This window comes from Rutidosis leptorrhynchoides, chromosome 3, assembly GCF_046630445.1.
Source record: "Rutidosis leptorrhynchoides isolate AG116_Rl617_1_P2 chromosome 3, CSIRO_AGI_Rlap_v1, whole genome shotgun sequence".
Taxonomy (NCBI): Eukaryota; Viridiplantae; Streptophyta; class Magnoliopsida; order Asterales; family Asteraceae; genus Rutidosis; species Rutidosis leptorrhynchoides.
Window position 1 is genome coordinate 628,537,543 of NC_092335.1, and position 72,089 is coordinate 628,609,631.

Genomic DNA, 72,089 nt, shown 5'->3' on the forward strand with positions numbered 1-72,089 from the left:
ATATTTTCACCATTAACAGTTTGTACGAAAAAAAATTTTTAATTACAATCTTTATGAAAATATATTTACATATATATTCTCTTCAGATGTAATCATGGATTTAATGAGTTAATATGATGTTAATCTCATTTGATTTACCGTTTGAACAAGAATATTAAATCTCTAAAACATTAGAGATTACATAATCGCCATGTCGAACGAAGATAATTGATGTAGTACGGGTGTTGTTACTGATGGTACTGTTGGTGCCGGTGATGTTGCTGAAGCTGATATGTTTTGCACCATATTTTACAAGGCTACAACTCGGGCGCGAAGCTCGTTGACTTCTTCTATTATACCTTGAAGATTGTCGGTTCGGACGAGCGGATGAATGAGATTTAGATTCTGAGATAGTATATGATCGTGATGAGATACTCTGGAAATGAGAGAGAAAATAGTGTCTCGAACAGGTTCGTCGGTAAACGCTTCAGGTTCATTGTCAAAAGGTGAATTCGGTTGGTGGAAGGGATCGCCTTATTCGCGTCTCCATTGATTAAGTCGACTACGAACCCATCAGGTGAATTGGGGATGGTTGATTGATTGATTCATTCTGGTGACACCGCTCTCAGAGCTTAGGTGAATATCCATGTCGGAATAGCTGTCGGAATAACTATCGGAATAGCTATCGGAATCTGAGGGACTCGAACTGGTTGAGGGATTCATATCGTACGATCAAATGAAGGATTTTCGATAAGAAATAGACTATAGGATATAGATTAGTACCCTGCAATACATAATTTACATATGCATATATCATACTAAAATCCCATAAGTTACGGAGGAATCTACGGAAGTTGACAGGTAAGGTCTACGGTAACAGATACGCTAAGATATGAATAATCAGATACGCTAAGATATGAATAATCAGATATGCTAAGATATGAATTTATCTATACACTGTCTATGCAAGTTAAGGCAGTAAGAGATGTCTAAACTAAGAATGATAAGCAAGTAATTTCCTAAGGATGATAAGCAGATGATTTCTGACTAGAAATGATAAGCAAAACTTTTGACATGTAGACACGGTTGAAGTCCAGACACACTAATGCATCCTAACGACTTATCAGTTAGACACACTAATGCAGACTTGGTTCGCTAAGACCACCGCTCTGATACCAACTGTGAAGACCCGTCCTAATCCATCCAGACGAAGTCCATATCGATTATAAACGATTCACAACAGTTGATTACATCGCTAGGTACTTGACCTCTATATGATACATTTTACAAACATTGCATTCGTTTTTGAAAAGACAATCTTTCATTACATCGAAAGTTGATGGCATGCATACCATTTCATAGTATATCTAAACTATAAATGACTTAATATTAATCTTGATGAACTCAACGACTTGAATGCAACGTATTTTGAAATATGTCATGAATGACTCCAAGTAATATCTTTAAAATGAGCAATTTCACAGCGGAAGACTTCTTTCATACCTGAGAAAAAACATGCTTTAAAGTGTCAACCAAAAGGTTGGAAAGTTCATTAGTTTAACATAAATAATCATTTCATAATTTTAATAGACCACAAGATTTCATATTTCCATTTCTCATAAACATACGTCCCATGCATAGAGACAAAATATCATTCATATGGATTGAACACCTGGTAACCGACATTCACAATATGCATATAAGAATATCCCCATCATTCCAGGATCCTCCTTCGGACATGATATAAATTTCGAAGTACTAAAGCATCCGGTACTTTGGATGGGGCTTGTTGAGCCCGATAGATCTATCTTTAGAGTTCGCGTCAATTAGGGTGTATGTTCCCTAATTCTTAGATTACCAGACTTAATAAAAAGGGGCATATTCAGTTTAATAATCCAACCATAGAATGTAGTTTCACGTACTTGTGTCTATTTCGTAAAACAGTTATAAAAGCAGCGCATGTATTCTCAGCCCAAAAATATAAAGGGTAAAAAGGCAAATGAAACTCACCTAATGTATTTTGTAGTAAAAATACATATGACTATATTGAACAATGCAGGGTTTGCCTCGGATTCACGAACCTATAACAATTGTGTATTCATTAATACGTATAATGTAAATCACAAAGTTTCATTTATTAATATGTATTATTTGTATATTTATAATTTTGTAGAATTTATTCTAAATTCTATTTTAAAACGTATACTTATATTGTATCTTAAATTATATATATATATATATATATATATATATATATATATATATATATATATATATATATATATATATATATATCGATTTTGTGTATATATAATTAGAACGATCAATATTAATATAACTAGTGATATTAATATATCTAAGTATTTATATATGTTATTAGTATTGTATTTATGAAATATCATTAGTTTGTTATGTGAATTATTAATAAAATTCAAGTATATGTTATAATATATATATATATATATATATATATATATATATATATATATATATATATATATATATATATATATATATAGTGTACAAAGATTTATGTGTTGTAATTATAATAATAATGATTTACTACTAATAATAATAATACTTTACTAATAATAATAATACTAGTAGCAAAAATGAAAAATGAAAATTTTTAATGATACTAATAATAATATTTATGAAAATAATAATAACTTGCATTATTTTCATGACATTAATATAATAACAGTCATAGTCATAATCATAATAATAATAATAATAATAATAATAATAATAATAATAATAATAATAATAATAATAATAATAATAATAATAATAATAATAATAATAATAATAATAATAATAATAATAATAATAATAATAATAAAAATGATAATATTAATCATAAATTCAATATTAGTAACAATAATATTACTAATAATAATAATACTTAATATCATGATAATATGAATGAATAAAATTTATTTACAAGTAAAAATAACAATAATAATAATAATAATAAAGATTTTTAGTTTTGGAGACTACCTCCAAAGAGCATTTTAAAAAAAAATTGCCACCCGCAAGTATCGAACCCGAGACCTCCTGAAACCCAGCACTATCCCTTAACCATGTCTCCATGTCTGTTTTTCTGAGAGTAAGCTATCCTAATTTAATTATATACCGAAAATGTTTAATGTTCTTCTTCATCTCCTTCTTTTATTAATCCATCGACCAAAGAATCCAAATCGTAAAAATGAAATAAGATTTGAGTTAAACATTGAAACTAAACTATAAATTACCTGTAATGGATTCTTTGTTTTTAAAAAAAATATAAAATAAATAAAATAAATAAAATAGATAAAAAAAAGAACCTACAGCTCGTCGCTGTGTTAAAACAAAAAAAAAATGATTAAGAAAATTAGAAAGTTTTAGATGTGGATTATAACATGAAAAAGATTCTATTTCGTTCCTAAAAACTATCTCAAACCTTAATTGATTTCGAAACATAACCACGAACTCAAATTTGATCCAAGAACAAATGTTGACTTTTTAGTTTTAAATATTTGACTCTCAAATTCTCCCTCAATTTGATGAATTGGAATCTGAAACTTTGAGGAAACGTTCATGACATGATTTAAAACACCTCTGCACTTTTAGATTTTGAAATGGTAATTGAATTCGAATTATGAAAGAATTTACCAAGAACAGAGTTATCGGTTTTAAAAAAAATAAAAAAATAAATAAATTTCCTTTTTCCTGTGATTTGCTGCCCCTCTATTATAATGGGATTGGAGTGGACTATTAGTGGATTCCATTTTGTTTGTATTGATGAATCAATTCGAGAGTTCCAAATTGATAGACAAAAAAGGACGATAATTAAAATAAAATAACAATTTGATGTCAATATTTTCCTGATTTCGTACGATTTGGAATCTGAAAAACTTGTTTCTATCTGATTAGTGTTACAGAGGTGTGAATATAACTGAATTGAAAATAAAATACTGATAATTAATAATAAAATTACTAATAATAATGTTTATAATAAAACCATTAATAATAATAATAATATCACTAAAATAATACAACTAATAATAAGGATATTGATAATACAATTGTTTATTTTTAGTAATATTATTAATATTAATAACACTAATAATAATACTAGTAGTTATATTAATGATAATAATAATATCAATAATAATATAAACAATTTCATATAGTAAATTTCATATTATAATTTTGATGATACTACTAATACTAATTATAACAATATTAATGTTATTAATAAAATTGATAATGATGATATTATAACAACTCTTCCTAACAAACTTCATATTTATATGTTATATATACTAATATTATTAATACTAATATTATTATTAGTATTTAGGTACTTGATATAGTAATTATATTTTAATTTACAAGAAGTTTAATGTGTTAACATTATATCTTATTATTTATATAACATTTAATAGTCTTATATCATATTATGTTTTGTACCAAACATTTGTTATTTATATATTATATACATACATATAATATATTTTCATAATACATTTATATATATATATATGTATGTATTTTATCAGTAACCTAATTGATCTAATTATTATTTTTACTTTTTAAGTTTAAATAAATTATAGTCTACTTTATTAATTCAAAATATTATATATATATATATATATATTTATATTTGTTGTTATATCTACATATGTATTTACCTATTTATTTACAAATAGTTGTTCGTGAATCCTCGGAATTAATCAAAGGTTATATATAAACAGTTCAGAGATTTTAAGACTCATCATTACAGACTTTGTTTATCGTGTCAAAAATTTATAAAGATTAAGTTTAAATTAGGTTGGAATTTCCCGGGTCGTCACACTTCAACCCACTTCGTGAAATAGTCAATTGCAACAATCAAGAATTTGATGTTTCCTGCGTGTGCAGAGTATGGGTAAGATACTGATGTAAGTAGCATATGGTATAAAATAAATGATAATATTACCTCGGCCTTTCGAAAATGGTCAGACTATGTCAATTTCCCATTTGCAGAATAGCCATGGTGATGAGACTGGGATCATTGGGTGCGTAGGTGCTCTGCTGATAGGTGCATGTATTTGGCAAGATTCGCATTGTTTAACTATGCGCGCAGCATCTGCGTACATAGTGGGCCAATAATAACCTAGCCGCATAATTTTTGACACAATAGACCTGTACTCTAAATGAAGAGTCCATGCACCCTCATGCACAGAGGCGGAGACAGAGGGATACATGTGGATGCTTTGCATCCCCCAACTCTTCAAATAAGCGAATTATAGTGTGTTAAAAAATTGTATATTAGTTGTCAATATCCCCAAATAATAAACACAAGCATCCCTTAATATGATTAACATATGTCATAGTTACGATGTATATATGAAATTTTATGTTAATATTTAATTTTTGTAAAATACATCCCCTATCTGTGAATTCTGGCTTCGCCTCTGCTCATGCACCTCACGTATAACTTCCTCTGCCTCTTTTGGGCCAATGCACCTTAATTGCGGCCCTAAATAATATTTTCGATATAGGACCTCACCCTCAAGGGCGTACAGTGGTTCCTTAGTGCGGACTTTCTTTGCATCAACAGAATCCGCAGATGAGGTGCCCATCTCGCAGAAAAGCAATGATAGGTGTCATCCACGTCGAGCTGGAATCCTCAACAGGTGCCACTAAAGGCATCATAACAATAGACTTCGCATGTAGTTCTTCTATAAGAACTTTCTTCCCCAGATGATCAAAGGCCAAAGCAGCCAATTTGCTAAGTGTATCTTCCTTCTTATTTTGCCCCCGCATTACGTGGGAGATTTGAAAAGCCTCAAACTGGTCAGCGAGGTTATGAACAAGCGATAAATATTGTTGCATGGCTATGTCATGCGCTTCAAAGTCTCCGCTGACTTGACTGCATACTAGCTTCGAATCCACATAAGCGTGCAGAATTTTAACATTTAATTTATGTGCAATCCGCATACCTGCTAACAAAGCTTCGTATTCTGCTTCGTTATTTGTAACAGCAAAATTAATCTGTAGCGCATATGTATGCTCTTCTCCATCCAGGCCAATTAAAATTATGCCTGCACCCGCGCCAGCGGCGCTGCAAGCACCGTCGGTGTATAACTCACATGGTGTTAAAATTGGTGCGGGCATATCCTGATGTTCGGCCGATGCCTCAATGTTCGCGGGTAACTCTGCTAGGTAATCCGCGAGTATTTGACCTTTAACCGCGCTTCGCGAAGAAAAATTTATTTCGTGTTCTCCTAATTCAACTGCCCATTTAGCCATTCGACCGGAAATTTCTGGCTTATATAGCACCTAAAAGAAAGATTATTGCGTTAGTCAATGCGGTATTCCCGGACATTGCCGCAAATTAGGTAGTTACCAACCTGTTTGATCGGCTGATTGGTTAGAACAACAACTGGGTGCGCTTGAAAGTACCGACGTAAGCGTCGCGCTGTGTGGACTAGCGCATACACTAGCTTCTCAATTGGTGAATAGTTTACTTTGCTTGCTGTCAGCGTCTTGCTTACGAAGTAGACCGGCATTTGCGTCTGAGAAAACCTCAGCGTTATTTGACCACGAAATAAATAGTTCACATGTATAAGTAAAATAGAATGCCTTACTTTTCTGCGATCTGCTATAAGGACCGAGCTGACAGCTTCTTTGGACGCCGCAAGGTACAGCGTAAGCATTTCACCTGCTAGGGGTGTTCATCGGTTCGGTTTTCGGTTTGTTCGGTTTATTCGGTTCGGTGTATTCGGTTTTGAATTTTTTTTGCGCAAAACCGAAAACCGAATTCAAAGTTAAAACCGAACCGAACCGAAAACCGAATTCAAATTCGGATTCGGTTCGGTTTTCAGTTAAAACCGAATATTATGAAAAAACTGAGAACGATGGTAGTTTAATTGTGACGTTACTGATGTCTTAGTTATTTGTATCCTAAAACAATGACGTACTATTAAATTATCAAGAATTCGATGATTTATTAATATTTACAGCTTAATTATGACATTTACCACTTCTGTTATTAAGAAGAAGAACATAATAATTTGAGTAACTTATTTATAATGTGAGTTACCAAATCGTTATATGGGTGATAACATATTTTATTGATTGGGTCCCAATTTATAATGACATTAAAACATAAATATACAAATTAAATATATAAAAATTTTGAATTCAGTTTTGAATTCGGTTTTTGGTTAAACCGAATTCAGAATTTTCAAAACCGAAAACCGAACCAAAAACCGAATTCAAATTCGGTTTCGGTTTGACTCGATCCAAAAATCGTTTTTCAAATTCGGTTTGGTTTTTTTCTGGTTTGGTTTCGGTTTGGTTTTCGGGTTCCACGGTTTCAAACCAAATACTGACCACCCCTATCACCTGCTATTGGGGCAGTGTGTGTTGGTAATTCAGCAAGCACCTTCTTCATATCTTGAAAAGCTGATTCCGCTTCCTGAGTCCATACAAAGTCGTTTTTCTTTAAACAATTCTTCAAAGTATTGAAGAACGGTAACTGCCTTTCTGCAGCTTTTGACAGAAACCGCGTAATCGCCGCGAGCTTCCCAGTTAGACTCTGAACGTCTTTCTTAGTCCTTGGAGATGGTAAACTATCAATGGCCTCAATCTTTTTGGGATTCGCCTTGATTCCCCGCGCCGTCACCACATGACCTAGAAACACGCCTTCCTCTTCCCCAAAACTACACTTAAGCGGGTTAAGTTTCATGTTGATCCTGCGTAAAGACGCAAATGTTTCCAGGATGTCTGTGAGCATTTATTCTTCGGTGTTACTTTTAATTACCAAATCGTCGACATATGCTTCAAGATTTCTCCCAAATTTGGTGCTTGAAGGCTGCGTCAATTACGCGCTAATAGGTAGCTCCTGCGTTCTTTAATCCAAAAGGCATCTTAGTATAACAATAAATACCCTGCGGCGTATGAAAAGCAGTTTTATCCTCATCTAGCCATGAGGATTTGGTGATAACCCTTATACGCATCCAGAAAGCATTTGTACCGAAAACCTGACAACGACTCTACCTTCCAGTCAATCTCTGGGAGAGGGTAATTGTCTTTAGGACACGCTTTGTTAATGTCCTTAAAATCAATGCACATCCGCCAGTTACCATCAGCTTTTTTCACTAACACAGGGTTAGCAACCCATGTCTGGTACCGCACTTCCAGCAAAATGTTTGCTCTGACAAGATTATCAACATCTGTGCATAGCCAATTGCTGCGCTCAAGGGCCATGTGCTGCTTCTTCTGCCTGACGGGTGTAAGTGACGGATTAACATTCAACTTATGTTCCGCAATATTCCGCGGGACCCCTGTCATGTCTGATTCCTGCCATGCGAAAACATCTGCGTTAGCGGACAATATACCGTGCAATTTAGCCTTAGTTTCGGCTGACAAGCCTGCGCCAATTTTGATTCGCTTGTCCGGATGCAAGCGATTAGCTATGACTGCACTGCTTTTAAGCTGTTCTCCTATGCTGGGAATGCTTACATGCACAACTGAACCACATAACTCGGTTACTTGATGTGACGCAATTGTAGCAATTCCACCCATGGTAGGAAACTTGATCAAGCCATGCACTACTGAGGGTATAATGTTAAAACGTCGTATGAAATTTCTCCCCAGAAGCACATTGTAGCGCGAAGTCGAACGGACCACATAAAAGTCAATTAACTCGCTTCTAACCAACTGCGGATTCTTATCATCCGTAAGTTCTACTACAAGCTCTATGCGGCCAAGCGGCCACGAGCTTTCCCCAGAGAATCCTGATAGCGTAATATCGGGCTGGCGTAACTGCGTTTTGACTTCTGCGGGAAGAAAACGATAGCAATGTTCGTACATAATGTCGACACCACTGCCGGTATCAACATGCATGCATTTGATTTATATACCATGATCAGGAATGCGACACTTGATGATGACAGGTTCGTTAGCTGTGTCGATTGACATTACAGGAGGGAATGAAATTGGAATGAGTTCCCAATCCTGGTAATCACTGCACTTTCTTCGTTGACTGACTCTTTCCGCGTCAACCATATTGATGGTTACATCGGCGCTTTTAGCTTTATCTGCTTTTTCTCATGCGAACGTTTTGGCTTTTGAACTTTCTTCCGTGGCCTTTCCCTTATCTTTCTTTGGAGGCTTGAGATGATCTAATTTTCCTGCGCGTAGCGCTTCCAGCACTCTCTCCATTAAATTTTTACACCGATTGGTGTCATGGCCGTGATCATCATGGAACTTGCAGTATTTTGTTTTATCCCGCTTGCCAAATTCTGTCAGTGGAGTTGGAACCGCAAAGGTTGCGCATACTGGTTCGGTTGCTAAAATCTCTTTTGGTGTTTTAGACAAGCTTTTGAGCAGCGCATAATTCTGATTATTAATACCGCGCTGATTATTGTTTCGAAAACCACCGCTTGCTCGCCCTTTATCATTTCTTATAGGACCACCACTAGGGTATCTTCCGCGAGAGCTGTTACCGCGATTTTGATCGCGCGAGCGATCATCATCATTTTTCCTTTCATTGCGTGAGCTAGCTATTGGAATATCATTATCTTCGCCACTCCGCATATAATCATGGCATTCATTAAGCGCTTCAGCATAAGTTGTTGGCACTGTATGGCGTAGACGCCTTACCAGCGTTGGATGACGCTCTGTACTTATACCATGTATCAGTCCAGAAATCTGCTGCTCTGGCTTTAGGTCCGGTATGCGCAAGCACTCATTAGTATATCTCGTGAGAAATTCTCCCAAAGATTCCTTGGGTTTCTGCACAATGTCGTGACATTCAATGTGAGTGCGTTTGCGCGGCCTTTGATTTTGATACTGCAGCAAGAATTTCGTACGCAAATCCATGAACCCGGATATGCTACCTGCTCGAAGTTTATTGAACCATTCACGCGCAATGCCCTGCAACGTTATGGGAAATATCTGAAATGCAACTAGATCAACCCACCCTTGGGTGCGCATCGCGCCCTCGAAATGCTGCAGGAAGTCATCTGGGTCAGTCAAACCATTGTAGGTACCTAACGTGTGAGGTATCTTTGGTGCTGATGGAAATGGATACGCGGTTATATGTGGAGGAAACTTGTCAAAAGTGGTAGGTAGCTCAAAGGGCGGTTTAACAGGATCCTCTTTGAGTCCTGCGAAGAAACGCTTCATCATATCCTGAACAAAATCAGGTTGCGAAAATAAGTGAACCATGTCAGGAGGTGCCGCCTGCATAAATTGGCTTGCGAGATTCGCCTGCCCCTGAATATTTTGCCAAGGTTGCCCCGGATTCTGCGGATATAACCAAGGCTGGGGTGTTGGAAAATAAGGAAGGCTTAATGGCACAGAGTATACGGGTACCTGAAAAGGTGCCGAAACCTGTGGCGTAGATGCCTGCGAGACCTGAGGATATGCCGTTATAAGTCCAACCGTATGTGCAGTGCTTTGCTGTTCTGCGGTTATCGGCGTCCAATGAGAATTGGCGTCTGGAATGACACCGAACCCCCAACTATTAAGTAATGCCTGCGCATCCGCAGGGGTTAGAAACTGTGAAATTGGGCGCGGCAGCTGCCAAGGCTGCAGTGGTGTAAAAGACGAATTTTGCTGACAACCCTGCGTCTGCAGAGGGATTGAAACCGTGGTGCTGTAAATAGGCACCTGGCCGCAACATACTACATGCAGGCCTATAGTTTCGCCGCTAGTGCCTGCAAAGATAACTCTTGGATCCACTGCAGAAAAATCTAGCCGCGTAGTTGTAACCAGCGAGTTTGCCCTTGGCGGTGTAATTCCATCCGGGAATATCGGTTTATACCTTTGGAAAGGTTCACCAGACACGGGTGGAGGGTAAGGCGTGTATCCCACCCCCGTAGTCATAGCTTGCGTTGGCTGATTACCAGACGGCGTGTTCTGGTTGTCCGTTTGAGTACGTTCCGATGATTCCCCGGAAGTCATGATTCTGTTGAAGAAAAAAAATTCGAGAATTTTGTGAGTAATGAGCTTTATAATTCAAAACTTTAAAAGAAAAACAATTAAACACGTCTTGAATTAGTTCAACTCTCAATGAAAGCACCACTTGATCGTACATATATTTTCCAAGAAGTCAATATGCATATTCGATATGTTTTAAAGGGGTTTAAGGATCTTAGAACTTAGCTTTCCGGTCCGGCTACCGTGAATAATCCTGGTCGACATGATGATGTTGGTGGGGTGGCTAGGTGATTAAGTCCACCTTCGATGACGTTCGTCGATCGAAGGACCAAACAAGGTTGTAGGAAACCGTCGAAAGTAACTAACATGTTAGCCTTTGATGAACGATGATAATGATTACGTATTGTACGCCTACGTAAAGTGTGATGATCGTGGAATGATAATTAGGGTTAGTATATATATGCAAACCCTAATTCTAGAATTGTCCAAGATTGTGATAATCCTTTCCATAACAAACTCCCCCGAGTCTCGGTTGTAATTATGGAAAAGATATTAGGCTTGATGGCCAAGTAACCGCCATGCCAAGAACAAAGGCATTCAACACGCTCCCGCATACCGCATACCGCACATAAATTACATGCGTACGTGAAATGTCCCGTTCATATTGATTATAAACGTTCCATATTAATTGATTTCGTTGCGAGGTTTTGACCTCTATATGAGACGTTTTTCAAAGACTGCATTCATTTTTAAAACAACCATAACCTTTATTTTATCAATAAAGGTTTTAAAAGCATTACGTAGATTATCAAATAATGATAATCTAAAATATATTGTTTACACATGACCATTACTTTATGGTTTACAATAGAAATATATTACATCGACATATGTTTCTTGAATGCAGTTTTTACACAATATCATACAAACATGGACTCTAGATCTTGTCCTTATTTTAGTATGCAACAGCGGAAGCTCTTAGTATTCACCTGAGAATAAACATGATTTAAACGTCAACAAAAATGTTGGTGAGTTATAGGTTTAACCTATATATATCAAATCGTAACAATAGACCACAAGATTTCATATTTCAATACACATCCCATACATAGAGATAAAAATCATTCATATGGTGAACACCTGGTAACCGACATTAACAAGATGCATATATAAGAATATCTCCATCATTCCGAGACACCCTTCGGATATGATATAAATTTCGAAGTACTAAAGCATCCAGTACTTTGGATGGGGTTTGTTAGGCCCAATAGATCTATCTTTAGGATTCGCGTCAATTAGGGTGTCTGTTCCCTAATTCTTAGATTACCAGACTTAATAAAAAGGGGCATATTCGATTTCGATAATTCAACCATAGAATGTAGTTTCACGTACTTGTGTCTATTTTGTAAATCATTTATAAAACATGCATGTATTCTCATCCCAAAAATATTAGATTTTAAAAGTGGGACTATAACTCACTTTCACAGATATTTCCTTCCTCGGAAATAAGACTTGGCCACGGATCGATTCACGAACCTATACAAATATGTACATATATATCAAAATATGATCAAAATATAATTACAACCATTTTTATTATGTTTTAAAGATTTGAGTGTATTAAGTCAGTTGTCCTCGTTAGTAACCTACAACTAGTTGTCCACAGTTAGATGTACAGAAATAAATCGATATATATTATCTTGAATCAATCCACGACCCAGTGTATACACATCTCAGGCTAGATCACAACTCAAAGTATATATATTTTTGGAATCAACCTCAACCCTGTATAGCTAACTCCAATATTACTGCATATAGAGTATCTGTGGTTGTTCCAAATAATATATATACATGGGTCGATATGATATGTCAAAACATTTACATATGTGTCTATGGTATCCCAAGATTACATAATATATTAGAATACATGTATAATACAATATAAGTTAGCTAGGATATGATTTGTATAGATTTGTTAAACATTTCCCGTAGCTAAAAAGATCAAAAATATCCAATCTTGTTTTACCCATAACTTCTTCATTTTAAATCCGTTTTGAGTGAATCAAATTGATATGGTTTCATATTGAACTCTAATTTAAGAATCCAAACAGAAAAAGTATAGGTTTATAGTCAGAAATTTAAGTTACATGTCAATTACTAAAGAGGTAGTCATTTTCGTCGAAAGAACGACATCTTGATGACCATTTTGAAAAACATACTTTCACTTTGAGTTTAACCAAGATTTTTGGATATAGTTTCATTTTCATATGAAAAATCATTTTCCCAGAAGAACAACTTTTAAATCAAAGTTTATCATAGTTTTTAATTATCCAAACCAAAACAGCCCCCTGTTTCACTACGATGGCGTATATCCGATTTTATGGTGTTCATCGTGTTTCCAAGTTTTAAATCATTAAGTTAGCATATCATATAGATATAGAACATGTGTTTATTTTATTTTAAAAGTCAAGTTAGAAGGATTAACTTTTGTTAGCGAACAAGTTTAGAATTAACGAAACAATGTTCTAGTGATTACAAGTTTAAACCTTCGAATAAGATAGCTTTATATGTATGAATCGAATGATGTTATGAACATCATTACTACCTCAAGTTTCTGGATAAAACTACTGGAAATGAGAAAAATGGATCTAGCTTCAAAGGATCCTTGGATGGCTTGAAAGTTCTTGAAACAGAATCATGACACGAAAACAGTTCAAGTAAGATTTTCACTCGAAATAAGATTGTTATAGTTGTAGAAATTGAATCAAAGTTTGAATATGAATATTACCTTGAATTAGAAACATAACCTACTGTAAATAACAAAGGTTCCTTGATCTTAGATGATTACTTGGAATGGATTAGAAAGCTTGGAAGTAGACTTGCAAACTTGGAAGTATTCTTGATTTTTATGAAACTATACTTATGGAATTTATGAAGAACACGTAGAACTTGAAGATGGAACTTGAGAGAGATCAATTAGATGAATAAAATTGAAGAATGAAAGCATTTGTAGGTGTTTTTGGTCGTTGGTATATGGATTAGATATAAAGGATATGTAATTTTGTTTTCATGTAAATAAGTCATGAATGATTACTAATATTTTTGTAATTTTATGAGATATTTAATGCTAGTTGCCAAATGATGGTTCTCACATATGTTAGGTGACTCACATGGGCTGCTAAGAGCAGATCATTAGAGTGTATATACCAATAGTACATACATCTAAAAGTTGTGTATTGTACGAGTACGAATACGGGTGCATATTAGTAGAATTGTTGATGAAACTGAACGAGGATGTAATTGTAAGTATTTTTGTTAAGTAGAAGTACTTTGATATGTGTCTTGAAGTCTTTCAAAAGTGTAAGAATACATATAAAAACACAACATGTATATACATTCTAATGGAGTCGTTAAGTCTTCGTTAGTCGTTACATGTAAGTGTTGTTTTGAAACCTTTAAGTTAACGATCTCAATTAATGTTGTTAACCCAATATTTATTATATCAAATGAGATGTTAAATTATTATATTATCATGATATTATGATGTATGAATATCTCTTAATATGATATATATATTAAAATATCGTTACAACGATAATCGTTACATATAAGTCTCGTTTCGTAATTCTTGAGTTAGTAGTCTTGTTGTTACATATGTAGTTCATTGTTAACACACTTAATGATATATTTAAATATCATTTTATCATGTTAAATATAGTGTATCAATATCTTAATATGATACATATGTATTTAGTAGACGTTATCATAACGATAATCGTTATATATATCATTTCGAGTTTCTTAACTTAGTAATCTCATTTCTTATGTATATCACACATTGTTAATATACTTAGTGAGATACTTACTCATCATAATCTTATGTCAACCATATATATATATATGTCTATATATACCACAACATGTAATTTTTACAATTTTGTAACGTTCGTGACTCGCCGGTCAACATGGGTGATCAATTGTCTATATGAAACTTATTTTATTTAATCAAGTCTTAAAAAGTTTGATTTCTTAACACGTTGGAAACATTTAGTCATGTAAATATCAATCTCAATTAATATATATAAACATGGAAAAGTTCGGGTCACTACAGTACCTACCCGTTAAATAAATTTCGTCCCGAAATTTTAAGCTGTTGAAGGTGTTGACGAATCTTCTGGAAATAGATGCGGGTATTTCTTCTTCATCTGATCTTCATGCTCCCAGGTGAACTCGGGTCCTCTACGAGCATTCCATCTAACCTTAACAATCGGTATCTTATTTTTCTTAAGTCTCTGAACCTCACGATCCATTATTTCGACGGGTTCTTCAATGAATTGAAGTTTTTCATTGATTTGGATTTCGTCCAACGGAATAGTGAGATCTTCTTTAGCAAAACATTTCTTCAAATTCGAGACGTAGAAAGTGTTATGTACAGCCGCGAGTTGTTGAGGTAGCTCCAGTTGGTAAGCTACTGGTCCGACACGATCTATAATCTTGAATGGTCCAATGTACCTTGGATTTAGTTTCCCCCGTTTACCAAATCGAACAACGCCTTTCCAAGGTGAAACCTTAAGCATGACCATTTCTCCAATTTTAAACTCTATATCTTTTCTTTTACTGTCCGCGTAGCTCTTTTGTCGACTCTGGGCGGTTTTCAATCGTTGTTGAATTTGGATGATTTTCTCGATAGTTTCTTGTATTATCTCCGGACCCGTAATCTGTCTATCCCCCACTTCATTACAACAAATCAGAGACGTGCACTTTCTACCATAAAGTGCCTCAAACGGCGCCATCTCAATACTAGAATGATAAATGTTGTTGTAGGAAAATTCTGCTAACGGTAGGTGTCGATCCCAACTGTTTCTGAAATCAATAACACATGCTTGTAGCATGTCTTCAAGCGTTTGTATCGTCCTTTCGCTCTGCCCATCAGTTTGTGGATGATAGGCAGTACTCATGTCTAGACGAGTCCCCAATGCTTGTTGCAACGTCTGCCAGAACCTTGAAACAAATCTACCATCCCTATCAGAGATAATAGAGACGGGTATTCCATGTCTGGAGACAACCTCCTTCAAATACAATCACGCCAACTTCTCTATTTTGTCATCTTCTCTCATTGGCAGGAAGTGTGCTGACTTGGTGAGACGATCAACTATTACCCAAATAGTATCATAACCACTTGCAGTCCTTGGAAATTTAGTAATGAAATCCATGGTAATGTTTTCCCATTTCTATTCCGGGATTTCAGGTTATTGTAGTAGACCTGATGGTTTCTGATATTCAGCTTTGACCTTAGAACACGTCAAACATTCTCCTACATATTTAGCAATATCGGCTTTCATACCCGGCCACCAAAAGTGTTTCTTGAGATCTTTATACATCTTCCCCGCTCCGGGATATATTGAATATCTGGTTTTATGTGCTTCTTTAAGTACCATTTCTCTCACATCTCCAAACCTTGATACCCAAATTCTATCAGCCCTATATCGGGTTCCGTCTTCCCGAATATTAAGATGTTTCTCTGATCCTTTGGGTATCTCATTCTTCAACTTTCCTTCTTTTACAACCCCCTGTTGCGCCTCCTTTATTTGAGTAGTAAGGTTAGTACGAATAATTATATTCATAGCTTTTACCCGTATAGGTTCTCTGTCCTTTCTACTCAAAGCGTCGGCTACCACATTCGCCTTCCCCGGGTGGTATCGAATCTCAAAATCATAATCATTCAACAGTTCAATCCACCTGCGTTGTATCATATTCAGTTGCTTCTGATTAAATATATGTTGGAGACTTTTGTGGTCGGTATATATAATACTTTTGACCCCATATAAATAATGCCTCCAAGTCTTTAATGCAAAAACAACAGCACCCAATTCCAAATCGTGAGTTGTATAATTTTGCTCGTGAATCTTCAATTATCTAGAGGCATAAGCAATCACCTTCGTTCGTTGCATTAATACACAACCGAGACCTTGCTTTGATGCGTCACAATAAATCACAAAATCATCATTCCCTTCAGGCAATGACAATATAGGTGCCGTAGTTAGCTTTTTCTTCAATAACTGAAATGTCTTCTCTTGTTCATCCTTCCATTCAAATTTCTTCTCTTTATGCATTAATGCAGTTAAGGGTTTTGCTATTTTGGAGAAATCTTGGATGAATCTTCTGTAGTAACCAGTCAATCCTAAAAATTGACGTATATGCTTCGGAGTTTTTGGGGTTTCCCACTTTTCAAATGTTTCGATCTTTGCCGGGTCCACCTGGATACCTTCTTTGTTCACTATGTGACCGAGGAATTGAACTTCTTCCAACCAAAATGCACACTTTGAAAACTTACGTATAGTTTTTCTTTCCTCAATACTTCTAGCACTTTTCTCAAATGTTCTTCGTGCTCTTGATCATTCTTTGAGTAAATAAGTATGTCATCGATGAAAACAATGACAAACTTGTCAAGATATGGCCCACACACTCGGTTCATAAGGTCCATGGACACAGCTGGTGCGTTAGTCAATCCAAACGGCATAACCATAAACTCGTAATGACCATAACGCGTCCTAAAAGCAGTTTTTGGAATATCATCCTCCTTTACTCGCATTTGATGATATCCAGAACGTAAATCGATTTTCGAATAAACCGACGAGCCTTGTAGTTGATCAAATAAGTCGTTAATTCTCGGCAGTGGATAACGGTTTTTGATGGTAAGTTTATTCAACTCTCTGTAGTCAATACACAACCTAAATGTACCATCCTTCTTCTTGACAAACAAAAACAGGAGCTCCCCATGGTGATGTGCTTGGTCAAATGAAACTACGTTCTAATAGTTCTTGCAGTTGACTTTGCAGTTCTTTCATCTCGCTGGGTGCGAGTCTGTAAGGAGCACGAGCTATTGGTGCAGCTCCTGGTACAAGATCTATTTGAAATTCAACAGATCGATGTGGAGGTAGTCCCGGTAATTCTTTCAGAAATACATCGGGAAATTCTTTTGCGACGGGAACATCATTGATGCTCTTTTCTTCAGTTTGTACTTTCTCGACGTGTGCTAGAATAGCATAGCAACCTTTTCTTATTAGTTTTTGTGCCTTCAAATTACTAATAAGATGTAGCTTCGTGTTGCCCTTTTCTCCGTACACCATTAAGGGTTCTCCTTCTTCTCGTACAATGCAAATTGCATTTTTGTAACATACGATCTCTGCTTTCATCTCCTTCAGCCAGTCCATGCCAACTATTACATCAAAACTCCCTAACTCTACTGGTATCAAATCAATCTTAAATATTTCGCTACCCAGTTTAATTTCTCGATTCCGGCATATATAATCTGCTGAAATTAATTTACCGTTTGCTAATTCGAATAAAAATTTACTATCCAACGGCGTCAATGGACAACTTAATTTAGCACAAAAATCTCTACTCATATAGCTTCTATCCGCACCCGAATCAAATAAAACGTAAGCAGATTTATTGTCAATAAGAAACGTACCCGTAACAAGCTCCGAGTCTTCCTGTGCCTCTGCCGCATTAATATTGAAAACTCTTCCGCGGCCTTGTCCATTCGTGTTCTCCTGGTTCGGGCAATTTCTAATAATGTGGCCCGGTTTTCCACATTTATAACAAACTACATTGACATAACTTGCTCCGACACTACTTGCTCCGCCATTACTCGTTCTGACACCATTTGTTCCTTTCGTTCTGTTAACCCCTGGTCCGTAGACCTCACATTTTGCCGCGCTATGACCATTTCTTTTACACTTGTTGCAAAATTTGGTGCAAAACCCCGAGTGATACTTTTCACACCTTTGACATAGCTGCTTCTGATTGTTGTTGTTGTTGCGGTTGTTATTGTTGTTGGACTGATTGTTGTAGTTGTTGTTGTTGTTGTGCCGTTTGTTGTAGTTGCGATTGATGTTGCGATTGTTGGGATAGTTGTTGTTGTTTTGGTGACTCTTATCACCGTTTTCCTCCTACTTTCTTTTGACTAACTTCACGTTGGCCTCTTCGGCCGACTGTTCTTTAATTCTTCCCTCAATCTGGTTCACTAGTTTGTGAGCCATTCTACATGCCTTTTGTATGGAGGCAGGCTCGTGTGAACTTATATCTTCTTGGATTCTCTCCGGTAACCCTTTCACAAATGCGTCGATCTTCTCTTCCTCATCTTCGAACGCTCTCGGACACAATAGGCACAATTCTGTGAATCGTCTTTCATATGAAGTAATATCGAATCCCTGTGTTCGTAACCCTCTAAGTTCTGACTTGAGCTTATTGACCTCGGTTCTGGGACGGTACTTCTCGTTCATCAAGTGCTTGAATGCTGACCACGGTAGCGCGTAAGCAGCATCTTTTCCCACGTGCTCTAGATAGGTATTCCACCATGTTAACGCAATACATGTGAAGGTATGTGTAGCGTACTTCACTTTATCTCCTTCAGCACACTTACTTATGGCAAACACCGATTCAAATTTCTCGGTCCACCATTTCAATCCGATTGGTCCTTCGGTCCCATCAAATTCTGAAGGTTTGCAGGCAGTGAATTCCTTGTAGGAGCATCCTACACGATTTCTTACGCCGTTAGCTGTATTGCTAGATTTAGAGTTATTGTTGGTATGTAGCGCAGCATGTACTGCGGCTATGTTTGAAGCAAAAAAGGCACGAAATTCCTCTTCGCTCATATTCAAGGTGTGTCGAGTAGTCGGTACCATTTCCTTCAAAATAGTCAAATGAAACAATTTAATCATACAGAATATTAAGAGTAGTCAATAGTATCTCGTAGCATAATATGAACTCATTTATAAAAGCTTTTTCTTCATATTAGCATTTTATAATTTTAAATTCGGGTACTACCTACCCGTTAAGTTCATACTTAGTAGCTAATATACAATTCAACTACTACAATTCCATATGAAAAACTGATTATAATAATATATCACATACAAATATTCTTCAAACTTACAACTTCGCTATATTACGTATAACATGAAATATAGTACACTATGATACATGACAGTTTTGAAGATAAATCTAGTTAATACGCAAGTTGTTCAGCAAAGGAAATAAAGACACGTAATTCATAAGTCCAGAAACAAGTCATGCATTCTGGTTTTACTAAGACGACTTTCCATCCTTGTTCTTGTGGAAAATAACCGTTATGACCATTAGCTAGGCAGCATGTTGTAATGTTGTCAAAAGGACGAGGGTTTCGTAATGTCCAACAGCCCCGTAATAATCCAAAACCTTGTTTCTCACCCCAACTACTGAATCCGTCACTTGTGGGAAAGTTTTATTTAAAAGCTGCAATCCGATGTTCTTTTTCTCACTTTGGTAAGAAGCGAACATCACTAACCCGTAAGCATAACATGCTTCTTTATGTTGCATGTTAGAAGCTCTTTCTAATTCATGAAATCCTATGTTGGGATATGTTGAGTCAAAATAGGTTCTTAACCCATAGCGTAAAATTGCATTTGGGTTCCCCGCATTTAACGCTTTAAAGAAAACACGGCGTAACTTAAAGTCTCCCCAATGTGATATACCCCACCTATCAAAGGAAAGTCTTTTATAAACTAAGGCATTTCTAGAAAGTCTTTCAAATGTTTGACAAGTTAATTTCGCCATAACTAAATGTGCTGATGAATTCTGACCGACTCTAGACAAGATTTCCTCAATCATATCCTCTGATAGGTCTTCTAAAATATTCGGTTGTCTACCCTTAACGTCCATTTTGTTTTTATACTGTAAAATAGACAAGGATTAGATTTGTAATAACAAACAATACAAGAAATTTTTACATAGAACATAAAAGTACAACCACACTTCAATACATTTATTACACAACATGCTCACACCCCTCTAATCTGAATCACTGGTTTCTTCTTCTTCGGACTTGGTTCTTTTTCCTAATCTTCCAGGGATATATGATGTTCCTCTAATACGAGTCGTCGTTTTCCACATTTGTTTAGAAAAACCTGGTGGTTTAGAGGTTCCCGGGTTATTGTCACGATATTAAAAATACGGGTGTTGACGGTACATATAAAGTTCATCGGGGTCGGAATCAGATTTCTCTATTTTGATGCCTTTTCCCTTATTATTTTCTTTTGCCTCATTAAATTGGGTCGGGGTAATTTCTATAACATCATCGGAATCCTCATCAGGATCCGATTCATCGGAAAATTGGTAATTTTCCCAATATTTTGCTTCCTTAGCGGAAACACCATTGACCATTATTAACTTTGGTCCATTGGTTGACGATTTTCTTTTATTTGACCGGTTTTCTGTAGTTCCTACTATTCCCCCTCCGGAACCTCTTCTTCTGGTTCCTCTTCTTCCGGTTCCGTTTCCTCTTCTTCCGGTTCTTCGGGAACTTGTGAATCTTGCCAATATATATTTGACTCTTCGTTATTATTAGGTGAGTCAATGGGATTTGTGCTAGAGGTAGACATCTATCACACAATATCAAACATGTTAAGAGATTAATATATCACATAATATTTATATGTTAATAATATATAGTTTCCAACAAAAATGTTAAGCAATCATTTTTAAAGAAAACATGGTCGAAGTCCAGACTCACTAATGCATCCTAACAAACTCGATAAGACACACTAATGCAAATTTTCTGGTTCTCTAAGACCAACGCTCAGATACCAAGTGAAATGTCCCGTTCATATTGATTATAAACGTTCCATATTAATTGATTTCGTTGCTAGGTTTTGACCTCTATATGAGACGTTTTTCAAAGACTGTATTCATTTTTAAAACAACCATAACCTTTATTTTATCAATAAAGGTTTTAAAAGCATTACGTAGATTATCAAATAATGATAATCTAAAATATACTGTTAAGACATGACCATTACATAATGGTTTACAATAGAAATATATTACATCGACATATGTTTCTTGAATGCAGTTTTTACACAATATCATACAAACATGGACTCCAAATCTTGTCCTTATTTTAGTATGCAACAGCGGAAGCTCTTAGTATTCACCTGAGAATAAACATGCTTTAAACGTCAACAAAAATGTTGGTGAGTTATAGGTTTAACCTATATATATCAAATCGTAACAATAGACCACAAGATTTCATATTTCAATACACATCCCATACATAGAGATAAAAATCATTCATGTGGTGAACACCTGGTAACCGACATTAACAAGATGCATATATAAGAATATCCCCATCATTCCGGGATACCCTTCGGATATGATATAAATTTTGAAGTACTAAAGTATCCGGTACTTTGGATGGGGTTTGTTAGGCCCAATAGATCTATCTTTAGGATTCACGTCAATTAGGGTGTCTGTTCCCTAATTCTTAGATTACCAGACTTAATAAAAAGGGGCATATTTGATTTCGATAATTCAACCATAGAATGTAGTTTCACGTACTTTTGTCTATTTTGTAAATCATTTATAAAACCTGCATGTATTCTCATCCCAAAAATATTAGATTTTAAAAGTGGGACTATAACTCACTTTCACAGATATTTCCTTCCTCGGAAATAAGACTTGGCCACGGATCGATTCACGAACCTATACAAATATGTACATATATATCAAAGTATGATCAAAATATAATTACAACCATTTTTATTATGTTTTAAAGATTTGAGTGTATTAAGTCAGCTGTCCTCGTTAGTAACCTACAACTAGTTGTCCACAGTTAGATGTACAGAAATAAATCGATATATATTATCTTCAATCAATCCACGACCCAGTGTATACACGTATCAGGCTAGATCACAACTCAAAGTATATATATTTTTGGAATCAACTTCAACCCTGTATAGCTAACTCCAACATTACTGCATATAGAGTGTCTATGGTTGTTCCAAATAATATATATCCATGGGTCGATATGATATGTCAAAACATTTGCATACGTGTCTATGGTATCCCAAGATTACATAATATATTAGAATACATGTATAATACAATATAAGTTAGCTAGGATATGATTTGTATAGATTTGTTAAACATTTCCCGTAGCTAAAAAGATCAAAAATATCCAATCTTGTTTTACCCATAACTTCTTCATTTTAAATCCGTTTTGAGTGAATCAAATTGCTATGGTTTCATATTGAACTCTAATTTAAGAATCCAAACAGAAAAAATATAGGTTTATAGTCGGAAATTTAGGTTACATGTCAATTACTAAAGAGGTAGTCATTTCCGTCGAAAGAACGACATCTTGATGACCATTTTGGAAAACATACTTTCACTTTGAGTTTAACCAAGATTTTTAGATATAGTTTCATGTTAATTTGAAAAATCATTTTCTCAGAAGAACAACTTTTAAATCAAAGTTTATCATAGTTTTTAATTATCCAAACCAAAACAGCCCCCGGTTTCACTACAACGGCGTATATCCGATTTTATGGTGTTCATCGTGTTTCCAGGTTTTAAATCATTAAGTTATCATATCACATAGATATAGAACATGTGTTTAGTTGATTTTAAAAGTCAAGTTAGAAGGATTAACTTTTGTTTGCGAACAAGTTTAGAATTAACTAAACTATGTTCTAGTGATTACAAGTTTAAACCTTCGAATAAGATAGCTTTATATGTATGAATCGAATGATGTTATGAACATCATTACTACCTCAAGTTTTCTGGATAAAAATACTGGAAATTAGAAAAATGGATCTAGCTTCAAAGGATCCTTGGATGGCTTGAAAGTTCTTGAAACAGAATCATGACACGAAAACAGTTCAAGTAAGATTTTCACTCGAAATAAGATTGTTATAGTTGTAGAAATTGAATCAAAGTTTGAATATGAATATTACCTTGAATTAGAAAGATAATCTACTATAAATAACAAAGGTTCCTTGATCTTAGATGATTACTTGGAATGGATTAGAAAGCTTGGAAGTAGACTTGCAAACTTGGAAGTATTCTTGATTTTTATGAAACTATACTTATGGAATTTATGAAGAACACTTAGAACTTGAAGATGGAACTTGAGAGAGATCAATTAGATGAAGAAAATTGAAGAATGAAAGTGTTTGTAGGTGTTTTTGGTCGTTGGTATATGGATTAGGTATAAAGGATATGTAATTTTGTTTTCATGTAAATAAGTCATGAATGATTACTAATATTTTTGTAATTTTATGAGATATTTCATGCTAGTTGCCAAATGATGGTTCCCACATGTTAGGTGACTCACATGGGCTGCTAAGAGCTGATCATTGGAGTGTATATACCAATAGTACTTACATCTAAAAGCTGTGTATTGTACGAGTACGAATACGGGTGCATACGAGTAGAATTGTTGATGAAACTGAACGAGGATGTAATTGTAAGTATTTTTGTTAAGTAGAAGTACTTTGATATGTGTCTTGAAGTCTTTCAAAAGTGTAAGAATACATATCAAAACACAACATGTATATACATTCTAATGGAGTCGTTAAGTCTTCGTTAGTCGTTACATGTAAGTGTTGTTTTGAAACCTTTAAGTTAACGATCTCAATTAATGTTGTTAACCCAATGTTTATTATATCAAATGAGATGTTAAATTATTATATTATCATGATATTATGATATATGAATATCTCTTAATATGATATATACATTAAAATATCGTTACAACGATAATCGTTGCATATAAGTCTCGTTTCGTAATTCTTGAGTTAGTAGTCTTGTTTTTACATATGTAGTTCATTGTTAACACACTTAATGATATATTTAAATATCATTTTATCATGTTAAATATAGTGTATCAATATCTTAATATGATACATATGTATTTAGTAGACGTTATCATAACGATAATCGTTATATATATCATTTCGAGCTTCTTAACTTAGTAATCTCATTTCTTATGTATATCACACATTGTTAATATACTTAGTGAGATACTTACTCATCATAATCTTATGTCAACCATATATATATGTCTATATATACCACAACATGTAGTTTTTACAATTTTGTAACGTTCGTGAATCGCCGGTCAACATGGGTGATCAATTGTCTATATGAAACTTATTTCATTTAATCAAGTCTTAACAAATTTGATTGCTTAACACGTTGGAAACATTTAGTCATGTAAATATCAATCTCAATTAATGTATATAAACATGGAAAAGTTCGGGTCACTACAGTACGCACGCTAGCGATTACCTGCATACGTATAGAATGCGCATGCGGGTTGCGGTATCATTATGTCCCCCAGTTTGATGTTATGTGACGCGAGCCACATGATATCAAACTATTAAGTGAAAAATTAGAAAGAAACAAGAAAACAGCCAGCATTAAATTTTCTGCGTGCGTCTCGAGGACATTAAATGCCTGTCACTGTCGCAGAAGCCCATTCGGCTGACAAGACATAAAGTGACAGTGAGCAGGCGCGTGTGGGCCACGCGCTCAACATTGGGTACAACAAACTGAAGCTCACTTTCTTCATCTTCATCTCTGCAAACATATGCGCACAGTTAGAACATATAAGTATGCAGCAACTGCTATATATTCACATGCATTTTTACTATTCCTACCCTTACCATTCGGCGAGATTATGGCTGGGCACATGTTCTCCCATGGCCAGTGCGCGGATATCTTTCCTAACCACAGCATAACATTCCCATACGACCGTCGACCGGTGCACAAGCTGTGCGTTAGCGCACTCCGCTAATAGTTTCGTTTCCTCATCATCCAGGACGGGGGTCTTGTTTACGTCCTTTGCTACACTTTCGCACCAGATTAGCGTTTGCGGAAAGCTGGCTCCAACAACTGATTGGTCAATAATGAAGAAAGTTTCTTTCCAATGACCCGCATTCGATTTGGGGGTTTTTGTGAAGTTTTGCCGGGCGAAGAAGGTAAACCAGGACTTATGGTGGGTAGCTAGGCGGTATAGATGGCAGAACACCTTGACTAATGGTACCCTGTTTAGCGCGACACACCACATCTCAAATAGCACTATTTTCCCTATGGCGTATGGGTGTAATTGCCCTAACCCTACGTGGAAATGATCTAGTACGCCTAGAAAGAAGTCTGAGGGTGGAACCCTAAAATTCCCATGTTTAAATGCATGCTCGTATATCGCTACCTTCTTCTCCGGTGGTTTGTGAGCACGTTGGTTAGAAAGGGGTGGCACCGGATTATACTGTGCTAACAGTGGGTATTGTTTCACTAAAGAATCTATATGTTTTTGCTGTATTACCGATACTACGCTATCTACATAAGTCTCATTTGCCTTAGTCATTTTTTAAGAATGATCGGAGAATTACTAACCTTTTGTAGTTGGCCGGAATATATGGGTTTGATCGGAATTGATTTTGCACCGTATCGGAGAAGCTTGAGGCAGAAAAATAGAAATGAGGATGAATTGGGTCTATTTATAGTGAGCAATGGGTGTAGTGGGGTGACACGGTTTCATCGTGGCCATACACGTGTAACGCAACTATCGGTCGACGTTTTCTGCACGCGCGTGAGCTTCAGTTTGTTGTACCCAATGTTGAGCACGTGGCCCACACGCGCCTGCTCACTGTCACTTTATGTCTTGTCAGCCGAATGGGCTTCTGCGACAGTGACAGGCATTTAATGTCCTCGAGACGCACGCGAAAAATTTAATGCTGGCTGTTTTCTTGTTTCTTTCTAATTTTTCACTTAATAGTTTGAGATCATGTGGCTCGCGTCACATAACATCAAACTGGGGGACATAATGATACCGCAACCCGCATGCGCATTCTATACGTATGCGGGTAATCGCTAGCGTACGTACGCATGTAATTTATGTGCGGTATGCGGTATGCGGGAGCGTGTTGAATGCCTTTGTTCTTGGCATGGCGGTTACTTGGCCGTCAAGCCTAATATCTTTTCCATAATTACAACCGAGACTCGGGGGAGTTTGTTATGGAAAGGATTATCACAATCTTGGACGGTTCTAGAATTAGGGTTTGCCTATATATACTAACCCTAATTATCATTCCACGATCATCACACTTTACGTAGGCTTACAATACGTAATCATTATCATCGTTCATTAAAGGCTAACAGGTTAGTTACTTTCGACAGTTTCCTACAACCTTGTTTGGGCCTTCGATCGACGAACGTCATCGAAGGTGGACTTAATCACCTAGCCACCCCGCCGACATCATTATGTCGGCCAGGGTTATTCACGGTAGCCGGACCGGAGAGCTAAGTTCTAAGATCCTTAAACCCCTTTAAAACGTATCGAATATGCATATTGACTTCTTGGAAAATATATGCACGATCAGGGGTAAAGTGTCAAACCAACATTTCCATAAAAAAATCTTAAATAAACTCCACTCAAATATTCAACGGGTCATATCTTCTCGCCCGCAACGAGTTAAATTTTCCAGACACCATCGTTAAGCTCGAAATAACTTTACGAACACAATGTCACTAACTATACGCAAAACGAACGCTTTTTAAAAAACGCTAAATATTTGTGTCCACCTTTCATACACGTTGATTTTTTCCTCACGGGCTCTGTAACTATTTTCATCTATTAACAACATATACATATGAGTCTTATTATTTTTAAAAAAAATTATTTAGTAATTTTTTTGATATTACTCGGTAAATATTCTATTCTTAAATCATACGGAGTCTTAATATAAGCTAACGAGTTAATTGCGTTAAATTTTAAAAAGTCAACAACTCCGTAGCAAAACGCGAAAATACACATATATTGTTAATTTAAGATAACATCTAAATCTTTGACGGATTATACCTTTTCGTTCGACTCGAGTTGCGCTCCAACGACATCATCGTTAGCCACGAAATAATTTTGCAAAATAAACGCAATAAAATACATTGGAAACCGAACCCCGACGCGAAGCGATGGTTGGAAAACTAGGTAAAACTACAATATTAAAACCTTTCTTTAACACCTCTGTCTCTATCACTCTCAATACAAAATAAAATGCTGCATTCTCAAGATTTTTTTTTGATTAGAAAGAAAAGGAAATAGATGGATTAGAAAATAGTAGTGATTCTCGAATTTTTATTTCAAGCGAAAAGGAGATGAAAGTAGCGAACTAAAAAATGATAATACATTAACATTTTGCTAAGAATACTCTATTTGAAGTTTGAACGAATCAGAAGGATAGTAAAGTACTGTTATCTGTTTTCTTTTTCACTGCTTTGTGCTAAAAATAAAACTTGAGAATACAAAGTTAAAAATTATTTCACTCCCTCCCTACTCTTCTCCTCTCATTTCACTCTTTAACCTAAACCTAAAAATATCACCCTTCCTCTTCTAAGATCTGTTGCCGCCACTGCCACTGCCACTCCTCTTCCACTTTCTGCGGCCGCCGGACATCCCTAACCGCCGCTCGACGGCCATCACCACTTCTCCACCATCGGTTGTTTACTTTTCCATCAACCACCAAACAATCACCCTCGTCGGCTATCATCACTACTCCACCGTAGCTTGTCTTCTTCTACAACCACCAATCCACCGCTCCTCTCTTCTTCTCCACTCAAACCACCGTCCACCCTTCTACTTCTCCGGCTAAACTACGGCACACCCCTTTCTTTATAAAAACAGAGCTCCCCCGTATCTCTCTCAGATCTGTTTGCGTGTTTTTATTTTCAAAATCGCCGCCTTAAGTTCAGATCCGGTGGTTGTCGGCAGTTACCGGCGGTTGCCGGCGTTGGTGACTGCTGGCAGTGGCCAGATTTATGCATGATAATTTTATTTATATATTTACATCCTTTTAAAACATACCATATAATAGTACATATTTCTAGGGTCTTATTTTTATTGTTATTGTTATTGTTATAGTTTCAATGACAGAGTTTGGATGGATAAATTTATAGTTGTCAGTATAAAATAAAGATCGAGAAGATGAAACAGATTGCCATAATTCATCCAGTAAAAAGGTTAAAAACTGATAAAAAGGATATTTTTTGTGGACACCAATACTGCAATAAAATACATGTTAGTATATTATAACCATCCGTTTGTTTAAATTGTAGGTATTATTGAAGATGAAATTTCTAAGTTTATGATTTTGTTTGGGATCGAAGATGAAGATGAAGATAATATAGATGAAGATAGAAGTGATGAATGATGATGATACGACAAAAATACTAGTGCTTGGCATGTGGGATAACTTGCCGGAACTTAACTAACATTCGTTAGAGTCAGGTACTAATTGCACAACAATTTCAAATATTAGGGTGATCTACATAAAAAAAACTTTATATTCATCCATCATTCATAAATTTTAAACGAACATTAAGGATCGATAGTGTAATTTTATTTATAAAATTCTGTTACTTAAAATGATTATCATCTTTTTTATCATAACTCATCCCCAATAAGAAAAAAAATGCATAAAATAATCAAATTCAAACATTTTTTATACTATCATTTTAGCTTACACAATCAATTGGACGCGCTACACTCTTCAAAAACATAACTTAATAACTATGGCTCTCAAATAAGTTACAATCTAAAGTGATGTTAGATGGCATTGTCATCACCAACAAATGCATTTTTATAATATGAGTTGGTTATTATATTACTATATCTAATAATAATCTAAATCTAATATATTATTAAATTATATATTTCAATTCTGCGAAATTACAGGTTATAATCTAACTATTAAAGTTTTTTTTTTTTATTTTTTTTATTTTTTTATTTTTAAGAAAGGTAGTTGATGATTATATGGAAAAAATACTAACGAATTAAAAAAATATTTGTTTGAACGCAAGATTCGATTGGTGATTGAGAGATTTTTATAGGCATGAGCCAAGCCAAGCCAAACCTAACAATATTACACAAAACCTTAGTTTTCATCATTTGTTTTCATTCTACTTCACTTCTTGGACATTTGCTACCTTTGTTATAATAATAATAATAATATAGATATGGATAGTCAATTTTGGTGTATACATATAGTCAATTTTGGTACACAAAGTATGTATTTTTATATTGAGATTTTAGGCTATAAATACTCATGAATGCAAGCATTAAACTTGCACCATTTCTCACACTTACAAAGTGTTTCTTTCTTTCTCTCCATTATCATCTTTGTTCTTACACTTCATTATTAGTATTCTAAATCAAGAATCAAATCACTAAAGGTAGTTATAAGCCTACTGAATTATAACATCAAGAATCAAACCACTAAAGGTAGTTATAAGCCTACTGAATTATAACATCAAGAATCAAACCACTAAAGGTAGTTATAAGCCTACTGAATTATAACACGTTATCAGCACGATAATCTTAATACTAAATATGGTTGGCTCTGCCACCAAAATGATATATGGTCGGTTATACCACCAAAATGATATATGGTCGGTTATACCACCAAAATGATATATGGTCGGTTATACCACCAGAATGATATAGGTCGGTTATACCACCTGAAAAAATATATGGTCGACACTGTCGCCAAATTTTCATTTATGTTTACTAATATTTATATTTTTGTTATATAACATTTATTTATGATTGCTTACACATGGTCGACACTGTCACCTACTTATCATTTATGTTATATTAAATTTATGTTTAATGTTTATATACTTATGAATATAAATTGACTCTAATTTATCATGATGTTTGTTTTAATTTTTGATAATAGAAAATGTCGAATCTGGAAAAGCTTAAATTTACTCCTTTAGAATCAACTGGAAACAACTACATGCCATGGGTTATAAAAGTAAAAATGCATCTTAAATCAATGGGCATTCTTGAAACCATAAATGAAAACAACACTTGTTCTGAAAAAGAACAAGCTACGGCATGTTGCTTTATTCATCAACATATTGATGAATGCTTACAAAATAATTATGTGACTGTAGAAGATCCCCATGTTTTATGGGAAGGTCTCAAAAGCAGATTCAATAATCAAAGAGAAATTTTACTTCCAGCTGCAATGGAACAATGGAGAACATTAAGGTTCCAAGACTTTAAGAAAGTAAATGAATACAGCTCAGCTCTGTATAATACATGTTCACAACTTAAATTCTGTGGACATGAAATTAGTGATGCAGACATGATGGAGAAAACTTTCTCCACAATGAATGCTGCAAACATCACAGTGCAAAGAAATTTGAGAATGCTAAAGTTCAAAACATATCCTGAACTTAATTCATATCTCTTAGTTGCAGAGCAAAATGATGAGCTATTAATGAAAAATCAGCAATCCCGTCCTACTGGTACACTTGCAATCCCTGAAGCAAATACTGCAAATAATTATAAACAGGGACAAGGACGCGGGCAAGGTCGTGGTTATAATAACCATCACCATCATCATGCCAAAAGCCATAACTATGGTAGAAACCATCCTTATGGTAATGGTAATGGTAATGGGCGTGGACGTGGTCGTGGTCGTGGCCGTGGTGGTCAAAGAAATAGTAATCTACGAAAATATAAATATCAACCACAAAACAAGCCCATTAAACAAGATGTTGAAGAAAATTCTTCTAAAAATTCTGAAGAATCTTGCTACAGATGTGGTAGAATGGGCCACTGGACTAATACTTGCCGAACATCTAAACATCTTGTTAAGATGTATCAGGATTCGCTGAAAGGTAAAGAAAAGGAAGTAAATTTTGTGGATAATATTGATCCAACAGTCACTGAGAAACCATCTGATTTATATGAAGATTTCTTGAATGTTTAAGTTGTGTGTCTTTTGAAAAATAAACGATTTAATATCGTCTGTCTTTGTCATTATGTTTGCTAAATGTTTCAGTACTATCTATTTGCGTTTAAAATATTGTGTAATATTAATGTACTCACTATTTATTTCTTATATATGAAGTTCAATATGAATTTTGCTGGAATACAACATCAATCAAGTGGTGGAGATCTCTGTATAGCAGACAGTGGAACTACACACACTATACTTAAATCCGAGAAATATTTTATTGATCTAAAACCAACGGAAGGAACTATACATACAATATCAGGACCTGCTAACTTGATAAAAGGGATAGGAAAGGCAAATTTCATACTACCAAATGGTACAAAATTTTTTAATAAATGATGCCTTATTTTCTCCCAAGTCAAGCAGAAATTTATTGAGTTTCTCCGACATATACCTTAACGGGTATGATTATCAGTCAGTGACAACAGAAAATGAGAAATATTTAAGTATCACTGACAAGAGTCATGTGGTTGAAAAACTGCCAAGACTTAGTTCTGGATTACATTATACACATATAAATGTACCAGAAATACATATGGTAGTTAACGAAAAATATATTGATCCTGGTGTATTCAGTTTATGGCATAACAGATTAGGCCATCCAGGATCAACAATGATGAAAAGGATTATTGAATGTACTCATGGACATCCACTAAAGGATAGAAAAATCCATCATGATACAATGGTTCTATGTACATCTTGCTCTCTTGGAAAATTGATAACTAGACCCTCACCACTTAAGGTTGAGAAAGAATCACCAATGTTTCTTGAAAGAATTCAAGGTGATATATGTGGACCAATTCATCCACCATGTGGACCATTTAGATATTTCATGGTTCTAATAGACGCATCTAGCAGATGGTCTCATGTTTGTCTGTTATCAAGCCGTAATGTGGCATTTGCAAAATTTCTTGCCTAAATTATTAAATTGAGAGCTCATTTTCCTGATTACACCATTAAAAGGGTGAGACTTGATAATGCTGGTGAATTTACATCTCAAGCATTTAATGACTATTGCATGTCTATAGGAATTGTTGTTGAACATTCTGTTGCTCATGTGCATACACAAAATGGTTTAGCCGAGTCATTGATTAAACGTTTACAGTTAATCGCTAGACCATTGATAATGAGAACAAAACTCCCTGTATCTATATGGGGTCATGCAATTTTACATGCTGCTGCATTGATTCGCATCAGACCAAGTGCAAGTCATAAATATTCCCCCCTACAACTTGCTTTTGGTCAAGAGCCAAATATTTCCCATCTTAGAACATTTGGTTGTGCAGTGTATGTTCCAATTGCGACACCACAACGTACAAAAATGGGTCCTCAAAGGAGGTTGGGAATATATGTTGGATATGAAACATCTTCAATATTAAGGTATATTGAACCTATGACAGGTGACGTTTTTACAGCACGTTTTGCTGATTGTCATTTTAATGAAACATTGTTCCCTAGATTAGGGGGAGAAATGAAAAATAAAGAAAATGATGTTTCATGGTGTGAACCTCAATTAAAGTATCTTGATCCTCGCACAAAAGAATGCGAGACAGAAGTTCAAAAGATAATGCATATACAAGAACTTGCAAATCAATTGCCTGATGCATTTACAGATACAAAAACGGTGACAAAATCATATATACCAGCAGTAAATACTCCAGCTCGAATTGAAATTCCAAAAGCTGGCAATAACGTCACTCATGAATCTTTGCCACGTCAGAAACGTGGAAGACCAATCGGTTCAAAGGATAAAAATCCTCGAAAAAGAAAATCAGCTGATAATGAAGTAAAAGAAAGTGTTCAAGAAGAACCACAAATCAGTACTCCTACTGCAGAGGAGATTGATGATGTCAATACAGAAATTGCAATCAATTGCATATTCAAAAATATTATGGAACCGAAATGAAATGAAAAATCTTGATGAGAAATTTTCATTTAATGTTGCATATGACATCATGAATAATGATGATGATCCAGAACCAACATCTATGGTTGAATGTCAAAATAGACATGATTGGGCTCAATGGAAAGAAGCAATACGAGCTGAATTAGAATCACTCAATAAAAGAAAAGTTTTCGGATCCATCATTCTCACTCCTAAAGATGTGAAACCTGTAGGATACAGATGGATTTTTGTCCGAAAAAGAAATGAGAAAAATGAAGTTACAAGGTATAAAGCTAGACTTGTAGCTCAAGGTTTTTCTCAAAGACCGGGAATTGATTATGAAGAAACTTATTCTCCTGTTATGGATGCAATTACTTTTAGGTACTTAATCAGTCTGGCAGTTTCTAAAAATTTAGAAATGCATCTCATGGATGTTGTGACTGCTTATCTATATGGATCACTTGATAGTGATATATATATGAAGATACCTGAAGGATTTAAGGTACCAGAAGCATCAAATGCAAAACCCAAAGAAATGTATTCGATTAAATTACAAAGATCTTTATATGGGTTAAAACAATCGGGACGTATGTGGTATAACCGATTAAGTGATTACTTGATAAGCAAAGGGTATACAAATAATCTTACTTGCCCTTGTGTTTTCATTAAGAAAACAACATCCGGATATGTGATCATAGCTGTTTATGTTGATGATCTTAACATCATAGGTACAAATAAAGAGATCCATGAAGCCATTCAACTTCTAAAGAAAGAATTTGAAATGAAAGATCTCGGAAAAACCAAGTATTGCCTTGGTTTACAAATTGAGCATATGCCTAATGGTTTACTTGTACATCAAACAACATATACTGAAAAGATTTTGAAACGTTTCAATATGGACAAGGCAAAACCATTAAGTACTCCTATGGTTGTTAGATCACTCAATGTTGAAGCTGATCCATTTCGTCCATGTGAAGATCAAGAAGACATTCTTGGACCAGAAGTACCATATCTTAGTGCAATTGGAGCTCTTATGTATCTTACAAATTGTACAAGACCTGACATTTCTTTTGCAGTTAATTTGTTGGCAAGGTTCAGCTCTGCTCCTACCAAAAGACACTGGAATGGGATCAAACACATATTTCGATACCTTCGAGGAACTACTGATTTAGGATTATTTTATTCTAACGAATCAAAACAAGATTTGGTTGGTTATGCAGATGCAGGTTATTTATCTGATCCACATAAAGCTAAATCTCAAACTGGATATGTATTCCTAAATGGAGGTACTGCAATATCATGGCGTTCTCAAAAACAAACACTTGTTGCTACATCGTCAAATCATGCCGAAGTGATTGCATTACATGAAGCTACTCGAGAATGTTTTTGGTTGAGATCAATGACACAACTCATTACTGATTCTTGTGGACTAGAACGCGATAAAAGTCCAACAACTATCTATGAAGATAATGCAGCTTGCATAGCACAGATGAAAGAAGGGTATATCAAAAGTGACCGAACAAAACACATACCACCTAGATTCTTCTCATACACTCAAAATCTCATTAAGGACAACCAGATTGAAATGAGATATGTGCAATCTAGCAAAAACTCTGCTGATCTTTTCACGAAAGCACTTCCAACTGCTATTTTCAGAACACACGTTCATAACATTGGCATGAGACATGTTCAAAAGATGTAACAGCTGAAGCGATGTCTACTTGAGGGGGAGTCAACTCCATGCTGCACTCTTTTTCCCTTAGCTAAAGTTTTTTCCCACTGGGTTTTCTTTAGCAAGGTTTTTAACGAGGCAGTAATTTATAGTTGATCTTCAACAAAATAAAATTGCTATCCAAGGGGGAGTGTTATAATAATAATAATAATATAGATATGGATAGTCAATTTTGGTGTATACATATAGTCAATTTTGGTACACAAAGTATGTATTTTTATATTGAGATTTTAGGCTATAAATACTCATGAATGCAAGCATTAAACTTGCACCATTTCTCACACTTACAAAGTGTTTCTTTCTTTCTCTCCATTATCATCTTTGTTCTTACACTTCATTATTAGTATTCTAAATCAAGAATCAAATCACTAAAGGTAGTTATAAGCCTACTGAATTATAACATCAAGAATCAAACCACTAAAGGTAGTTATAAGCCTACTGAATTATAACATCAAGAATCAAACCACTAAAGGTAGTTATAAGCCTACTGAATTATAACAACCTTAACTTTTACCGCCATCATTTATTTTTCTTATTTTCAACTCGGCGTTTTTATTTGCATCTATCAATCATCAAAGGTACCTTCTTTATTGTTTACAATATAAATATATATAAATAGTTATATTTGTGCATGTTTTCTAATGATCCTCAAAGTGACCAATAATAAAAATTTGAATTACGATTTCTTTACATGTTTTTAATAATAATTAATAAAGTTTGGCTTCTACAAATAGTTGATATAAAGCCAACGTGTAGTGTTATTAGAGGAGACGTAGATAAAGTGGGGTGAAAACCGACATGAAATTAAATTTTAGACGTTATGATTTAACGATACCGTGGATACGATTTTAGACCTTTGATGTTATTTGTAGCTTTTTCTAGAATGTAAGTTTTTCTTTTTTAGTTATATTTATACCTTTGATGTTTCATTTGTAGCTTTTTAATAATCGTGCTTTGATGTTTTATTCAACGATACTGTGAATTTTTGACTTATTAATGATTTGTCTTTGCGTTTACTAGTAACTAGAATGAATCCAAACGAAGCTGACGATTTCTAGAATGGCATTGATATTATAATATATCTTGCTTTCGGTGGTGACTGGGGTGAAGATGACGAGTTCTGGAAGATTAATAATATGGTTGCTTTTGGTGGTTACGTGGGTGACTGAGTAACAAATACATGAACTTCATTGACTAAGGTAACGATGGTGATGTGGGTAATGATTGGATGGGCTTGATTGACTAGGTTGATGTGGGTGGTGATGATGGAGTGGGTGGCGGTGGCGGCGGTGGAGCGGGTGATGTAAGCCGGGGTGGAAGGGGTGACGGAGGTGGGGGAGGAGATGGGGATGTTAGCGGTGGTGGAGGGCCTCCTACCAGAGAAGAGTTTAAGGCACAATGACATTTAACTAAAAGGAACGTAACTAAGGATTTTAACATAATCACAACTAGTTTTGCACCAACTATGGTATTCGAAAGTCTTGGATGTCTGGTTCAAATAGGATGGTGGACTATGTTGTTTCTGTAAAGGAGGTATACAAATGTATTTTTCTTGCAAATTCGGATGTCGGCAATGATGTTCGCAATCGTGCTAAGCCTCATATTTTGAAAAGAGACACCTAATATTTAATGGTGAGGGAGAAAATTATCCTCATTAGCCAAGCATAAGTTAACGGAAATTATAGCATCGAGTGGGAGTCTTCTGCAAATTCAAGGAGATTCAACTCGAGCAATGAACTTGACTACTAATATTTGTTCACGTTTTCCAAAAGAAGGTATATGCAGCCCGCAAGGGTATTCCTAAAGTTTAATTAATGATTTTGTATGTCTGTTTAACATGATTTTGGATTGAGTTTAAACATACATGCAAAACCATGAATTAATTTTAGGAATATCTCATTTGGGCTACATAGTAACATATACTTTTTCTTGGAATACGTGACCAAATATTGTCAGTTATGTTCATTACCCAGATCAAATCTCCTTGAATTTGCATAGGAATCCCACTCGATGCTATAATTTTCATTAACTTCAACTTGGCTAGTAAAGATAATTGTTTCCCACACTGTTACATATGGGGTTTCTTCTCTCAAAATAAGAGGCCTACCAGGATTCTGAACATCTTTGCCGACATCCGAATTTGCAAGAAAAATGCATATGTATACCTCCTTTACAGGATCAATATAGTTCATCATCCATTTTGAACTAGACTTTCGAATACCATTGATGGTGCAAAACTGGATTAGTTCTGCTGTGGTTGTGTTAAAATGTCGAGCTATGTACCTTTTAGTTAAATGCTATTGTGCACTGAGCTTTCCTTTGGTATGAGCCTCTACACCACTTCTAACATCTCCCTCGTCTCCATCACCCATTCATCACTACTACAATATGCACTTCCGTTAACTCCACCCTCGCTACCATCCTCTCCTCCGTCACTTGCTCCACCACTGCCATTATCCTCTCCTTCGTTGCCCTCGTCACCCGCTACGCCACTACCCCCTTCTCCATCATCACCTCAGTCAATTAAGTCCATCCAATCGTTACCCATATCACCCCTGTTACCCCACTCAATCAAGTCTATCCAAACGTTACCACATCACCACCGAAAGCAATTATATTGTTAATGGCTTTCCAGAAGTCGTCATCTTCACGCCAGTCACCACCGAAAGCAAGATCTATTATATTATTAATGTCATTCTAGAAGTCGTCGGTTTCGTTTAGGTTCATTGTAATTGTTATTATTATTATTAATAAATGTAAATACAAATCACTAATAAGTCTAAAATACACATGCACAGTATCGTTGAGTAAAAATAACAAAGGTAGAAGCATAGTATCATTAAAAAAAATTTCAAATGAAACATCAAATGTGCAAATTTAACCAAAAAATCAAAATTTATACTCTTGAAAAAAGCTTGAAAGGTATGTCAGCGAACTATCTCATAGGTACGAAATTATATCTACAGTAACGTTGAATCTTGATGTATGAAATTTTAATTTCATGACAATTTTCTCATCATGTTATCCATGTCTCCTCTAATATTATATTAATATTGACTTAAATAATTTGATTATAACCTCCGGTTTCTCGAAATTTAAACATAATTTAATATTATTAAAGGGTTTTTGTTGATGATTTTGGTATTATCAAACGTCATTTTTAGATATTTCTGATTTACTTGAAAACAATAGTGATACTTATTAATAATAAGTTTGAAGAGTGTAAAACGCATGCACAATTGATTTTGTAGGCTAAAATGATATTCTAAAAGATGTTTGAATTTGTTTATTTTACGCATAATTTCCTAATTGAGAATAAGTATTATGAAGCAGAAGATAAATCATTTTTAGTAATGTTTTTTTTTTGGATAAAAGTCCTGAATGTTCGTCTAAAATTTATGGATATATATAAAGTATTTTTTTGATGTGAATGACCCTAATATTTGAAATTGTTGCGAGTTTTTTCGTCATATCATCATCCTTTATCACTTCCATCTTCATCAGTGTTATCTTCATTTTCATATATATATACACATAGGGTCATCATCAAGAGAGAAGTACTTTTTTTGGGAAGTAATTTTTTTCGCTTTTCTTTTATTTTTTTTCAAACATTAAGATCACATGAAAATATCAATATTTAAAAAAGACATTTTGTGATAAATGTTATTATTTTGGCGCAAAAATGTCGAATAAATAAATGAGAACAAATAATGTTTTAATTAGAGTTTTTATTTATCGTTTTTTTATCATCTTATGTGAAGTTTTTTTTCCAGAATTTAGCCCGATTTAGGGTTTAGGGTTAGGGTTTAGTGTTTTGGGTTTAGTCCCTAAACCTCAAACCTCAAACTCTAACTTATAAACCCTAATTTATAAATCCTAATTTCTAACCCCTTAAAAAACAAACTTTAATAAAAACATTACATATGATTCGTATTATCATTTATTTCTTTAAGTATCCAAGCTGTATATAATAAATGCAAAATGTATAATTGACAAACACAAAACACATAACGTCACATACACCTAAGTTCAACATTCTAAATTCGTGTTACAAAAGTTCAAAACACGATTAACACATTATCGTAACAAACATAACGAAGGTGAAAAAACGATTCACACATCATCGTAACACGAACATAACAAAGTTCAAAACGCGATTAACACATCGTTCTAATACAAACATAACAAAGTTGTTGATCTTCAATCATTATATGTCAATGCACTAGCCACTAGCAACACCTTTTTCTGCAAAATAAAATTAACTGTAAGAGTACATAAAAATGAGAAGTATCACTTAGATCTAGGATTTTGTAAATAGCAATGATATATTGTTTCCATCGGCTAATGCTATCTTCGTTCTTTTTACTCTTAAAAGTTAAAAGGTTAGTTTACCTTGAAAGCTATAAGGTCCACAAGCCATAACTTACCGCGCCACTAAACTATAAATATAAATAATAAGTGTATTTTGTTCCGGATATCGGATAATCCGAATATTCGAAAAATTTGAAAAATCGATCCGATATCCGAATTTTCGGATATCTTCGGATCGGGTTTTGGGATAATTCGGATTGCAGGTTCGGATTCGGATATTATGCCCACCCATACGTACACGAACACGCATATACGCGTACTCGTACACGCGTACTCGTACACGTACACGTGTATGTAGGTTCAAACGAGAACCAATAAAAAGTTCAGAACTGCAAGAACCAATTTATGCCTTTCGATAAAATTTATCTAAGGGCTGAGATTAAATAGGGTTATTTCCATTTATTAAATTGATGAATTATAAATTTGAAAACCTTGTAAGGGTAAAATTGGATACAACAATAATTCAAATCCTTCAGAAGTTACAACCGACTAAACAGTTTGATATTCAGGGATTAAAGTCGAGTGATAACCAATAGCGATTCTTTAATGGGATCCCGACTTTTTTTTTTTTTCAATATGAATTATATATTTGAATGTTATTTCAATGGTTTTGAAAGTTAAATGTATATGCGTGCTGCGTGCTGCGTGCTGCGTGCTGCGTGCTCGGTACTGCCTGCTGCGTAATGCGTATACAGTTCAAAGAAAAAACTGTGAATTCGAAATATATATGGTTCCTGTAGTTAAGTTTAGTGGTGTTCTATACATATCAAAGAGTATTTTCTATATAAAATTTTCAAACTATTAGTGTCCGTGAATTCACGGGTCAGAAGGTAGATTCGCCGTCGGTGGTAACAAATTGTATGAACAATGGAGAAGAGGGATTTGAATCACGATCCCTATTATCAGGGATAATTTTCAATTTTCACTTCCTGGAACAACAAATTCTATGGTTGAGTTATATAAAAATCAATTTTCAACGTGTTGCGCATCATTATTCAATTATCTACGTCTTTTGGAGAATTTGTGAAAAATCAAGGTAAGTTTGGTTACTTTTAACTCACTCTACATATTAATGTATGTTTTTTAAACAGTTTACAAAAATGTTTTTTTTTTTTTTTTTTTTTTCTTTCTTCAGAGTATATGTTCATGTATTCTGTAAAACCCATTCATCAAATAACAAAAAAGTAGCAGGTTATGATTCCGTTAATTGTGAAACTTACAATCGTGTGTCTTTGATGTCAGTAAATCGTTCAAGTAAATTGTTCAGATGTTCATATTCTGACATGTGCACTGAATTATATGCAGATGTGCATAAGTTATGTATTTAGTTTGTGCTTTGTTAACATATCTTCTTAATTTGTGTTCACATATTAGGTTCATATGTGTAAAAAAGATCATGCGTTATGTTAACAACTCGTACGAAATCTTGTATTTGTTCACATGTGTAACTACATCGACTTTTTTTGATATGTGATTACTCTCTATAAGATATTGTGTAGTTTGTGTAAGTTGGTATTTATTACGGAGTAACATTTAGAACTAGCAAGTATGTTGTATGTATTTAGCCATAAATACACATGTTAACAAGTTGTAAACACTTAATTGTTTACATTAGCTGTTCACATTTTATACGAGTCATTTGTTCACATGTCTGGGTATGCATTATGTTGGATGATGACGTATGATGATTGTTGTGTGTTTAGCTGTAGAGATTGGTGTCAACGTTTGCATATGCGGGTGTGCTATTTGTTCACTATTCAACAATTTTAATTGTTCGCATTTAAACATATGTACTTCGTTTGTGTAAAAACTTCCTAGTTGTCACAAAAGTTAAGATTGAACTAGTTCAGGAAGAAGTATCGTGTGAAGTTACTTATATAAGAGCACAACAAACATATGGTGGAGGTCCGAGTATATGCAGCTGTGTACACAAGTATCAATCAATAATTCAAACGTCTTGAGGCTAGGGGAGCTAAAAAATGAGTGTTGCAACTTATGTAATCTAGTTTGTTTTCCTGTCATTTTTGTTTCCGAAACAGATTTTATTGTTAGTGTTTTGACATTTTTATAACAAAACGGTATTTAATTGTGTGAATTTTCTACATAATGTTTATGTTTATTGCTTGCGTTGTTTTTTGTTGCAAGTTCTCAAAACATTGTGAGACTATATATTCCTGCAACCTATTTCTCTCCACTGTCTAAATTATATGAGCTGAGTATAATTTTGAGATTTTAATTGTTAATAATGGGCGATTCGAGATAATTGTAAATTATTAAAATACTTTAATACATAGTGAAATCATGTATTGCTGCAAATGATTTTACGTAACAATACGCGAGTCAATCTATATATACTAAAGCTTGCCAATCTCGTTATTGTTTTCCCCGGTGGACAATGTCCTTTTGTACTGTACACTATCAAGGCCATTTTTGGTAATTTACTTATTAATAATATTTTTCTTTTTACCTCTCAATAACCCTCTTAAAAAATGCTTTTTTTAGTGAAACGTTTTTTTAGCTATTTTTTCTAAAAAAATTTCATTTAAAAAAATACTTTTCATATTTTAATTTTCTTACTCTTCATTTAATAAAATATTTTTACTAATCATTCATCTGTGATTATATTTTAAACTATTGAAACAGTGTTTTAAATATAAATATAAAGCGATGGTTATCTTAACTCGTTTAAGCATAACTACCACAGTCGTAGCTTCATGTAACACTAGAGTAATCTTCCATTCTCCTTTGTTGTGCGTCAATTAAAACATAAATTCTATCATGAAATCATTAAATTGAATTTATAAAAGCTTGAGATAAAGATGAAGCAACAAGGACAGCGCGAAGTACCGAGACCGGGCCTGATAGTTGGCTCGTGGTACCAATTTCATATTTGCAATTTTACTTCCCAAACCTCTCGAGGAGTACCCATCGTGATGTAGATACAAAATAATATGTATGTATAATTTAAAATGTGTAAATACTTTATTAATCTGTAAATTTTAGTTTAGTTTAGTATTTAGAAATTTGATTTGATGTTTGTAAATTGTAGGTGTTGTTGAAGATTAAAGTTTAGGTTTTATGTTTTTTTGATAGGCGTAGAAGATGTAGATGAAGATAAAGATAGAGATAAAAATGGAGGTGATGGAGTTGATGAAGAATGATGATACGACGAAAATGCCCTCATGTGCTGCCATGTGACGTGACTTCACGGATTTTAACTAATGTTCGTTGGAGTCAGGTATCGACCGCGCAATAATTTTAAACATTAAGGTTATCCACGTCGAAAAATATTGTAGGTTAATCCATTAAACGTCAGACAAACATTAATGACTAATAGCATAATTTTGTCAAATTTTTATGTAAAAATAAAAAAATATGCAAAATAACAACCCTACGGATTGCAATGGATGGAAAAAAAATCAAGATCTGCGGATATTCGCGCATGCGATAGGCAGGTAAATTAAAAAATATCACCTATGATTACAAGGTGGGTAGAATTTTATACCCGTTGACGGGTCGTGAGCGGGTGATCATGAATGCATTACATCCGTTGTCGGTTACATCTGACCCAATAATCCGTTATACCCGTGTGTAAGAATTTGTGTGGGTATACCCGTCAAAAAATCCGTGAACTATACGTGCGAAGATCATATTATATATGCGTGAAGGTAATGCAGTGAACTTGAAATTTATTTTCTTTATATTTTCAATACATTAATAATTTGTTCAACGAAGAGTCCCTTAATCAACTTATGTATTTACTTGACTTCTTTTCTCAATATTAACTGCATTTTACAAATAATAATTAATAATTAATTGCTTTATAACCTACGATCTATACATTTACTTAATACTTGCATGCGGTAGTTTAACTCACTGGATGAATATTGTGGTCCATATGATATAGTCATATAACTTATTTAAATAGTTTTTTTGGGTAAGCGAGGAAACGCTCATATGAACGAGCACATTGACTCCTCCATAAAAGGTAAAATCTCGGGTAATCAAGTCCACCGAGCGCGAGACCTGGTACCGGGTGAATTGCGCATTATGCACACCCTATAGTCACACTTCCTTTTTGAACAATTTGGCATAGCCAAGAATTGATCCCGGTTGGTGTACTTCATTGAACAATTCGACGACCACTCAGACAAACCTGCGTAGTTAACGTATTTAAATAGTTATCTAATCTAATCTAATCTAATCTTATATTAGGCTTTGACAATGATGTCATTAATAAGCCTTTTCCAAGCTTAAAAAAAAATCAAAATAAAAAAAGAAAAAAGATTAGGCAAGGTGATGATGTCATGGTAAAATTTATAACTTTTTTATATAAAAAGATATTAATATATGTTATAATTCAGTAGGCTTATAACTACCTTTAGTGGGTTTGTTCTTGAATATAGGCTACTCATAAACTTAAAATAAGAGAGAGAAAGAATGGTGATATATGAAATATATTATATGTGTGCACATTTTGATTACATCCGATGGGGGGTATTTATAATACATAATATACTGTACATTTTTTGACTTATTGAATTAGTTGTCATCCACTCACTTTATCACAACACTCCCCCTTGGATGACAAAATTGTTTTAAAGAGCAACTTAGTACTGCCTCGTTAAAAACCTTGCTAAAGAAAACCCAGTGGGAAAAAACTTTAGCTAAGGGAAAAAGAGTGCAGCATGGAGTTGACTCCCCCTCAAGTAGACATCGCTGAGTCGTTACATCTTTTGAACATGCCTCATGCTAATATTGTAAACATGCGTTCTGAAAATAGCAGTTGGAAGTGCTTTGGTGAAAAGATCGTCAGAGTTTTTGCTGGATTGAACATATCTCATTTCAATTTAGTTGTCCTTAATGAGATCTTGAGTGTATGAGAATAATCTAGGATGTATGTGTTTTGTTCGGTCACTTTTGATATACCCTTCTTTCATCTGTGTTATGCAAGCTGCATTATCTTCATAGATAGTTGTTGAACTTTTATCGCGTTCTAGTCCACAAGAATCAGTAATGAGTTGTGTCATTGACCTCAACCAAAAACATTCCGGAGTGGCTTCATGTAATGCAATCGCTTCGGCATGATTTGATGATGTTGCAACAAGTGTTTGTTTTTTAGAACGCCATGATATTGAGTGCCTCCATTTAGGAATTCATATCCAATTTGAGATTTAGCTTTATGTGGATCAGATAAATAATCTGCATCTATATAACCAAACAAATCTTGTTTCGAGTTGTTAGAATAAAATAATTATAAATCAGTAGTTCCCCGAAGGTATTAAAATATGTGTTTGATCTCATTCCAATGTCTTTTTGGTAGGGGTTGAGCTGAACCTTGTCAACAAATTAACTGCAAAAGATATGTCAGGTCTTGTACAATTTGTAAAATACATAATAACCCCAATTGCACTAAGATATGGAACTTCTGAACCAAGAAGATCTTCGTGATCTTCTAGAGGATGAAATGGATCAGTATCAATATTGAGATCTAACAACCATAGGAATACTTAATGGTTTTTATCTTGTCCATATTAAAATGTTTTAAAAATCTTTTCGGTATAAGTTGTTTGATGTATAAGTAAGTCATTAGTCATATGCTCAATATGTAAATCAACGTATTACTTGATTTTTTTTTTTTATTTCAAAATCTTTCTCTAGAAGTTGAATGACTTCATAGATTTCTTTATTTAAGATAATTGATATAAACAACTATGTTCACATATCCGAACATTGTTTTTTATAAAACACACATGCAAATAAGTTTATATGTATACCCTTTTCTTATCAAGTAGTCATTTAATCGGTTATACCACATACGTCCCGATTGTATAAACCCATTTAGAAATCTTTGTGATTTAATGGAATATATTCCCTTGGGTTTTGCATTAGATGCTTATGATACCTTAACCCTTCAGGTATATTCATATATATCACTATTAAGTGATCCATACAGATAAGTAATAACAACATTCATGAGATGCATTTAAATAACTACCAGGTTGATTAAGTATCTAATAAGTAATTGTATCCATTACAGGAGGATAAGTTTTCCTCCTAATTCATTTCTGGTCTTTGTGGGAAATCTTGAGTTACAAGTCTAGTTTTGCCTTGTAACTTCATGTGACGATCGCTCCAAATCCATATGGACGAACACGTCATTCATTGATTTCATTGCGAGGTATTTGACCTCTATGTGATACATTTTGTAACATTGTATTCGTTTGAAAAGGTATTTCATAAATGAATATATAAATTCCAGGTTTTTAACATCTGATGATTCCTACGTATAGACAATCACCATTTAAATGGTTTACAATAATACATCTGTGGACAATACAGTCAAAATAAGATACATGGTAATGGTTTGGTGAATGCAAGTTTCTTGTATATAGCATGTATGACTCCAAGCACATATCTTGTATCACGTATAAGCAAACAGCGGAAGACTTCTAGAAACCTGAGAATAAACATGCTTCAAGTGTCAACACAAAGGTTGGTGAGTTCATAGTTTTAATATTACACATAATCCGTATATCAATGTGGATTACAAAAGTTCAGTTGTTTTATTCAAAACGTTTATCAATAGGTTTTACATAAAAGGTGGATCACAAGATTTCAGTTGTTTCATCCGAAACGTTTATCAATCGGTTCTACAAAATTGAGCACCCTGGTAACTAAACTTTAACGTTTATATAATTTGTACCCTTTGTATAATCATCTTAATAATACACGCAAACCAACGTGTACGCTTCTCAAATAGCATACGTCCGTTAAAAGGCTAGCGCTCTAGCTCGGACGGGGATATCAAGCCCTATGGATCCATATACTACTACTCGCGCCCACCAGTTCTTATAACTGGCAGTTACTAGTTACCAAAGCTAAGGGATTTTCGGTTCAAACTCAGTGTAGAATTTAGTATGTACTTGTATCCATTGTGTTTAAAATAAAGTGCATGTATTCTCAGCCCAAAAATATAGATTGCAAAAGCAATTAAAAAGGGAGCAAATGAAACTCACGTATATAAATATTGTATATCGGTTAATAAAGCATTTGCATGTATTCTTAGCCCAAAAATATATATAAAAAGGGGTAATGAAACTCACAGTTTAATATTGATATACAATATTGCAGGAAAGCACGTAGACGCATCGGAGATGATAAACACGAGGTTTGATTCACAAAAATACCCCCGAACATTACCCATAATTTCCTTGGCAATAACTCATATTTTCCTTAGCTCTTTCCCGCTCGAAAACATATTTTGAAATCATTTGGACATTACCTCGTCGTAGTATTTTATGTGTAATACTAATAATACAAATACTACTAATAATAATAAGATTAATAATAATATTAATCTTAATAATAATAATAATAATAATAATAATAATAATAATAATAATAATAATAATAATAATATAAATTATAATAATAATACGGAGTAAAAATAAAACGAAAAAAAAAGAATGGAACCAGTCGAGCTTTTATAGGTGTCTCCTGAATTCAGACCCCATGCGATCGCATGGGTTCTGTGCCTATATGCCATGCGATCGCATGGCTGCTCCTGCCAGCTCACATTTGCTTTGTAATTTAGCTCGTCGACATAATTAAATATTAATATAATATATATAATTTAAATAATTAATTATATATTATATTAAATTCACGTGCATAGTTGACTTGTAATTTTTGTTCCGATAAGTCGTACGTCATCACTCGACTTATGTCCCGGTTCTGGTTTTTCGAATGTCCTTTCGTACGCTGAGAAAACTTGCATTTTACGTTTCGTGACACGTACCTTTGTCAAAATATAGCCTTAAGTTATCCATAAACTATACCACTCATAGTATATCTTAAACTTTCGAGTATTTTGGTCATTTACTTCTATAAATCATCGTCTCGTTATTTGCTAAAATGTAACAGCCCAAACCTTGCCGCGTTAAAACCCCGTTAAATATCATGACAAAAAAAAAAAAAAAAAAATTTTTTTTGCTGAAACAGAGGGTTGCGCGGCGCGCAGATTGCACCTGGCAGACTGCTGTCCCCAAAACGCTTTAATGCGAAAATGTTTGACTAGTTTCCGACCTTTTTGGCCCAAACGCTTTTAACCATGGTTTTATATATATAAAACTAGCACGTTTAACTAATAAAATTAAGTTTACGAGGCGGGTCCCACATCGACCCATTTTACCACCTTAAGTACCGAAATACAATATTTGACCAAAAGACTTTAATACAATACAAAGCCGAGCATGGCGATTGGGGATACGCTACCCAATCCTAAATGATCCAAAAGCAAGTCACTAAAGCAACTATGCACGTCTTCTAGTCCTCGCGCTTACCCGAGCCACCATATCCGCATGCGATCTATAAAAAGAGTCAACAACGAGAGGGTAAGCTAATGCTTAGTGAATGATAACATACTACATACATATATATGTATAAAATGAATACGCCACACAAACAAATACCGCATACCGGGGCATCCAAGTATAAAGCATCTACACTAAGCATACCGTACGATCTAAGCAACGAGCTAAAGATACAACACAAATAAGAGTCCACCAACGACAAAGTGAACATCGCCAAATAGCTACACCCGGAGGGTTAGCTACAACACAACAACACATTAATATATAAACAATAATAATAATGCACAAGGTTAACCCCTTAACCTCAATCACACGAACATTGGCCGAACTACCCGAGCCTTGTGAATTCGCACAACCCGAAATTCACTTCTCAACCATAAGATGACCGAACAACCCGAGTCATCGTGAATCCGCACTACTCGAGATTCACTACCTCAAATAAGGTGACCGAACAACCCGAGTCACCATGAATCCGCACTACCCGAGATTCATTTCTCAATACCAAAACCCATGGTCACGGGATTATAAAATCCACCAAATCGGGGTCATCCACAACACAACCATATCAACCCTTCGCCATTAGGGTTACAACAACCAAATCACAACCAAGTGTGATAATGTGCACACAAAATGTGCATCTCGCCAAAGATGGTCAACCAAAACGCACAACGTGCCGGTTGGACTTATACACAAGTCCATCAAAACCACCTATATGTGAAGTGAGCTCTATAACCGAGAATCACTTCACCCGACCCGCACCCATCCTACACATACATATGCACATAGGATATTATCACTCACCTTGAAGTCTTGAAGAAGCTTCCAAGTGAATCCGCAACTTGCCAATGGAAGATACCTATTCCATTATCACAATTACAACAATACAATTAGGATGGATTTATAAACCACCCAATTCGACCCTTAGTGCAAATTCGACCCAAATGCACTTCCAAGTACAAACCGACACGAGTGAGAATGGTCCTAATACATCCATTAAACCCGAACACAAGTGCCAAACACGTGTCATACCCATTTTGACACTTAAACCCTAATTTTGACCCATAAAGGTCAAAATCTCATCCTTTACAAGTTTTGACACCAAAACACATTTAACTTGGTTTAATACTTCAACTTAATCCATTTTAAGTTTACAAACCTCATTAAATCGCCAAATGGGTCATAATCACCACCAAACCCTAATTTGACCCAAAGTCACAACTAGTCAACCAAATTACCCTAAATGGGTTTCAACACTTCCATAATCACCTACTTAAGTGATTAAACTCAAATTAAAGTTCTAAACATGGCCAATTAGTTCGCCAACTCAAAATCCACCAACAATTAACAACAAACCCGATTACTAGCTTCACTAAACCCATTTCATCACATAAAAGGGTTTTACAACTAATTAACTCAAAACCCTAACTTGAATATCAAATTAAATAATTGAAATTCGGAGTTTGAGCTTACCAATACTATCACCGTGTAGCCGAGAACGAAAGGAACAACTTTAAAACCCGAGACTTTGAACGATTCGAGCTTCTTCTTCACCAAAACCTCCAATCTCTCTCTAAATATCTCTCTCTCTCTCTCTAGATATTTAGAAGGGATGAATGGACATGAAAAATGATCCAAAACTGATCCAAAGTAGCTAATATGGCACACAAATCCGGCCCCATGTGATTTTACCCTTTTACCCCTCATTTAATTAAATAAAAACAAGGGAGTTCTGTCAGCGCCATTTTGCGCGGCGCGCACCAGAACCGCGCGGCGCGCAACAGGCCAGTTCCAGCTTCTTTTGCCTTTTAACTAATACAAATAGCCAACGCAACCAAAACCCGAATGTTATAAGTACATAAGTACGTAATATAAATATTTGGGTCTTACAACTCTCCCCCACTTAAGCTCGATCACGTCCTCGTGATCCTCATCACTTAACCAAACGGACCCCACACACGGTCCTAAACATAAGTTTCAAATCCGACTTTCCTAGGAAATTCTTTCCAACGAATCGCCTTCCACAACTAAATCGTCACCCGCGATTTATCAAAACCACAATCCGAGCACTACAACCATGCTCCTTCCCTAACATCGGGAAAACTCAACCAATCTCGTACCGAGATATAACTCCCTTAGCGTACTATTACCGAGTACAACGCTAAAAGCAACCAAGTCTCAACCTAAGGTCAACAACCCGAAACGATGAAACCGAACCAAACGAATCCTTACGGATATCACCTAATCATTAAACATCCCTTGTAGTGCGCAATACGACCAATACGCAACTACCGTAACAATACAATCCAACGGTTAGAAACCGATAGCGCCCAAAACGGCTATGGGAACGCAAATCCCAAGGGGTACGAAATCATCTATCGTCACACCCGTAACAAACATGTGGGCGAAATACGGCTATCGCACCACTAATCATACCACATGGTCCTCACGACCCCACCATCGACGCATAAAACGACCGATAGTTCCCACAACATGGTCCTCACGACCCCACCATTGGTGTATCAAACAACCAATAGATTACAACTCAACATGGCCGAAACAACCCGAGCCAAAACACATATGGAGGATGGTCGAAACAACCCGAACCTTAGTGAATTCGCACAACCCGAAATCCACCAACCCAATCCATATATCTCACAACGACATGACCTCAAAACCCGAGTCATCGTGAATACGCGCAAACCGATATTCACTACTACCGCCACATAGTATAACCGAGGATGGCCGTACAACCCGAACCTTAGTGAATCCGAACTACCCGACATTCACTACCTCAAACTATGAGCCCAACCAACAGGGACATTCGTACTACCCGAAATATTGTGAATACGAACAACCCGATATTCACGTCCCACAACACAACCCTCTTGATGAAGTCAGCGGACCCCGAAGGTCATGCTCCACCAATCTCAATATCGGATGAAGTCAGCGGACCCGAAGATCATGCTTCACCGATCTCAATACCGGATGAAGTCAGCGGACCCGAAGATCATGCTTCACCGATCTCAACACCACGCTCATGACGAAGTCAGCGGACCCTAAAGATCATGCTCCATCAATCACGTACTCCCATGATGAAGTCAGCGGACCCTAAAGATCATGCTCCATCACGCAACCATACTATAATGAAGTCAGCGGACCCCGAAAGTCATGCTTCATTAATCATCAATACCACGATGAAGTCAGCGGACCCCGAAGGTCATGCTTCATCAACTACATACCATAATCGAGCAAGAACCACCTATATCAAACATAGGTACCGAACAAGAATTCTCCAAAAGAGAACCCGACACACACCTTCCTTAACCGAAGGACCTTAACCGAAGGATTTCACCTTGCTCACCAAACACGTCCATTATCTCTCAACGAGATTTACCACATTACCGCCTCGGTGGGATTCCAATCCAAACCATAAGTACAATTTATCCGAAATCGCACTCTACCACGAATCGACCCAAAACTAGGTCTCGGTAAAAATTCCAGATCTACCAAAATCATCATCCGAAATATCACACTAACACTTTCCTCGCGCAGGAGTGCGACTCCCCCACTTGGAAACACGTTCCTATATCACAACTCGTACACCCGTACGATGCTACCAAAGGTAGACTTTACCAACAATTGGGTACACACGACCCATCACCACACCTTGCTCTAACCTTGAGCACACGAAGGATTTCAATCAATCCTTAAACACTTCGAACGAAAAGTGTACCACGATTACACAAACCATACCCTCGCAATTATCCAATTGCTTTAGTTTGTCAAGTTTCACCTAGTCACTCATGTACCTACGGGTTTCTCCCGGTACCCTAAGTACAATGTAACCACAACACAATCGGAGTCGACACCACGCTAGTAGGTATAAAAGAGGCACCTAATGTCGCGTCATAAAGACTCCATTACCAACACACATCGAGATTTTAAACACTCGGCCTCAAAGGTTCCAATCACCCGACGAACCTCATGGTTCATCACTTCAACACCAAAAGCGAACACGCGCTAAACAATCGAACACCAAAACCATTTCCGTGGCTTGGTAGTAACATTCCCCAAATACTAAGGAATGCTTGGTTACACCAAGTCTTACGCCCTTCGTCCAACAACCAAACATCACCATAGGGTACTTCCGTTAGGAACGTCACCCTTAACCATAACATGAAAATCACTATGCAATTAACAAGTCCGAACATAAACGCCACATAAATAAATATTCAAAGACATATTTATCAAAACGAAACGTACCTCAACGTCTCCTTGCGGCATTCGCCGCCGCCAACTCGGGACAATCCGGCTTGCGATGTCCCTCTTTATGACAATAGTAGCACATTCCGCCTTCACTTCTCGGCATCGTGCATTCCCACAACTTGTGACCCCTAACGCCACAATTGAAACATCTAGGCGCACGAGATTCCACCGCGCCCTTTACCACTTTACTCGTACTCGCACTCGGACCCTTAGTCCTCTTACTCGGAGCACCATAAGAAACAACCCTTCCCTCACTTGAAGGTTCGCCCTTTTTCGATCGCGTATAAGACTCGAAACCTCTAGCCACCGCAAATAACTCCGCAAACGACTTCGCGTAACCCCGGCTAATTTTGCTTTTCAAGTCATCGCTCAAAGTTCGATAGAAATCCTCCATCAACAAACGATCGTTCCCCAAATATTCCTGGCAAAAACGAGCCTTCGACATAAAAGTCGTCTTTAAAGTATTCAAGTCCATAGAACCCTGTTGCAAATTTCGCAACTCACAACGCAATTCCGATAAATCGGCTGAAGTTCGGAACTCCTCGAAGAATTCCTCCTTAAATTCGTCCCACGATAACGTCATAAACGTTTCACCACCGACAAGATCAATCTTGCCATCCAACCAATCCTTCGCCCTACCCCGCAACAAACTAGTAGCGAGTCTCGTCTTTTTCTCGGGAGGGCATTCCATAGTACGAAAACACCCTTCGACATCCGAAACCCAAGTCGTACTCACCAAAGGATCCGGTTTCCCATCATACATCGGGGGTTTAGTCCTCATGAAGCTCTTAAGACAACGCTCCATTTCACCCCTATTTTGGAATTCGCAATACTTCCCATCCATTTCTTCTCGAAACGCCCTCATTTGCTCCGCAACGGCGGCCGCAACTCTAGCGTTAAATTCCGTTTCGTTCATCTCGGTCTCGTTTCGCGTCGTCATTCTAAAGAATGCAAAACGATTAGTCCACGCACGTATGAAACGACACACACAACACCACCCCATCTTGCTAAACACTCGTCGTACATCACTCGTTAGACACGATTTGCACCCGTAATAAGGTCTGCAAGTTCTTATTACGCACGCACGCCGCATCGACTCGTTAGTACAACGACCGCCTCGCTCAATGATAATAACCATACACAAACACAACCAAAATTCTACGCGGTACAAACACACGCGAGAATTATTACCACAACACAAATAATATATTCATAATATCCGCATTACTAATATACACGTTATTCAACCTATAAACAAGGCACTAACTAAACCCATTCCGACCCGTAATCCTACAAGTCCCGCACAAAATTAAGCACACACAAAAGTCTAAGTCTAGGCACCTATCTCAAGTCACCTAAATCCCTTAGACCATGCTCTGATACCACTTGTAACAGCCCAAACCTTGCCGCGTTAAAACCCCGTTAAATATCATGACAAAAAAAAATAAAAATTTTTTTTGCTGAAACAGAGGGTTGCGCGGCGCGCCAATAGGCCGCGCGGCGCGCAGATTGCACCTGGCAGACTGCTGTCCCCAAAACGCTTTAATGCGAAAATGTTTGACTAGTTTCCGACCTTTTTGGCCCAAACGCTTTTAACCATGGTTTTATATATATAAAACTAGCACGTTTAACTAATAAAATTAAGTTTACGAGGCGGGTCCCACATCGACCCATTTTACCACCTTAAGTACCGAAATACAATATTTGACCAAAAGACTTTAATACAATACAAAGCCGAGCATGGCGATTGGGGATACGCTACCCAATCCTAAATGATCCAAAAGCAAGTCACTAAAGCAACTATGCACGTCTTCTAGTCCTCGCGCTTATCCGAGCCACCATATCCGCATGCGATCTATAAAAAGAGTCAACAACGAGAGGGTAAGCTAATGCTTAGTGAATGATAACATACTACATACATATATATGTATAAAATGAATACGCCACACAAACAAATACCGCATACCGGGGCATCCAAGTATAAAGCATCTACACTAAGCATACCGTACGATCTAAGCAACGAGCTAAAGATACAACACAAATAAGAGTCCACCAACGACAAAGTGAACATCGCCAAATAGCTACACCCGGAGGGTTAGCTACAACACAACAACACATTAATATATAAACAATAATAATAATGCACAAGGTTAACCCCTTAACCTCAATCACACGAACATTGGCCGAACTACCCGAGCCTTGTGAATTCGCACAACCCGAAATTCACTTCTCAACCATAAGATGACCGAACAACCCGAGTCATCGTGAATCCGCACTACCCGAGATTCACTACCTCAAATAAGGTGACCGAACAACCCGAGTCACCATGAATCCGCACTACCCAAGATTCATTTCTCAATACCAAAACCCATGGTCACGGGATTATAAAATCCACCAAATCGGGGTCATCCACAACACAACCATATCAACCCTTCGCCATTAGGGTTACAACAACCAAATCACAACCAAGTGTGATAATGTGCACACAAAATGTGCATCTCGCCAAAGATGGTCAACCAAAACGCACAACGTGCCGGTTGGACTTATACACAAGTCCATCAAAACCACCTATATGTGAAGTGAGCTCTATAACCGAGAATCACTTCACCCGACCCGCACCCATCCTACACATACATATGCACATAGGATATTATCACTCACCTTGAAGTCTTGAAGAAGCTTCCAAGTGAATCCGCAACTTGCCAATGGAAGATACCTATTCCATTATCACAATTACAACAATACAATTAGGATGGATTTATAAACCACCCAATTCGACCCTTAGTGCAAATTCGACCCAAATGCACTTCCAAGTACAAACCGCGCCCAAAACTAAACAATAATCACTGACACGAGTGAGAATGGTCCTAATACATCCATTAAACCCGAACACAAGTGCCAAACACGTGTCATACCCATTTTGACACTTAAACCCTAATTTTGACCCATAAAGGTCAAAATCTCATCCTTTACAAGTTTTGACACCAAAACACATTTAACTTGGTTTAATACTTCAACTTAATCCATTTTAAGTTTACAAACCTCATTAAATCGCCAAATGGGTCATAATCACCACCAAACCCTAATTTGACCCAAAGTCACAACTAGTCAACCAAATTACCCTAAATGGGTTTCAACACTTCCATAATCACCTACTTAAGTGATTAAACTCAAATTAAAGTTCTAAACATGGCCAATTAGTTCGCCAACTCAAAATCCACCAACAATTAACAACAAACCCGATTACTAGCTTCACTAAACCCATTTCATCACATAAAAGGGTTTTACAACTAATTAACTCAAAACCCTAACTTGAATATCAAATTAAATAATTGAAATTCGGAGTTTGAGCTTACCAATACTATCACCGTGTAGCCGAGAACGAAAGGAACAACTTTAAAACCCGAGACTTTGAACGATTCGAGCTTCTTCTTCACCAAAACCTCCAATCTCTCTCTAAATATCTCTCTCTCTCTCTCTAGATATTTAGAAGGGATGAATGGACATGAAAAATGATCCAAAACTGATCCAAAGTAGCTAATATGGCACACAAATCTGGCCCCATGTGATTTTACCCTTTTACCCCTCATTTAATTAAATAAAAACAAGGGAGTTCTGTCAGCGCCATTTTGCGCGGCGCGCACCAGAACCGCGCGGCGCGCAACAGGCCAGTTCTAGCTTCTTTTGCCTTTTAACTAATACAAATAGCCAACGCAACCAAAACCCGAATGTTATAAGTACATAAGTACGTAATATAAATATTTGGGTCTTACATAAAAATACATTTTAAAATAGTGTTTTACTGTAGCAATTCACTGTAGCAAAGTCAAATTTTACTGTAGCAAATAGTGATTTTCGAAAACACTGTAGCATTTTGAGTAATGTGGCAATTTGAAAACACTGTAGCAAATTAGTGTTTAACTGGTTCATCTTAAACGCTTTAGTTAACTTATCTAAATATCAATTGAATCAATAAACGAATGTTACTATCGTTTATTATATATATGTATATATCTTTTTAATATACATAAATCAGTTTTTAAATACACATTGGACGTTATTTATAAATAAATTTTAATAATAAATATTTCAACTTATCATATACATTCAAATAGATATTTAAACCAATAAGTTTAATGTACGGTATCAAACAATTAATACATTGTTACCTTTTCATGTTATAGTATATATGTATCTTTTTACATATAATTGTTCGCGAATCGTCGAAAACAACCGAAGGTATTTAAATATATAAAAGTAATTCAAAAATTTTGAGATTCAGTTTTACAGACTTTGCTTATCGTGTCGGAAATGTTAATCATACAAAGATTAAGTTTAAATTTAGTCGAAATTTCTGGGTCATCACACTTCATTTGCACATTTTTTCGGATAAAAATTCATTTGTATCCCATACGTTTCACATCTTTAAAAGTGATAACGATTGATCCGAAAACTTTCTTTTATCGAGCGATTCTAATTCAGCTCGTATTGCTCCTTTCCATTGAGATCAATCATGTCTATTTTGATATTCAATGACAGATTTTGGTTCCAGCTCATCATCTTTATTCATGATGTCATTATATGAAAAATTCTCATCAATATTTGTCATTCCATTTCGGTTCCATAATATTGCATAATTTATCGCAATATATGTATTTACATTTATCAATATCCTCTGCAGAAGGAGTATTAATATTTGGTTCTTCTTGAACACTTTATTTTACCTCATTATCAGCTGATTTTCTTTTTCGAGGATTTTTATCTTTGGAACCAATTGATCTTCCACGTTTCAGATGTGGCAAAGACTCATGAGTGACATTATTGCCAGATTTTGAAATTTCAATTCTAGCTGAAGTATTTATTATATATGATTTAGTCACTCCTTTTTGTATCTTTAAATGCATCACGTAATCGATTTGCAATTTCTTGCATATGCATTATTTTTGAACTTTCTTTTCGCATTCTTTTGTGCGAGGATCAACATACATTAATTGATGTTCACACCATGAAACATCATTTTATTTATATTTCATTTCTCCCCCTAATCTAGGGAACAATATTTCATTAAAATGACAATCAACAAAATGTGCTGTAATAACATCACCCATAATGGGTTCTTATGATTGAAGATGTTTCATATCCAACATACATTCTCATCCTCCTTTGAGGACCCATTTTAATGCGTTGTGGTGGTACAACTAGAACATACACTGTACAACCAAATGTTCTAAGGTGGAAAATATTTGGCTCTCGACCAAAATTAAGTTGGTAATGGAGAATATTTATGACTTGCACTTCGTTTAGTGCGAATTAATGTCGCATCATGTAAATTTACATGTCCCCATATAAATATTGAGAGTTTTGTACTCATTTCCAATTGTCTAGTTATTAGCTGCAAGCGTTTATCTATTGATTCAGCTAAATCAATTTGTGTATGCACATGAGCAACTGGATATTCAACAACAATCCCTGTAGACATATAATAATCATTAAATGCTTGAGATGTTAACTCACCAGCATTATCAAGTCTCACCCTTTTAATGGTGTAATTAGAATAATGTGTTCTCAATTTAATAATTTGTGCAAGAAATTTTGCAAATGCCATATTATGGCTTGATAACACACAAACATGAGACCATCCGCTAGATGCGTCTATTAAAATCATGAAATATCAAAATGGTCCACATGATGGATGAATTGGTCCATATATATAACCTTGAATTCTTTCAAGAAACATTGGTGATTCATTCTCAATATTCTTTTCATTAATCACCATATGTGCTTTTCATTAATCACCATATGTGTTTTTCATTAATCACCATATGTGCTTTTTCATTAATCACCATATGCGCTCTTAATCATATGCGCTCTTAATCATATGCGCCTTTTTTATCATATGCACTTTTTATCATATGCACTTTTTATCATATGCGCTTTTAATCATATATCCTTTTCACCATATGCGTTTTTAATCATATGCGCTGTGCTTTTCATTATATTAGCTTTTCAGTGCTACATAGATATTTCTCATTTCCGATTATCATTGACTGATAATCATATCCATTATGATATATATCAGAGAAACTTAACAAATTTCTCTTTGATTTGGGAGAAAACAAGACATTGTTTATCAGAAAATTCGTACCATTTGGTAATATGAATTTTATCTTTCCATTTCCTTTTGCAGGACCTAATATAGTATTTATAATTCTTTCAGATGATTTCAAATCAATGAAATATTTCTTAGATTTGAGTATAGTGTGTGTGTTACCACTATCTGCAATACATAGGTCTTTACCATTTAATTGATGTTGTATTTCAGCAGGATTCATACTAAAACTTCAAATAAGATAAGTAAATAATGAGTTATATTTCAGCAAGATAATCAAATTATATTACCTGCAAACAAGTTGTAATCTGAAGTACATAAAAGATAACACTTAATAAAACATATGCGTTATGGTCTAAAACCATTTATTTATGAGTGATATATAACAAGCTAGGCATCTTAGAAAATTCTAACCATTCAAGTCTCAAGGTAGCTCGGGGTTTATTTAATCAAGATTTTTTTCAACAAATTCACTCTCGTTTTCTTTTCTTTTGGGACTTATTTGTAGAGCTAAACAAGATGTTCATGTATTCAAGAAATACTAGACTGATGATCCATGTTACCAGATCATTAATAAGAATCTCCGGGATTCTTATAAGAGCGTCTACTAACATCTTCAATTTTATTCTTTCATGGATCACCGTTATTTCTTGATAATTAATATCGTATCTATCTTTGAGTATTTTCCATAATACACTTGGATCTTCGATCATATAATATGTAGATTCTAAGGACTCATCAATATGTTTGCTAAGAAAAATACTTGCCATTGCTTTCTCTTGTTCGGAACAATTGTTATTTTCATTCAGGGTTTCTAAAATACCGATTGACTCGAGATGTTTTTCTACATTCATAACCCATGTTAAGTAGTTGTTCCCACTTGATTCTAAAGGAGCAAATTTAAGCCTTTTCAAATTCGACATTTTCTATTATCAAAAAAATGAATAACATAAATCATAATCATAATCAACTTCTATTCATAGACAAATAATAAAATGAAATTAGAATCATTTTAAATTCATAAGTAGCAAACAACAGAATAATGGTATGATTACAAATAATAAAACCACAAGGGCAGGATAGAATATAGGTTCACCCGGTGGTATATTAGCAACAATGATGATAGTTAATATGACCAATACAATAGGAAAAATCATCCTTGTGTGAATCATCTTTACAAAAACTTTTTGAGAGTAGTAATCTGAAAAAATGAAGATTGATTTGTGAAAAAATGAAAACGGAGATGTTTATTTTATATCTGAAAAATATAGTTGTTGTACGTCGTCAGTTGACGTTAACAACCCTTATGTATATATGAGCGTTGTAACGTCGTTAGTTGATGTTAACGAATAAAGTCACTATATCAAAACGCGTATGAGTAATATAAAGGACAAGATTTTTTTTTTCTTTTATATCAAACGTAAGGAAAAAAGAACAAAAGACAAAATCTTTCAAAAAGATACGGAGTATATATATGAGATCAATTTATCAACTTGTTGATTTTGAAAATCTTATGTATTTAAAAAGACGTATTTATCAAATACTTTAGGGGTATGTTATGTAACTTATAATTAATAATTTCTATCATGTCACTTTCATGTGAATAGTAAATTAATTAATTTCGTTTCATTTACTATTTATATGAATAGTAAATGAATTAATTTCGATTTACTATTTTGTTACTTGAGTAATATATATACATCATATATATATATATATATATATTATTTGACGTCTCGGTGTATATGTGACACCGAAGGCCCAAATGAAAATAAACATTAGTATGCATGAAATAAATAATGATTAATTGCATAAGTAATTATAAATGTTAGATAACATAAATATAAATGTTAGTGAAGTTAATAAGAGTTAGATTACAAAAATATAATTCAGGCGGTATAACCGACCATGTATAACATAAATATAAATGTTAGTGAAGTTAATAATAGTTAAATTACAAAAATATAGTTCAGGCGGTATAACCGACCATAAATATAAATGTTAGTGAACATAACTGTAAATGTTAGATAACATAAATGTAAATGTTAGTATACATAAATAAATGTTAGATAACATAAAATGTAAATTAGGCGACAGTGTCGACCATATATCATTTAGGTGGTATAACCGACCATATTAGTTAGGTGGCAGAGCCAACCATATTTAGTATAAATGTTGAGATAATCGTGCTGATAACGTGTTATAATTCAGTAGGCTTATAACTACCTTTAGTGGGTTTGTTCTTGAATATAGGCTACTCATAAATTTAAAATAAGAGAGAGAAAGAATGGTGATATATGAAATATATTATATGTGTGCACATTTTGATTATATCCGATGGGGTATTTATAATACATAATATACTGTACATTTTTTGACTTATTGAATTAGTTGTCATCCACTCACTTTATCACAACAATATAGAACTAAATCAATAATCAGTCAAAAAAAAAAATAACTGTAAAAAAAACGTGATACGTTGCTTCTTTCTCTGAATATGTATTTGTCTTGGAAATGGAAAATTTTTAGCACGCTTGATTAATTTCTAACTATTGCTCTATAAACAAGAATTCAAAATTCAAATCAACATAGTTCTACCTCCAGGATTGATTCTTTACAACTTTTTCTTTTGCAAGATCTTTTCTATCATCAATTAATTTTCATCTTCTGGACCTTCATCGAACTGCAAATTCATCGAACTGCAAATGCAACAGGTAACTATTTCTTCAGTTTTTATTTGTGTGCGTTTTTCTTATTCATTCATACAAAATCTGTCATACAAAATCATAAATTTGGAGAGGATTAGGGTTTTATACATTGAAGACAGAAGTATTGCAGCGGCCGCCATGATTCTTCATCTTCATCAATCTCAGCAAAGATTTCTTCAACGCCATTGGTAAGATTTTCTTCATCCAATCGCGTTGCCCTAATATGTACTTCATGTTCGATTTGCCCTAATTAACAATTTTTTTTCTTTCTTTTCGATGTGCCTTTGTGAAAGAGAACTGCAGATTTAGGGTTTGTGAAAGAAACAATTTCTTCTACAGTCCCAGTACCTTCTACAGTCCCAGTAAAATAATTGAAGTATAATGTGCAAATACGGAGTAGCACCTGGTGATGAGCAATATGTTCTCGCTAGATCAAGGTAATTGTTTGAGTATTTGCATACATGTTCATAAATCAACGCAGGCAGGAATTGAAACATGTTCGTAACTTCTTCCTTTCCATTATTATGTGTCTCTGTATCATTGTTGCAGGTAACGTCAAGATTCTAATGTCCTAATATTCATATGATGCAGGTAATACATGTATATTACATAACTGAGTTTGATAATAAGAACACATATCAAGAGGTACATAAGATTATAGTTAATGGGTAATTTGTGGATATCATTTGTGATGGGCAGTAATGTATATTTTTTGTTAGATTTATTAGATAGCCAGTTTTACTTGATGTCAATTGGATTAACATTCATGGAATAATATTTTGAATCATTATTCATCGATAAGGAATATGTATGGATGTTGAAACATTACTACCATTGACATAGATAATTATCATCTACTCCTTAATAAAGATGAACATAATCCATTAAAATGAGTTGACCATCACAAAAATGCATGGTCCTTAATATATTCAAACATAAAAACATCAAATAAGTATCTAAATTAAAAGCCAAACTTGCAACTTAACTAACAAAGCAAAACTTACATATATAATATAACACGCTAAGAAAAACTCAACCTGCATAGAATGACCAAACCCAAATCCAATAGACTACGTAATATACTACGTAATAAAATGAAGTCGTGAGCCAATGACCAATCCAACAAATCATGCTCAGTTGTAAGAAAAATATCGAAGAAAAAAGCATATTGCAAACTCACTTAAATTTATGAGCATCATAACCTGAAATTAAAAACAGAACTTCCAAATCAACAAAGTTAAGAAGCTAAACCTACTGTACGTGAAGATTAAAAAATCATCGCAATATAATCAAAGAGCATCTGGAAAAAAATTGAGAATAAGCAAAACGTGTTCGTTATAAACAAAGTCAAACCTTAAAAAAGTAATAATAACATACTTACCAATTACAAACGCAAACTCAAACGGGTGGTCAGAGGTGTAACATAGATCATAACATGAAACTCTTTCTCTAGGACATTTCATTAAACACCTTTCGTGCACTTGAACAATGAAGATTAATATGTTAATTTGCCGAACCTGCAACAAAACATATTATAAAGAATATGAAAGTTGATCTTAGAAATAGTCCAACCAACAAAATACCTGAGATTAAATGACAAAAAACATATCAAAAAAGCCACATGTTTATACGAAAGACATAAACATTGAAATATCGGCGAAGTACCAAGAGCATGTTACATTCACCCAATCCAAATACAAAACATAAACATTGAAAATTACAGTACTTATACAAAAAAATTACAGTACCTATATATTCTGCATTTATCTATCACAAAGCCACATCAGCCAAAAAAAATAATTAAAAAAAAAAAATCTCAATTTTTTTCATGTAAGCAACTGAACAAAAGCGCCGAAGATGAATGGAAAACGAACCTGTGTAAAGTAGCGATTGTATGAAGAATTCGTTATTGCTTCAATCTTACAAATGGCGCTGAAGAATTCTTTATTGCTTATTGCTGATTTTTGGATTTCTGTGTAACGACCCGGATTTTTCCGATCGTTTTACACTTATAAGATTAATATTTACATAAATTAAAACTTACCAACATGATAAGCAATCTAAATTGTTGAGATTTATGATTTTGAAAAGAGTTTTACATAACGTTTAACCGTCTAGTTTGACCGATGATATCACGAACTATACAATATATGTTAATTATACGTTTGTGTATATATATGTATATATACATATTTAACATGATTTAAGGATGTTTAAATATCTCATTTTGTATTAATAACAATAAGTTATAAGTATATTTTGAAACTACTAACTTAAGCTTTCAAAACGATAACTATACGTAACGTTATTTGACATAAATACTTACGACCTATAATGTTTATACATATATCGTATATATAATGTATTTAATCACTTTTAAAGACTTAAATACATAAAACAATATAAGTATATTCACAAAAGATAGCTATATTTGAATCCTCATTCCATTTTTCACAAGATTTCTATACGTATATCTAGAGTATATGTACTCGTATCATACCTAGCTTCTATACGTATTTACTATTGGTATATACACATCAAATCACCACCAACCAGCCCTTGTTCATGCCTTATGTATAAGGTAACTACTTTTGTTATTTAGTATGACAATTTCACATGATTAAAAGATCTTTTCACAAAATTACAAATTTATACACCTTTTACACCACCATAAATACATGCATCCATTTTCAATTTTTGGAACATCATTTCTCTAGCTAAACACACACACTTACTAGCCTCATGTCTCTCTAAGAACTCCAGCAAAAATCCTCTCAAGAATCACCTTAAACACCACCATAAAAAGATCAACAAAAACACTACAAAAATACAACTTTCAATTCAAGTTTATGTCTTAAGTTGCTTCCAATCTTTCATCCAATTTCATCACTCTTTTGGTTCTAGGTTTTTACTCCTCTTTTACAGCAATCTTGTCCAAGTAACTTGAGGTAGTAACTTTGTTCATAACCTTATTCGATTCATATATATATAGCTATCTTATTGTATGGTATACAATTTTAACAACAAAAACATAGTTTGAATGATTTCAAACTTGTTTGCAAACTAAATAGATCCTTCTAACTTAACTTTTAAAATACTTCAAGACCTGTAATATAACTTAAATATATGCTAATTTAACAAGGTATAACTTGGTTTTTCAAAGAATACCTTAAAAAACTGTTTTTATGACGTCGGAGTGCAACCGGGGGCTGTTTTGGGTTGGATAATTAAAAACCATCTTGAACTTTGAATTGGAGGTTTATATTCTGGAAAAATGATATTTCTTATGAATATGTTAACACATAAAAATTTCATGATTTAATTCATAGTATAAGTATTTTTAGAAAAATGGTCATTAAATGATGTTTTTGTAACAAAAATGATTAACTTCATAAGTTTCACCAAAATTTGACCTATGACCTATGATTTCGAATAAAAACTAAGGTATTTACAGTTCATATTCTTAAAGAGGGACTCGATCCAAGGAAGTGGAAAGTTGAATCAACGAAAACGGAGTTGTAACGAAGAAATTATGACCAAAACAAAATCGGATATCCAAGACTAGTTTAGCCACGAAAATAATTGGAGAAAATTAAATAAATCACATCTCCCTAAAGTAACATGATATTTTATACATATGTACTCATAATTTAATTTTATATGGTTCAGGATCACCCGTAAACAATACGAGAAGATTAATCATAAGATCCCATGATTGTACGCAACACGTCATTTGACAACACCGGTACTTTATGTACGCAACACGTCATTTGACAACACCGGTACCATGGGTCAAGATTAATCTCGACCAATACATATACGATGGGGGTTTTATTTATTTCATTGGGGGTTTATTAAACAACTAAATATGAACCATTAAAATTGAATTACTAACATCGGACTGCTAACTACGGACTAAGGAATTATTAAAAGTATTAAAAGTATTATAAGTATATATATGTGACGATTGTTTAAAAAGAAAAGGTATTGATATATTATATATGGATAGGTTCGTGATATCAATCGGAGACCAAGTCGAAATTACATATCTTCAAGACAAAAGTGAGTATATAGTCCCACTTTTAAACTCTAAATATTTCGGGATGAGAATACATGTATTTTATGTTTTACGCTATGGACACAAGTAACTGAAAAATATATTCTACGTTGAGTTGTACCACTGGCATACTTCCCTGTAGCTTGGTAACTAATATTTACAGCGGTATTGTAAACGCGAATCCTGTTGATAGATCTATCGGGCCTGACAACCCCAACCGGACTGGACGACCAGTATTCAACGGTTGCACAGTACTTCGTTTCGTGACTACACCTTGGTACGGTGTAGTAAGATTTCATAATAAAGGGAATATGCGACGTGATTAAATGTTAAGTATGGTTACCAAGTGCTCAACCACTTAGAATATTTTTATTAAAATGTTTATATATGAAATCTTGTGTTCCATTGTTATAACGCTGCTAGCATCAAACCTATATATCTCACCAACTTTATGTTGACGTTTTAAAGCATGTTATTCTCAGGTATGAATTAAGTCTTCCGCTGTGCATTAGCTCATGTTAAGGATACTACTTGGGACCTTTTAAGCCATGATACAAAGACGTTGCATTCGAGTCATTGGAGTTCAATAGAGAATATAAATAAGTAAATGACAGATTAGGTCATTTGGATATTATGAAATGTTAGACGAAAATGTCAAATATTGATGTAATGATAGTTTGCCTTTTAAGAATAAATGCAACGTTTGTAAAATGTATCATATAGAGGTCAAGTACCTCGCAATGTTATCATATGTTATTGTATTCGTCCCTATGGATTGGGTCGGGTCGTCTCATGTGGTATCAGAGCGTTGGTCTTAGCGAACCAGGCCTTGCATTAGTGTGTCTAACTGGTAGTTGTTAGGATGCATTAGTGAGTCTGGACTTTGACCGTGTCTACATGTCAAAAGTTTTGCTTATCATATCTAGTCGAAAATCATCTGCTTATCATCCTTAAGAATTGCCTGCTTAGTATTCTTAAGTCTAGACACGTCTTACTGCATTTGGTGCATCGATAGTGTATAGACAAAATTCGTATCCTAGCGTATCTGTTGCTATAGACATTGCCTGACGAATTTCAAAGATTCTCCGTAATTCACGGGATTTTGAGTATTATAAATACATATGTAAATTATGTATTGAAGAATACCAAACCCAACTCCTATAATCTATTCCAAACCAAAAATTCATTTCCCCGACTGTACAAGATGAACTCCGCGTCCAGTTCGAATTCCTCCGACTCCGACAGCTACGCTGATATGGATTTCCATTCGGGCTCCGAAGGCAGCGTCACTGGAATGGATCAACCAATTTCTCATCATCTATTCTGGATGAATTGGGGATGGGTTCGTAGTATACTAAATTATTGGAGACAAGAAGAAGGTGATCCCTTTCACCCACCGAATTGCCCCATTGGCGACGAACCTGAAGCACTTACCGGCGAACCTGTTCGAGAAACCATTTTCTCTCTCATTTCTCGAGTATCTCGTCACGATTATATCCTATCCCATATTTCGGATCTTGTTCATTCGCTCACTCCAACCGCCAATCATCCTGGTGTACTAGCAGAAATTAACGAACTTCGCGCTCGTGTGACGGCTTTGGAGAACACGGTGCGAAGGTTACAAACACCAGCAGCAGCACCAGCAGCATAACCAGTACCGTTAACAACATCAACCTCGCAATCTTCAGTACCAGTAGCATCATCGACGTCAACGACATCATCAGCATCAACACCAACCGTATCATTACCACCACCAACAATCACATCCGCACCACGTACCTCAACATCATCATCTGAACTTCGAATATGATCTTTGTTCTACATATCATTCTACACCGATTACCTCTTCTTTACGTATCGTTCTTCGTTCGACATGACAATTATGTAATCTCTAATGTTTTGGAGATTATGTAATCTAGTAATAACGATAAATCAAATGAGTTGAATATTTTATTGACTCATTAAATTCATAGTTACCTCCGAAGAAAATATATATGCAAATATATTTTCATAAAGATTGTAATTAAAAATTTCATTCGTACAAACTGTTAATGATGAAAATATTTTAACGGGTGGGTAGTACCCAAGGAATATTTAGAATTCACATTAACAAGTTACACTGTACATTCTTCGAATCTGATTCAACGATCATTTATTATCATACTTACAATTACCGATATACGTATCCGTTCACCCCAGATTAACCATTTCCATTTAAATTTCATATTTGGATTTTTACCTATCCGAATCCAACAAGTGGCATAATGAAGAAACATTGGCAAAATAAAAATTGTTAGAAACAGATGAATTAATTAATTGAAATTGTGATAGGATTACACGCTAACTGTTCCGGCTAACTGTTCCCAGCTAACTGATTAATATTTAATTTATCGCAATTTACATTCTTGCAATTTTAATTTCTGTACTTTACATACCGTCGGGACACATGTACAACAACACGTCGGATTAATTCTGAGACAACACGTTGTATAATGGGTCATGATATATATTTATTTATTTTACGCATTTTAAATAACGGGACACGTATACAAGGTTTCGACTTATCATATTGATCCATCTATATATATATTTCGGAACAACCATAGACACTCTATATGTGAAGGTGGGAGTTGGCTATACAGGGTCGGAGTTGATTCCAAAATATATATATACTTTGAGTTGTGATCGACACCGAGACCAGTACACGGGTCACGATACGTATTAAGTAATTCGAATATTATATATTTAGTTCATATATGAATTTATTGAACCATTGGACAATCGGACTATTGGACTGCTAACTTTGGACAATTAAAAATGAGTTAAAATGATGATTATTACATATGAAACTAAACAATCCTTCAAGTTTGCCACTTGATTCTATTTTAAACCTCATTTGTATCTTGACGATTACAATTCGCATTCACAACTTTTCATGATTCTTGAAAACATCTCGATCGAGAAGTTCAACCAGCCGCACCTCGTCTACGGAATAAAGATTTATGCATACAGTTATGCACCTAAAAATTTTTGAACTCGAAGTTATAGTTAAAACGTATCCGTATCGAATTCCTTATCATCCATTAGCAAAAACAATCACGCGATTCCTTTTCAATTAACTAATTTTGTCACAGCTCCACTTCGATATCTCAGTAAGACTACTCTTATTACAATCTCGATATATATATATACGTTGTTCTTTCGCCATCGTTACCGGAGAACCTTTTATATTCCATCATATTACCATCAGCGTTTAATCATCTAAAAATACAATTCTCCTTAAACCATCTTGGTTTGATAACCAATGACCCAGATCCGATAACTTTGAAAATACTGACGAAGCAGCATGTTGTAGAAGGTCTTAATGACCAAATGTTGATGATAAAAGAAGGAAGTGTTAGGAACGCTAGATAGAAAATTGGTACTGAAAACCGGATTGAACAAACCATGAAGGAGACTCTGAACAAGTTACAAGGACTAAACTTGTACATAAAGAATTATGACGATTCTGTAGCAAACACCTTGCTTCTGAATCTAAACCCTTACGGGTCAATCTTCATCATCATCCTTCGACATTAGAAATTCCAAGATATTATCATATCTTTCATTATAAATATCCTCAATATTTCTGAAGATATTTTCACCACTATCCTTATCTGAAATCATTTATCTCTCTGTAATATCTGCGTTACAATATAAAGGAAACTGTATTAGTTTCTAAATCCTTCAAGTTTAAAATAGGAATGTTCTGAAGCAGTGTTGGGAACTGATGCATGAACTAGTATAATATAATGAAACTTGATCAACTTCATTATATTACAGTAAGTCATGTTAAGTTTCTAATGTAATATGATGATTCACAGTACCGTCATCATGTGCCATGTTACACGACTTTTACATTCTATCCAATTCCGAAACATATTAAGAACAAATCATCTTGATAGTTCTATTTTCCTGGATATTCTGGTAATTTGACAAATCAAAATCGTGCCATTACCATTCCTTTCTTAGAGCATTAGCTATGTTCATTCCGAATTTTATACCTACGAATTTCGAACTATTGATCGCTTGACTCAAGGACGGGAAGAAGAAACGAAGGGACAAAGTCCCAAAATAGAAATTGGGGTATAGATTACAGCAAATAGGAGAGAGTATTAACTATGGATGACAATGATTATGGAAAACAGAAGCAGGAGCATCGAAATATAAGGAAAGATATCAAACCCAATAACCACCCAGAAACTACAAACCGTGTGTATCAATACGTATGGCGACGTAAAGACACGGGAGAATTAGAAACATTATAATTCCAAGAAAATCATAAAAGTGAATAGATTCTTCTAGCGGTAGATGAAAGAGAAGAATGAAAGATATGAAAGTTAGAAGTATAACAAAAATCAGAACGGGATGAAGCATTTTAAAGGATACCTTAAGGTATGAATTAGAGGAGGAAGAGTAAGAGATGTGAGGTATGGAAGTAAGAAAGGGAAGGAGGTGGATTTATAGTGAAATATCAGACAAAGAAATCGAAACAGATTATCGCATTAAATCAAAGGAGATCCTGTTTTCTAAATCATCGAAGAACCAAATCTTATTACATAAGATTTTCTTTAAATCCCTTAAATTCTGGAAATCAATCCTAATCTCGACATCGGTTAAAACAATTCTATATTCACTCATTTCATTCTTTTGTGATAGCTTCACTCGTGCACTTCACATGACCGAATCGTTTTATCCATATCTTCCAATAATGATAAAACTCTATTAATACCTCATATTCGTCATGAAAAATTCCTGTTGTTATTTATGACAACCTCTACCAAATTTCGGGACGAAATTTCTTTAACGGGTGGGTACTGTAACGACCCGGATTTTTCCGATCGTTTTACACTTATAAGATTAATATTTACATAAATTAAAACTTACCAACATGATAAGCAATCTAAATTGTTGAGATTTATGATTTTGAAAAGAGTTTTACATAACGTTTAACCGTCTAGTTTGACCGATGATATCACGAACTATACAATATATGTTAATTATACGTTTGTGTATATATATGTATATATACATATTTAACATGATTTAAGGATGTTTAAATATCTCATTTTGTATTAATAACAATAAGTTATAAGTATATTTTGAAACTACTAACTTAAGCTTTCAAAACGATAACTATACGTAACGTTATTTGACATAAATACTTACGACCTATAATGTTTATACATATATCGTATATATAATGTATTTAATCACTTTTAAAGACTTAAATACATAAAACAATATAAGTATATTCACAAAAGATAGCTATATTTGAATCCTCATTCCATTTTTCACAAGATTTCTATACGTATATCTAGAGTATATGTACTCGTATCATACCTAGCTTCTATACGTATTTACTATTGGTATATACACATCAAATCACCACCAACCAGCCCTTGTTCATGCCTTATGTATAAGGTAACTACTTTTGTTATTTAGTATGACAATTTCACATGATTAAAAGATCTTTTCACAAAATTACAAATTTATACACCTTTTACACCACCATAAATACATGCATCCATTTTCAATTTTTGGAACATCATTTCTCTAGCTAAACACACACACTTACTAGCCTCATGTCTCTCTAAGAACTCCAGCAAAAATCCTCTCAAGAATCACCTTAAACACCACCATAAAAAGATCAACAAAAACACTACAAAAATACAACTTTCAATTCAAGTTTATGTCTTAAGTTGCTTCCAATCTTTCATCCAATTTCATCACTCTTTTGGTTCTAGGTTTTTACTCCTCTTTTACAGCAATCTTGTCCAAGTAACTTGAGGTAGTAACTTTGTTCATAACCTTATTCGATTCATATATATATAGCTATCTTATTGTATGGTATACAATTTTAACAACAAAAACATAGTTTGAATGATTTCAAACTTGTTTGCAAACTAAATAGATCCTTCTAACTTAACTTTTAAAATACTTCAAGACCTGTAATATAACTTAAATATATGCTAATTTAACAAGGTATAACTTGGTTTTTCAAAGAATACCTTAAAAAACTGTTTTTATGACGTCGGAGTGCAACCGGGGGCTGTTTTGGGTTGGATAATTAAAAACCATCTTGAACTTTGAATTGGAGGTTTATATTCTGGAAAAATGATATTTATTATGAATATGTTAACACATAAAAATTTCATGATTTAATTCATAGTATAAGTATTTTTAGAAAAATGGTCATTAAATGATGTTTTTGTAACAAAAATGATTAACTTCATAAGTTTCACCAAAATTTGACCTATGACCTATGATTTCGAATACAAACTAAGGTATTTACAGTTCATATTCTTAAAGAGGGACTCGATCCAAGGAAGTGGAAAGTTGAATCAACGAAAACGGAGTTGTAACGAAGAAATTATGACCAAAACAAAATCGGATATCCAAGACTAGTTTAGCCACGAAAATAATTGGAGAAAATTAAATAAATCACATCTCCCTAAAGTAACATGATATTTTATACATATGTACTCATAATTTAATTTTATATGGTTCAGGATCACCCGTAAACAATACGAGAAGATTAATCATAAGATCCCATGATTGTACGCAACACGTCATTTGACAACACCGGTACTTTATGTACGCAACACGTCATTTGACAACACCGGTACCATGGGTCAAGATTAATCTCGACCAATACATATACGATGGGGGTTTTATTTATTTCATTGGGGGTTTATTAAACAACTAAATATGAACCATTAAAATTGAATTACTAACATCGGACTGCTAACTACGGACTAAGGAATTATTAAAAGTATTAAAAGTATTATAAGTATATATATGTGACGATTGTTTAAAAAGAAAAGGTATTGATATATTATATATGGATAGGTTCGTGATATCAATCGGAGACCAAGTCGAAATTACATATCTTCAAGACAAAAGTGAGTATATAGTCCCACTTTTAAACTCTAAATATTTCGGGATGAGAATACATGTATTTTATGTTTTACGCTATGGACACAAGTAACTGAAAAATATATTCTACGTTGAGTTGTAC

General features: G+C 34.7%; 2 long non-coding RNA genes across 2 annotated transcripts; both read left to right on the forward strand.

Moving 5' to 3' along the window:
- Positions 1–28,019: 28,019 nt before the first annotated feature.
- LOC139899009 (uncharacterized) lies at positions 28,020–36,408 on the forward strand. Its single transcript, XR_011777259.1, has 3 exons — positions 28,020–28,737; positions 28,834–29,005; positions 36,164–36,408. It is a non-coding gene; the product is annotated as an uncharacterized lncRNA (long non-coding RNA).
- A 24,426-nt stretch (positions 36,409–60,834) lies between these two features.
- Positions 60,835–61,319, forward strand: LOC139899558 (uncharacterized). The gene is made up of 3 exons (XR_011777577.1): positions 60,835–60,978; positions 61,071–61,160; positions 61,266–61,319. It is a non-coding gene; the product is annotated as an uncharacterized lncRNA (long non-coding RNA).
- Positions 61,320–72,089: the final 10,770 nt, after the last annotated feature.